The sequence below is a fragment of the Zalophus californianus genome, chromosome 17, assembly GCF_009762305.2.
Source record: "Zalophus californianus isolate mZalCal1 chromosome 17, mZalCal1.pri.v2, whole genome shotgun sequence".
Taxonomy (NCBI): domain Eukaryota; kingdom Metazoa; phylum Chordata; class Mammalia; order Carnivora; family Otariidae; genus Zalophus; species Zalophus californianus.
This window is the reverse complement of record NC_045611.1, coordinates 33,391,847-33,463,935: the sequence shown is the minus strand read 5'-3', so window position 1 is coordinate 33,463,935 and position 72,089 is coordinate 33,391,847. Positions and strand designations below refer to the sequence as shown.

Below are 72,089 nucleotides of genomic sequence, written 5' to 3'. Positions count from 1 at the left end.
AATTCCCCACCTGGAGAAAGAAGAGAATCCAACTCATTAGATTTACCCTTTGCAGGTAAATCCCATGGGATGGGCTGAAAACAGGGAGACTCAAGACAGTTTGTAGACCCTCTGGGATCCTTCTGGGGTTCTCTGTTCACAGGAGGCCCAGGGAAACCACCATCTTTGGTGGGAACATTATGGTGACCTTACCTGACTAGTGATCTGCCTGGCGTGGTTTAGGTATGTGCCTACGTGGGGGCAGGGGGATGACCAAATGGCGCTGGATGGTCCAGATTTGATGAGAATGGAGAGACAATTGTTGGGGAAGGCTGCTTTCTTATGTGGTATCGCCCTAAGCTTAGAGCAAAGCCATTGCCTGGGCCCCCTTCCCCAGTGGGGTAATTGGTGTCCCCAGAGGAAACTGGCCCAGCTTTCTGAGGCCTGAGCTTTCCCCCCAACATGCAGGGCTGTGGGCAGGGCTTTGGCAGAGCTGCTCCAGAATACAACACAGAGCCTGTTTCCTCGTCCCTGCTGGGCCCTGTGCATGACAACACAGGCTTGGGACAAGAGAGTAGGAGGCTCATATCCCATGCTCAGAAACAGCAAAGGCCCACGGCACAAAGGCACAGCAAGAAGCTCAGACCTAGGGGTGCCTGGGTGGCTCAATCAGTTAAGCATCTGCCTTCGGCTTAGGTCATGATCTCAGGGTCCTGGGATCGAGCCCCGCATCGAGCCCCGCATCGAGCCCCGCATCAGGCTCCATGCTCAGCAGGGAGTCTGCTTCTCCCTCTCCCTCTGCCTGCCACTCCCCTTGTTGTGTGCTCTCTCTCTGTGTCAAATAAATAAATAAAATCTTTAAAGAAGAAGAAGAAGAAGTAGCTCAGACCTTGAGTCCGGGGCCCCACCCAGGTCTCAGCTCCACCACTTTCTAGGTGGGTGATCTTGGGCCTGGTAGTGATTTTGGCTACAAGTAACAGAAGATCCAACTCAAAATGGTTTAAACAATGAAAACTTTTTTTTTTTTTTTTAAGTAGGCTCCATGAACAGTGTGGAGCCCAATGCAGTGCTTGAACTCACGACCCTGAGATCAAGACTTGAGCTGAGATCAAGAGTCGGAGCTTAATCGACTGAGCCACTCAGGCACCCCAAACTCTTTTTTCTTGAATAACCAAAAGCTCCAAGGTAGAAGGCACCAGGCTTGGCTAATTCAGCAACTCCATCACATCATCAGGGGGCATTTTCCTTTTCTCTTGCTGCTCTGCTTGTTATGGTAGACTGGAACAAAGGCCCCATTCTTTAGCCCCTCCTCCATGCCCTCTGCCCTGTGACCTGGCAGTGGCCACATTCCCAGAGGAGTCACCAGCTCTGCCCCCTTTGACAATGGGCTCAGCCAGGTGGCTTGCTTTGATAAGAGTACACAGATGCAGGCAGAGACTTGAAATGGGCATGCACATGGGGGGTTTGTCCTTTGCACCTCTGCCATGGCCCTGAGAACCTGCCGGAGAATGAGAGACGTGGGGCAGGTCTGAGGGAGCCCAGATCAGCCGACTCCAGTCACATGAGCAATAAATGCTTCTTGCTGAATGCCTCTTAAGTTTGGAGGTTGTTTGTTATGTGGCATTATTGGGGCCGTAGATAACTGATACACATCCTCAACATATCAACTTGCACCTTATGCTGACTCTCTTCACGGCTCTAATGACTACCACAATTCCAGAAATTACATGTAGCCAACAATGACCAGAGGCAAAAGATAAAAGGGAGTCACCCTAACATGGGTCTTTTTATCAAAGCAAGGAAAACCTCCCTACCAGCCCCTAACGGGCTTCTCAGCCAGCCTACATCGCCTGCCCATGTTCAATGCCAGGCAAGAGGAGGAGATCAACATGGCTTGGGCCGCCAACAATCACTCCCCTGGCTATGGAGTGACCCACTTCCCTTGGGAGGAAGCACAAGCAAAATGGGGGCAAAGAAGGGTATGTGTTGGTATGAGGGGTGGGGATGGCTGTGGGACAGGCAACCACAGCATCTTCCACATACAGTGTCTTGGAGCCTCAGTTTTCCCATCTGTCAAATGGAAATAATACCTGCTCTACCCACTTCCCTAAATGACATGAGAACGGCACAAAGGCACACATGTGCAAACAGCATAGCAGATATTAGGATTATATGATTATAATAGAGACAGCCTATACGTCCATCAGATAATTAGTCCTATCCCTTGAAAGAGTTTCTAATGGGGACTAGAAACCATACTAGACTCTTTCCCCATCCTTCCCTCTGCCCAGCCCCAGTGCTGAGGGCTCTCTTGTGGTGACAGTCTGGTTGAGTTGCTTATGTTGCAGTTTGTCCAAAAGGACCCCTTCTCCTTTGGGCACAGCACCTCCCCACCAATCATCTGCAGAAGGGGGAGGGGGCAGTGCCCAGGGAGGAACCAGGAACAGCCTGGCCTTGGCTGGTAGGGACAGGTCCGCAGGGGCGGCACCATGCGGGGTACCGGGGGGCAGGGCGGTACCTTCTCCAGAAGAGGAAGTGGTGGGACAGAACGCCTGAGGGAGCCCTCATGAACTAGGCACCCTCCGCAGGCATCCATGCCATCAACAGTTTCCCAAGGAGAGGGAACCCCAGGCACGAAAGTTTCTCTAGGGACCAGCTGCCCAGTGTGGACCCCTGGGAATCCAGAAGTTTCTTCACTAGGGTGACGGCAACGGCTGGATGTCTGTAAAATTCATTTTCGTATGTGCTTCAGCTCACACCACAGGTACAAAATAAGGTTCTGGCTGAGGAAGATGATTCAGGAATAAAGTCACCATCGCTACAGGTCTCAGTCCTGCCCCTTCCCCCCCATTACGCCTCAGTCAGGGACAAAGGCACAGAGCGTGCCTTTTCAGGCTGAGAGCGTCGTTACTGCAGGTCCCTGACATAACACATGAGCTTGTGGGGTGCTTTCCACTCTGTGAGCAAGTGCACACGGGAACCAGGCTATTGGCTACAGCACCGTGTGGGCACTTGGGTGTCTGCTGGTAGGGGACTGGCTAGCAGAACACAGACCATCTGCACAATGGATTTTTTTTGTTAATAAATAATATGTTATTGTTATTGTTATTCACAGGATAGCCTAAGTCTCCCTTTCCTCTCATCCCAACTCTGAAGGTTCTACCAAGATGGACACACAGAACCCCTTCTGTTTCTTCCTCTCCTATCCGCCTCGCCCCTTCCTTCCCTGCACGCACCGCCCCCTTCCCTTAGCCCCGCCCCTCCTGCTAGCCCCGCCCCTGGCCCCCTCCCTTCTCCTTTTGCCCCTCCCATCAGCCCTGGCTGTGGCGCAACCCTCCGTTTTGGTGTGGTTTTGTGGGATGGCGACGAAGCCCACGTGTTTGGGGGTAGGACGGAAAAGGAAGAAGCTCCGCTCTAGAATGGACATGGAAGAGCGCCAAGGGGTAGGCCTAATGAGGCGAAAAAACAAGTCCAGAACAGTGTGTGTGCACATGAGTGTGCGGGCCAGGAGCCGCTCTGGAAGGATACACACAAGACGCTGCTAAGTGGCTGCCTCTTGGGGGAGCAAGGGAGGGGCAGGGGTCCAAGGGCAGGAAGGAAACCTACTCTGTAGCTGAGAGCCTGTTTTTTGAAAAAGCATTATTTGAAAATGTTGTCATGGGGGGATTTTCCCTGTTTAAGATAAATAGACTCATTTCCAAAGTGTTTTAACCACTCCTCTCTCTCTTTTTTAAAAGATTTTATTCATTCATTTGAGAGAGGGAGAGACAGAGAGAGCACAAGTAGGGGGAGCGGCAGAGGGAGAGACAGAGAGACAGAAGCAGACTCCTTACTGAGCTGGCAGCCCCACGTGGGGCTTGATCCCAAGACCCAGAGATTGTGACCTGAGCTGAAGGCAGACGCTTAACCATCCGAGCCACCCAGGCGCCCCAATCACTCTTCTCTTGATCTTGTCAGACCTTCCCTGTGGGTAGGCATGGTTATCCCTACTTGAAAGAAAAGAAGGCTGAGTCCCCAAGACAAAGTGACTGGCCCATGGTCCCCAGGAAGACTCCAGTCGGGCCTGGAGCAGCACCAGCCTCCTCGCTCTCCTTTGGGAAAGGTTTCCAGCGTCAGCGTGGCGGCTACCTCCGGCGTGAGACCCTCTCTGGCCAGCTTCCCCAGCTGCCAGCAGTCTGGCTTGCAGGCGCCCTCCAGGCTGGGCACTGAGGGGGCTGGGATGCTGAGCCAGGGACTGCTGAGCCCCTAAGAGGATCCACATCAGACCATACTGACCCAGCTCAGTGGCCAGGCCTCCACTTGCCCGCCAACCCTGTTCCCATCACAGTGCATTGCTTATAAAATACATTCTTAAAACGCCTGTCACATTTTATCTGATGTTTAAAATTGATTTTCTTTTTGGATGACACACAATATGAACCGGCTGCTCAATGATCTCTTTATCAGCCATAGACTCCAGCATGATGCTCATCATCCATGTCTGGATGCTGGGAGCAGGCCTGGAACTGGCCCAGACATGGGGTTCCGGGAAGGCTTTGAACCTGGTGTGAGCATGGGGCCGGGGAACTGCCCAGAGGGTTTTCCAGTGACAAACAGGGCTCCCATCTGCTTGCAGAGGCTGCTGAAAAGTTCTTATTGCAACACTCGCACAAGATAGGCAGCTTAAAGCTCGAAAAAAAAAAAAAAAAAAACAACCAAATCCGAATGTGTATTGAGCAGCTACTAAGAACCGGGGTCTGCGCTTGGCACTGTCAGCCTGTCACTCCCTCTATTCTGTATAACAGCCAGTAAGGCTTGAATAACTTCTTTTGATTTCTAGAGTGAGTCTCCCTGAAGCTAGCACAAGCCACGATGGGGGAGGAGTTTGGGAGGGACATCCCGGAGTGACAAGGAAGAAAGGAAGACAGACTTTCGTGGGAACTCCCTGGTTCCTTCAACAAATATCGGGTGAAGGTCTGTGACGAGTCAGGCCCCATTCTGGGTGCTGTGGTTACATCAGAGAACAAAGTGTAAAAGAAAAAAAAAATCCCCCCTGGAGCGGCAGGCACTTTACTTTTTTTTTTCTTATTGTTATGTTAATCACCATACATGACATCATTAGTTTTGGATGTAGTGTTCCATGATTCATTGTTTGTGCATAACACCCAGTGCTCCATGCAGTACGTGCCCTCTTTATTTTTTTTCTAATTTTTTTAAAGATTTTATTTATTTATTTGAGAGAGAGAGAGCATGAGAGGGAAGAGGGTCAGAGGGAGAAGCAGACTCCCCGCTGAGCAGGGAGCCCAACGTGGGACTCGATCCCAGGACTCCAGGATCATGACCTGAGCCGAAGGCAGTCGCTTAACCGAGCCACCCAGGCGCCCTTTTTCTAATTTTGTATTGTTATGTTAATCACCATACATTACATCATTAGTTTTTGATGTAGTGTTCCATGATTCATTGTTTGCGCATAACACCCAGTGCTCCACGCAGTATGTGCCCTCTTTAATACCCATCACCAGCTTAACCCATCCCCCCACTCCCCTGCCCTCTAGAAACCTCAGTTTGTTGTTCAGAGTCCATCATCTCTAATAGTTCATCTCCCCCTCCCATTTCCCCCCCTTCATTCTTCCCCTCCTGCTATCTTCTTTTTTTTTTCTTAACATATATTGCATTATTTGTTTCAGAGGTACAGGTCTGTGATTCAACAGTCTTGCACAATTCACAGCACTCACCATAGCACATACCCTCCCCAATGTCTATCACCCAGCCACCCCATCCCTCCCACCCCCCACCACTCCAGCAACCCTCAGTTTGTTTCCTGAGATTAAGAATTCCTCATATAAGTAGGGTCATATGATACATGTCTCTCTGATTGACTTATTTCACTCAGCATAACACCCTCCAGTTCCATCCATGTCGTTGCAAATGGCAAGATCTCATTCCTTTTGATGGCTGCATAATATTCCATTGGCACTTTACTTTTTTAATTTATTTTTTATTTTTTTATATCAAAGTTGAATTTTATTGTTTTACTTGAAGTATAATTAAGAGACAGTGTTATGTTAGTTTCAGGTGTACAGTATAGTGATTCAACAATTCTATACATCACCCGGTGCTTATCGTGGTAAGTGTCCTCTTAATGGCCTTCACCAATTCCCGCCCTCCCCGTACCCACCGCCCCTCTCCCACCAGTTTGTTCTCTGTGTTTAAGAGTCTCTTTTGGGGGCACCTGGGTGTCTCTGTCAGTTAAGCGTGGGTTAAGCGTCTGCCTTTGGCTCAGGTCATGATCCTGGGGTCCTGGGATCGAGCCCAGCATTGGGCTCCCTGCTCAGCGGGGAGCCTGCTTCTCCCTCTCCCTCTGCCTGCAGTTCTGCCTACTTGTGCTCTCTCTCTGTCGAATAAATAAAATCTTTTTTTTAAAGAGTCTATTTTTTTGTCTCCTTTTTTCCTCATTTGTTCTGTTTCTTAAATTCCACGTGTGAGTGAAATCATATGGTATTTGTCTTTCTCCGTCTAACTTATTTCACTTAGCTTAAAACCGTCGAGGTCCATCCAGGTCACAAACGGCAAGATTTCATTTTTTTTTCATAGGTGAGTAGAGTAATATTCTGTTGTGTGTGTGTGTACATGTATGTATCACATCTCCTTTATCCATTTGTCTATCAGTGGACATGTGGGTCGCTTCTATATCTTGGCTATTGTAAATAATGCTGCAATAAACATCAGGGTACATGTTATCTTTCCCAGTTAGTGTTTTCATTTTCTTTGCGTAAACCCCCAGTAGTGCAAGTACTGGGTCGTATGATCATTGAATTTTAATTTTTTGAGGAACCTCCGTATGTTTTCCACGGTGGCTGCACCAGCTCGCATTCCCACCAACAGTGCAGGAGAGTTCCCCTTTCTCCACCTCCTCACCAACACTTGTTAGTCCTTGTGTTTTGATTTCAGCCATTCTGATACCTTCCTGCGGTTTTCCTTTGCATTTCGGGTGGTGGGCAGTTTCAACAGGTTGATCACAGAAGGTTCCAGCGAGGAGGCACCGTCAGATCTGAAAGACAGCAGGGGCCAGGCTCAGGAGGACCTGGAGTACAAGAGGGGAGACAGCCTGGCCGAGGCGGTAGTGGCCCCCTCACCCGGTCACAGCGTCCGCTGTTGCTAGTCTGTGACTGGCTGCCCTGCGTCACGAGCCCGCCCCTGGTCCAATCAGCAGTGGCCCGGGGCGTGTTCCCCAGGGAGCAGAGCTGATTCCCTGGGAGGGGCTGCGGGCCGCCCCCCAGCCGGGAAAGAGCGCCTGCCTTTTACAAGTGGACCCTCGCAGGGCTTACTTCAGAGGCTGCCCCGTCAAATATGGCCCACGGAAACATTTTCTTTCCTTCCTGGTGTGTTGTTTTAATTGAGTCAACGCTTAACATGGGAAATCTCATATAACAACTCAGGTTTTTAAAAATTCTCCTGAAAATAATCATCAGCTCTGACAACTCTGGCCACTCCTTTTTTTCTGCCGGGTACCAGGAGGCTGAAGTAACCAACCCTGCAGGCGGGGCTCAGCTGGGGCTCTGTCTGTGCTAGCCAAGGGACTCTTGTGCCACCGCCTGCCCCCTGTGGCCATTTGATCCGCAAGGTTGATCCAGCAGTTTGTCCAGGGTCACAGAGGAGCTGCTGGGAGCAAGGACAGGGCCTCTGATCGCCCGGGGTGCTGTTTGGCTGTGCATTCTGCCACTGCCCCCCGACAGCTCTGGCAGCCGTTCCAGGGTGCCCTGACTCCGTCCTGCCACCAAAGGAGGCCCTGAACCGACAGCAAAAGGCCAGGCTCCCAGTGGGCTCCCCACCCACTTCTGCTGGTGACATGTCATTCTTGCTGGCTTAGAGTTGTTTTGAGTCATCTGCTCCCTTGCCCTGAGCCACTAAAACTTATTTCTTTAGAAGTTTTTCTGAGCAGAAAGCCTAAGAACTCTTGGGATAAGCTTGGGATCTGGGGAGCAGGGCTATGAGTATCCCTCCTCTTGGTACCCCCCAAGTCCGAGCCCTGTGTACGGTTCAAAGGGGCAGCCTGAGTGGTGCCTGAGTAATGGGCCATTGCTGCATGCCGAGTGCAGAGGCCTCACTGAGGGACCCGGAAGGAACACCTTTCCCTCCAGCAAAGGGCTAGAGGTGGAGTTCAGGGGAATGGGGGGCCGGGCTTGAGGAGGGTGGGATGGTGAGGTCTGAGAAGCAAACCCCACCTCTTTCAGACTGGCTCCGGGCCATGACCAGGGGGGCTCCCTGACCAGGAATTTGCAGGCAGCCAGATCAGTTCGGTTCCTGCAGGAGGCCACAGATCCGTGGCAAATGAGCAAGGTGAATTTCCATGGGAGGGACAAGCAAGCCTCTAGTGTGACCTCAGGCACAGCCCAGATGCCTGCCTGTGCACCCTTGGGTTTAGGGCCAAGCTTCCCACTCAGCAAACCTCTCCTTGAGGGAGCAGACGGAGGCCTCAGGGCTCATCTAGGCCCCTCATGCCTTCCTGCCCCTATTCCTTCAGATAACATTTGTTGAGCACCTACTATGCATTTGACACTGAGCTGGGTCGCAGGACTCAGAGTTGCCCGTGACCAGTGATGACACCAATAGCCATGAGATTTAGAATAGAGCTGGGAGACGGGACTGAGGGCCCTGGTGGCCAGGGAAGGCCTCACAGGAGTCACACTGAAGCTGACACAAAGGGTGAAGAGGCATTGGCTGCACAGAGTAGAGGAGGGTCAGGCAGAGGCAGAGCAATGCATGATGGTCCAAAGACAAGGCAAGGGTTCAGGAGACCCGGAAGCAGTCCGGGTGGCTGGCAGCGAAGGGGAGGGAAGAGGGGGAAGCCAGTGACCACAGGTGAGGAAGGTGGGCGGAGCCTCCCAGAGGCAGGGAAAGGCCTGGACTCTGTCCTGAGACGGCTGGGGGCTAGCCTGGGGATTGGGAAGAGGCCCTGTCACTGCAGGTGGAGGGCAGGCTGGAGGAGGCCCGCAGGGTGTCAGGAGACTGACTCTATGCAGGGACTCCAACATTTGTGCCACGACCTGGGGGAATGTAAGAAATACCAGGGGTCCCTGGAGCCCCAGGTGACACAGTGAGGCCTGTCCCAGCGCATGAGTCTGGGTTGGGGAGGCTTTCCCTAATTCTGTTGTGAAAATCCATCATCACCCTGGGAAATCAAAGGCCCTTCAAAGGCCCAAGCTGGAGCTCATGTTAATCTGGGCAGACACCCTCTCGTGGCTGCATGTCCCGCTTGTGTCACTTTAAAATTCTCTTTGTTTCAGCCCATCTGAGAGCCTGGGCTGCTGGGGTCAGGGAATCCACAAAAGGCTCAACGTACGCAGGGCCCGGGGTCTGGGACGCTGGCTGCTGGGCCCAAGGAGAACCTACTGCTGAAAGGCCACACAGAACACCCAGCACCCCACCCCTCCCACCCGGCCCTCAGCATCCTGCTGCCCACCAGCACTGGTGGTGGTGGCTCTGGAGCAGGGGCCTGACTATTAGGGAGCGGGAAGGAGGCACCGAGTCTCCCAGCACTGCCTGCCTGGAACAGTGATGCAGGAGGACGTCTCAGAGCTTTGCATCTGTGCCCTCCACACAGGGCAGTGTGGTGGCTCTGGAGGTTTCTCAGGTCTGAAAGGTTTCCCTGAGCTGTGGCTAGGCTTAGGAGTGGCTTGGGGCAACTTAAACCCACCCAAAATCTCCAGCAGCTCCTCCAGCCACCTCAGGTAAATACATAACCCAGGTAAAGATAGTGCCCCTGTGCTTCAGCTTCGGGACCAACCCCCCCCACACACCCCCACTCACAGCCAGCCTGCCAACCTCCAAGCCTGTCCCGGCTGCCCAGGCTGGATGACCTGACACAAACATGGGGTTGGCTGGGCCCCTCTGAACCAGACCACACCTGAAGTTTTGGGGGAGTCAGGCCCAGCCCATGGGTTCCCAGCTTGTCCTGAGATGGTCATGGTCTAGGAGGCAGCCTGGCACCTCCGTCCCCTCCCGCCAGCATCCTCATACACCCATTGTGTCCCGGGCTTCAGAAGTCACAGTCTGCCCCCTTCTGGTGGCTGGGAATTTTCAGGAAGCCGCCAGCTGGCAGGCACTCCATCCAGCACAGGTGATGGGGTGAAGGTGCTGGGCTGAACCCGCCTTGGCATTGCCTCCTGGGTGCCCCTCCCAAGCTCTGGCTGAGGGGGCAGGGGCTTGAGCCCATGACAAGGGTCTCAAAAGTATGACCTTCCCTCCAGATGCTGTTATGCATGGGCCACAGGAACAGGACGGAGAGGAGCGACATTCTCCATCTTGAAACTTGTGTCCCATTACCAAGCTAGGCTGCCTTCAGTGACCTATAAATTAATTTTTAAGAAGAAAAATGCTAATTACCCTGGCACAGTTCGATTGCACAGTCGTGTGTGTTAGGAGCATTCGTTGGTTAAATCTATTCCTATTAAGCAGACTGCAACGGTAGAGATTTGTTTCGATGCTTTCTCATTCTGTAACATATGGAAGCCACAAAACATATGGTTGCACACTGTGCGGGACCAAATACCAACTGGAGGGCTTGCGTCTCAGTGAGGTCTGGAGCCTGGGGCAGGATCCGCGTTGCCTCTGCACCCTCAGAGGGACCAGAGCTCTGGGGTCAACACATCTGGGCTGAAGAGGAATCTTCTTGCTGTGTGGCATTCGGCCAGTGACTTAACTGCACTGTGCCTCAGTTTCTTCATCTGTAAATGGGGCTAATAAAGCAGACTTGTCGATCCAGTGGCAGAGCGGATTAGATGAAACCGCACACATAAAGTGTGCGGCCCAAGGTGATTGTCCAGTGAGCAGGGCCTGCGTTAGCTCCACATGCTACCCCACCAGTGCTTTCCCTGGCACACCGAGGGCCAGGCTTGTGATCTTCTTGCCATGGGTGAGGCCGCTGGAGCTCAGAGAGGCCCAAGCAAATCACTGGATCGTTGCAGGGCCACAGTGCCTTCCTTTATTGCTGGACTCCAAGTCCGATGCTCCCTCCTTGTCCCAAACCTTCCCTTGTCCAGATTTCCAGGTGATCCTGTCTCCCGATGGGAGGCTTTCCTTTTTCCATTCAGGTCACCGAGGAGCTGGCAAATGGCACGCAGGGTACCAGAGCCTGTGGGGGAGGGTGACTGGGCTCCAGCTCCCCCCGGAACCCCGTTCTCCTGAAGGAGACAGACGGACGCCCAAGCAGCCGGGGGCGCGGGAGGCACTGCTCTGCGATACCACAAGGCCGGGCTACAGGCGGGTAATGGGGCTCTGACGGCTTTAAGGCCAGCCCCAGGGATGAGTGTGGGGACTTAGGAGAGAGTAATGGGAAAGGCTCAGGTTTTAGGAAAGAGAGAGAAAGGCTTCTTTCCTGAGGGTCTGGAGTTTGTCTTTCCAGAACCAGGTCTGAGCAGACAGCCCTCTGCAGTTCTTAAGAGGATGCCAGTTTGGCCTCTTTCACTTTTAGGTGACACCACTCACTCAAACTGGATTAAGTATAAAGGGATTTATGGGCTCGTGGAACTGAAGATGCCAGGGCATGGCTGCCTTCCAGGTACCACCCAAGGCCTCAGACAGTCATGGCAGACCCCACGTTCTCTGCCACCTCTTGCCTGGGCTCTCAGTGGTGGCTCATTTTCAAGCATCCCACGCCCTCCCTCAGGTGCTACTTCCCGATCCCAGCTCCAGGACAACAGCCTACACTTGGCACCCCCGCCGGAAAGGCCTCGCGCGGCTGGTTCGCAGAGTTCTAACGGAAGTCCTGGGGAGGACTCTCATTGGGCCAGCTGGAGTCCCAGGTCCGCCCTTAGCCAATCATAGAGGCCAGGCCAGTGGGATATGCTCATTGGCCAGGCCCAGGTCACATGACCCCCACCTGCGGCGCCCGAGGCTTGGGAAGCCATTCCCTTGGGCTGGGAGTTGGGGAGGGGTGGTTCTCCAAAGGGTTATCAAGGCGAATTCCCCAGGTGAAAGCAACAGATGTTTACTACAAAGGTGACGGTTTTTGTTATCTCGGGGCTTATTTTTTTCTCTGTCTCGCTTTCATGCCCGAAAGCTGCTATTTTATGACACACACAGAAAAGTTACCAGCACCAGTTTGGTGACCCGGTGGACTGAAGCCACCCAAGTCGCCTGTATACACCGGCTGCTTGGAAAAGACCCCAGATGCAGAGGAGCTGCCACTGCTCAATCTCCAGTCCTAGAACACCAGGCTTTTGCCTCGCACAGATCTGAGGCAGCCATGACACCCACAGCTCCGCAGACAGCCCAGGTCTTAGCTCCCCGTACCCACCATTGGCAACCTGAGACCACAAGCACCAACATAGATGCGTCTTCTACTCTAAGAAGCAGTTCAGGGTACACTGGCTTCTAGGAAAAAGAATGATCTAAGATGCATGTTTTCTCACAAGACACATTAAGCGTATGAAATTAGGGTATGTTTTACTTTATCATGCACCTTTCACAGGGGGTATATGGGAAATGTACCTTCTGCTCAATTTTGCTATCAACCTAACACGTCTCTTAAAAATAAAGTCTATTAAGGGGCGCCTGGGTGGCTCAGTCGTTAAGCGTCTGCCTTCGGCTCAGGTCATGATCCCAGGGTCCTGGGATTGAGCCCTGCATCAGGCTCCCTGCTCGGCGGGAAGCCTGCTTCTCCGTCTCCCACTCCCCCTGCTTGTGCTCCCTCTCTCGCTGTGTCTCTCTCTGTCAAATAAATAAAAAATCTTTAAAAAAAAGTATATTAAAAAAACAATAGCAAGCATTTGTGTTATCTAGTCCTGCACTCGACTGGGCTCAGCCAGGCAGCTGTCACTCGGGTCAGATGGCAGTGGGCTGGAGCCATCTCTAGGGCTTCCTCATGCTTGACATCTTAGGTTAGCTGGACTTCGGCAGGGGCTATCCGGCCACACCTCTACTTGGGGTCTCTTCATAGGCCCTGGGCTTCCTCGAACTTTGGTGGGCCAGTTTTGAGAGTGAGCATCCCCAGACAGGGAGGGAGGGAGGAAGAGGGACCAGAGGGGAGCTGGCAGAAGCTTCATGACTTACCACCCAAAGGCAAGCAGAGTGGCAAGGTCCTATTACAAGAGCACACATGGGATGGGAGACTGTCATGGCTCTCTTTAGAAAATAAAATCTGCCACGCTGGGGCACCTGGGTGGTTCAGTTGGTTGAGCGTCCGACTCTTGATTTCAACTCAGGTCCTGATCTCAGGGTCGTGGGATCGAGCCCTGAGATGGGCTCTGTGCTCAGCATGGAGTCTACTTGTCCCTCTCCCTCTGGCCTCCTCCTGCTCACATGCTCTCACTCTCCGCCTCTCTCAAATAAATAAATAGAATCTTCAAAAACAAACAAACAAAAAATCAGCCACACTGACCTACCTTCTGGTATGACTAAGGCCAAGAACAGCTGGGAACTGGTCACAGGTGTGCTTCCCGCCCTCGTCCTGAGAACTGTGCATGTACTGTCCACCTGCCTCTCCCCAGGCACGTCCCATGGTCCTCCCTAAGGAGTACCTCCTCTTTTCCAGATGAGGAGGGTGGAGCTTGCCAGGTCTCCAATCTCAGGGCTGCGAGCTGCTTTCATTAGGAAAACTGGCCCCTGAGCATGAGGCCCATCCGCTCTAACTCCTGGGCTACTCTCTGCCTTGTCTGCTCTGAGCTGGAGCCAGCCGCCTCCTTTGGTCGCTGTGCTCTCTTCAGCTTTGCTCGGGCTCCCCCACATCCCACCCCACACTGTCTGGCCACCCCCTAGGCGCTCATTTTCCATCTAGGGCCTGGTAGCCACAGCCACTCCCTCAGAGCCAGGGAGCCAGCACCCGGGCGCATTGCCCAGCACCCCCTCTCCTGCCAAGCGTGATCCCAGCCCTGCTGTGCTCACGCGCAGAGACCCCACTGTCCCGCCCTCCACAGGAGCTGCTGGGTCCTCACCATGTGTTGGCTTCCTCTCAAAAGCTCTTCTGCCAATGACTACGTATCAGCCAGGCCCGCAATACATGGTGAGGCAGCGGTAAGCCGTCTGTGTGCACACATGTCCTCAGGCAGGACTGTGAGCATCCGGGCGACAAGGACTTGCTTTGTTACCTGCCGTAGCTCCCGGCACATACCGGCACTCACCTGCTCAATGAAGGAGCGACTGGATGAATGAACAAATGAATGGACAAGGTCTTAAGAGTTGAGCCTCGGTCTGCCTGCTAAGGGAACTAAGAGTTACCCCCAACTCCAACCACACCTCCCACAGGTCGCTTCCAACTGGGCCAAAACCTGCTTGCAGCTTTCTTCAAGGTTTAACACGGTGGACTTGGCAGAGCTGCCTCCCTCCTCTTCCCTCCTTGCCACCCCCACCCGTCTCCACTTCCCCCCCCATTGTCATCCCCACCTGGCCGCAGCACACTCACATGCTGGTCAAGCGGAAGTCATCTTGCAGTTCAGATTTTTAAAAGTTAATGTTTGCTTCTTAGGTATACAAATAATGGACACTTGATTTTTTATTTTTTTATTTTTTAAAGATTTTATTTATTTGACAGAGAGAGACACCGCGCGAGAGAGAACACAAGCAGAGAGGGTGGGAGAGGGAGAAGCAAGCTCCCCGCTAAACAGGGAGCCCGATGCGGGGCTCGATCCCAGGATTCTGGGATCACGACCTGAGCCGAAGGCAGACGCTTAACGACTGAGCCACCCAGGCGCCCCAGTAATGGACACTTTAAAATGAATGGAAAGAAGGAAAGAAGGAAGGAAAGAAGGAAGGGAGGGAGGGAGGGAGGGAGGGGAGGGAGAAAGGAAGAAAGGAAGAAAGGGAAAAAATTACAGAATGAAATTCACCCATATCGCCATGAAATAATTACTATGAACATTTCTATTTTCTTTCAGCATCTTTCAAAGCATAAATATTTTGCACAGTTGAAAGCATACTGCATATGTATGTTGTAACCTATTTTTCCAAAGCATTCTAGCATAAATACTATCATTAAATTGTCTCCATAAATTTAATTCTAACATGTTTTAATGGCTGCCTAATATTCCACCTTATGAATAAGCCACAATTCAAGCCATTCTTCCAGACCTGGTCTTTGTTTGGTGTCTCACTTTTTCATGTGAGGCTGTAAGCAAGTCATGGGCTTTGCACTCTACCTGCCCAACATCCATCCTTCTTTTGGCAAAAAAAAAAAAAAAACAACCCACCAAAATCCCCTGAGGCCTCTCCCCCTCCTAGTGCGGGGCAGATGCGGATGGCCTTATTCCCCACCCAGCTCCCAGGAGAGGACATGTGACTGAGGGCTGACCAATCAGCTTCGTCCATCCCCCTGGCCACAGTGCTTGGGTCCAGGATAAGCAGGTGGCCCAGAGTCTGAGACTCAAATCTGGACCGCTGTTCATTCTTGCCAAGAGAGGTCTGCTCATTCACTGCTGTTCGTGGTAGGTTAAGGTGAAAGTCGGGTGCTGCTGGTGTGCATCTTGCCACCAAAAGAGCAAAGAGCAGCACGTGAGACCCTGGATCCAGCTGTGCCTAATGCTGGCACTCCTTTTTTTTCTTTTCTTCCCTTTTTTTTTTTTTTTAAATCACATGAGCTAGTAAATTCCCATTCGGTCAGTTTGAGTTGGGTTCCTGACCTTAAGTCCTATTGGAGATTTGTCAGACACATTTTTGTCCACGGTGCCAATCCTTCATTTCCTTAAGAGATGGATCCAAAAGTGGAAATTGTGGATCAAAGCGTTGTGTTTTTTGTTTGTTTGTTTTGTTTTTTAAAGATTTTATTTATTTATTTGAGAGAGAGAATGAGAGAGAGAGAGAGAGAGCACATGAGAGGGGGGAGGGGCAGAGGGAGAAGCAGACTCCCCGCTGAGCAGGGAGCCCAATGCGGGACTCGATCCCGGGACTCCAGGATCATGACCTGAGCCAAAGGCAGTCGCTTAACCAACTGAGCCACCCAGGCGCCCCAAAGCGTTGTGTTTTTAAAGCTCCTAATATGGGGGTGCCTGGGTGGCTCAGTCGGTTAAGGGTCCTGGGATGGAGCCCTGCCTCGAGCTCCCTGCTCAGTGGGGAGCCTGCTTCTCCCTCTCCTTCTGCTGTTCCCCCTGCTTGTGCTCTCTGTCAAATAAATAAATAAAATCTTTAAAAATAAATAAATAAAGCTCCTAATATGTACTGACAGATTGTTTTCCAGTCTGACAATTGATCCTCCCTTCCCGAGTAGGGAGAGATGCTGCACTGTGCTCCCAGCGTGCCCTCTGCATGTTTGGAAACAACCATGCTGGAATGCTTGCCGAAAGAGGCCTGGGCCAAACCCTCAGCCGCCAACTGCCCAGCATGCGGTGAATGCACTGTGGAGCGGACACGTGGGGCCGGGTGTGAAGGGACCCGGCAGCCCTGGACCCTGAAGCAATGCCTGGGTCACAGTACCGTGAGAGACACGAAGGCCGGCAAGCAGGGTCTGCACCAGAAGGTGACAGCTCCCAGAAACCATTCGGCAAGTCACTCTGGGCTAACAGTCACAAATTGTCGTCCCCCGCCCCCATTAATGGTTATTTCTCTTCCTCTACTAACCCCTTACTCAGTGTTTGGAGTGGCCCAGAATCCCTTTCTCTCCAGAATCAAGAGCCTAAGACGAATTCTCAATGAGCAAGGACATTTATTTCTAGGGAAATTCTAGATGCAGTAGTCATTCAGCTAAATGCATCATGAAGGAAAGGATCCTGGGAAACGTTGACTGTGATTCAGAAACATCAGAACTACCCACATGAATCAGAGGAGGACTGAGCCTGCTCACTTCGCAGCCTGTTTTGAAAAGAAAAGCCTGGGCCGTGGGGGTACCTGCTGCTCCCTCAGTCCTGTGGCAGGCAGCAGGAGGGTTCTTACTGCTTTTGCCCCATTCAGCAGGTGCCTGTCCATTGTAACTGCACTCCTCCCTCAAAGGATGGGCTGCAAGTCCAGCACAGTCCCCGAGCTGGCTATTCTCTGCTTGCCTCCTCCACACACCAGCCTGCTCTGTGCCCTGGGAGTGAACACATGGCACCCCTCCTACGATGTTCAACTGCCCAGTTGCCACTCCTGGGTGTGCAGGGTGGAGCAGACACGTGAGGCTGAGGGGGGGATGGCCAGGGGCCACTTCTGGGTTCTGGCAGTGGCTGCCCCTCTCTCCTGAAGGCCACAGCTCCCAGCCATTTCTCTCCCACTGCTCCAGCTTTGGCTGAGCTCCATTAACTTCACCGCCTCTCCTGGAGCCTCCAGACCGTGTGGCGGTAATGGCTTTGTGTGTTGCTGGTCCCCGAGCCCTCACTATGCTTTACCGGGTCCCCACATCTCGGTAACCAGTCCCCTCATTAGCCGCCCTTCAGTTAAAACCTTTTCAATATGCCATGTATGTGTCTCCTGACATCAAAATACCTCAAACAGCCCAGAATTCTTAACATGCAGAGCTCTGCAAGTCTTCGAGAGGATATCTTTTCTCACTGTTGAAATGGGAAAACTGCAGACCAGAGAAGGGACTGGCCCCTGGTCAGGCAGGATAATTTATAGTTAAAGCCAAAGTGGGAAGTGAACCCACCCCCTCACAAAACCCCCCAGCTCATGGTACAGGAGGGACACAGTGGGTTTGCAGTTCTATGTAGCTGTGTGACCTTGCCCAAGTGACCTAGCCTCTCTGAGATGATAACATGTGCTCACTTCAGAAAGTACGTGTGGGGATTAAATGAAACGATACACCTAAACACTATGCACAATTTATACATATAACTTGTAGCTGTCATTGGCTCTCAGGAGTTGGATAGTGAGGTCCGACAGATCCAGGGTGAGAATGACCAGCCTGAGACACTGCCCCTGGCATTAAAATGGGCCACTTAACAAATAAGCAAACAATGAAGATATATAAACTAGCCAGCTTGCTGCTGTGGAGGAATAGAACCAACTCTGAGAAGGTCTCCTTTCCTGGGTCTGTGAGTGACCATGAACTCCGTGAGGTTAGGGACTGCTATCCTGGAGGAGCCCAGGTGTTCTTGCTGAAGGACTCTTGCATATGTTGGAGATGACAGCGAGAAGGGTGGGGTGTTGGGCCTGGAAGGGAGTGCGAATTCATCAGCCCTCTGCATTCCTGGGCCTTCTAGGAGTGGGGGATACAGTGGGGAATGAGACAAGGCATTGACGTTGTAAGGCTCACCTAAGATCCTATAACCTAATTCTGCATCTTAACAACGAGGAAACTGGGGTCCAGAACGGGGACTGCCTCCCTCCAGCGACCCACAGCTAGTCAGTCAAGCCATTGATATTGAAGTGCCATGTCCCGCCATGTTCTGCTTCGGGTTTGGTCTGCATTCGGTGATGGACAGGAGGCAGAGGGATTAAGATAATTTTTTTTCTTTTTTTTTAAGATTTCTTTGTTTTAGAGAGAGAGGGAGAGCATGAGCAGGAGGGGCAGAGGGAGAGAGAATCTCAAGCAGACTCCCTGCTGAGTGCAGAGCCTGACACGGGGCTCGATCCCAGGACCCTGAGATCACGACCTGAGCCGAAATCAACAGTCAGATGCTCAACTGACTGAGCCACCCAGGTGCCCCTGTTTCAATTAACTTTTGTAGGATTTTGTTAGAGAGGGTTGGCAGCTGGTCAGAAAATAACTGTCCCCTAAACATTAGGAGAAGCATCCTGTCCAATCATCGCTGAAAGGGTATGAATGCCAAATATCCTTCAGATACCAAGTGGAGACATACATGAAAATCTTTTAGGCTGTTATATGAAAAATGCAAAGCACATAACAGTGCTTTAGGACATTGTATTCCTAGAAAAACAGTAAAAGGACACAGCTATATGTTTGCACAGCCGTAGAATATCTCTAGAAGAACACACACACACAACTGTTAACATCGGCTGCCTCTGGGAGAAGACCAGGGTCTAGGGGAGGAGGGAGATGTACTTTTCATTCTAAACTGTTTCTCACCAGGTGCAAATTTTTCCATGAATTACATTTTCAGTGGAAACATAGGGAAAGTTAGGACAGAAACAAGCAAAAGCAATAAACAGAACAACTCCTTCTTTGAATTTGACTAGAAGAGAGAGGCCAAGGTGGTGACAGTGACAAGGCTGTTTGGGAATCCTTGGCTGTTGACATGCATTTTGGCCTCTAAAGGGGCAGCTCTTCACAACAGCTGTGCCGGTCTCAGCCCTTCAAGTTTAACAACAAAGTCTATGGTCTCCATTGTTTTCCGAATTCTGTTTATGCCCAGGCGACAAGATGAAGCTGCGCAGCAAAGCACAACATTCTTTTAGACATGGTCCCAGTAAACAGAGCCTTCACTGCCAGGTGGGCGTGCTGGCTCCTCTTTCTGAAGCTATAATTTGGAAATATGTATATGCATATCTAAAAGCCTTTAAAAGTGAGCCCCCATCAACCCCAGCTCTATGAACTTATCACAAGGAGATCACCAGCGGGCTGCCTGGCTGGCTCAGTCGGTGGAGCATGAGACTCTTGGTCTTGGATTGTGGGTTCAAGCCCCACCACTGGATGTAGAGATTACTTAAAATCTTAGAAAGAAAAAAAAAAGGCAATAACTAGCAAGAACACAAGACCAGTTAAACACAAAGGCACATTCTTTTTTTTTTTTTTTTTAAAGATTTTACTTATTTATTTGAGAGAGAGAGAATGAGAGATAGAGAGCACGAGAGGGAAGAGGGTCAGAGGGAGAAGCAGACTCCCTGCCGAGCAGGGAGCCCGATGCGGGACTCGATCCCGGGACTCCAGGATCATGACCTGAGCCGAAGGCAGTCGCTTAACCAACTGAGCCACCCAGGCGCCCAAGGCACATTCTTATAATGGAATACTGTATAGCCACCAAAAAGAATAACAGGATTTATATTCACTGATAGGCAGAGCAACTTGTTACGTAAAAAACTTGATATAAATGAAAGAGCAAATATCTATATGGCACTTGCTATGTGCCAGGGCTATTCTAAGCACTTTACAAACAGTACTTCAATTTTTACTACAACTTTGACACGGGTACTTTGTCCCCATTTTGTAGATAAGGGAACGGAGGCAAAGAGCTAAAGTGACTTGCCAAGGTCACATAACTGGTAAGCGGTGGAACAAGGACCTAGGCCATGTGGCCCCAAAGTATGTGTTTTTTATCTTAAAGATTTTATTTATTTATTTATTTGAGGGAGAGAGCGTGCGTGCTCACGAGTGGGGGAGGGGCAGAGGGAGAGGGAGAGAATCTCAAGCGGGACTCCACGCGGTGCCCAGCACGGGGCTCAATCCCACGACCCTGGGATCATGACCTTGAGCCAAAACCAAGAGTCAAGAGTCGCTTAACCGACTTAACCGAGGCACTCCCCAAAGTTTGTGTTCTTAGAGACTGCTTCCCACCCCTCACAACATGCCATTCACAGCAAAGGAGAAAGGAATTTGAAAGAGAGTCACCCCACTAGTAAGTGACTATGCAATTGTAGATTAATATTTCATATTCTACATGAATGACATTTGTCAAGTCAATCTACTCTTTTTTGTTTTTTTAAGGTTTTATTTTTAAATAATCTCCACACCCAACATGGGGCTCAAACTCAGGACCCAAGATCAAGAGTCACACGCTCCACTGACTGAGGCAGCCAGGCAGTCCAAGTCAATCTATTCCTATTTTGGAGTTAAAAAGTGTATATTCCCCTTTGATTCAAGAACTCCATTTCTCAGAATTCATTCTTGGAACAGGATAAAAGAAATGCCAGCTAAGACGCATGAATAAAGATGCATATCACAAGATAACTAAAACAACAAGAAAATTAGAACCAAACAAGGGATTGGTGAAGTAAAATGAGCGATGCGATCTACATATGGCCAAAGAATAAATACTGGCCTAGTGAGACGTTTACGCTGCACTGAGGAGTGCAGGAACCAGTGAGGCACGCTTGTGAGATATGGCCATGAATGTGCAGAGGAGATGTGTGGGAGGAAACGTAGGGAAAAAGCGCCGGCAGCAACCTCAGGGTGTTGAAACGGTGCCTTCTTTATTTGTGATATTTCTGAATCTTCCAACTTTCCTGCCTTGAGTGTATATTACCCTTGTAATAGTAAAAAATGTTATTTTTATAAAATGGTTGTCACTATTACCCTGCTGAAGTAACAGATCCGAGACAAGAGAATCCCCAGGGGTTACAGTGCCTTCACTGGGACTCTCAGGAGAGACGAGACAGGGTTCTACTAGGGGAAAAAAAAATAACAATAAATTACATTAATTTCTACCTAAACAGCCAGCTTCTGCCAGAATATCAGGAAAGAGTCAAGAGGCAGAAGATGCTGCGGTGCTATTCTGAGTACCTTCAACGTCTCCCCCAGCGGCAAGCCAGCCAGCAGCCCCTCTCTGGTCTGACAGTGCTGGGGAGTGCAAAAGGTCGAACAAATAAGGATGCGCAATTCAAACATTTACTTTTCAAACACCTTCAGAAAGTTTATCATACACAAACAAGCATGATAGAGAGAGAAGAAGGGTTCAAGTTCAAGCCAATTCATTTGCCTAAGGGCCCCAGGGAACAGGAGCATCATATAGTGAGTCGACCACGAAGGGCCGCGGGGGTGGTTCCTCGTGGTGGCCAAAGAGCTTGGCTGGCAGGACAAACTTGGCGGATTTGGTGGTTGGCTACGAAAAATACCGTAGACTAAGTATAACCAGAGTCATCACCAAAAGGAGTAAGATGCCAAGTGAGCATGAGAGTAGTCTGTACTGGGAAAATAATTCTTTTTTTTTTTTTTTTAAGATTTTATTTATTTATTTGAGAGAGACTGAGAGATAGAGAGCACGAGAGGGAAGAAGGTCAGAGGGAGAAGCAGACTCCCTGCTGAGCAGGGAGCCCGATGTGGGACTCGATCCCGGGACTCCAGGATCATGACCTGAGCCGAAGGCAGGCGCTTAACCAACTGAGCCACCCAGGTGCCCTGGGAAAATAATTCAAGGAAAACTTCAGTGTGTCCAGAATTGTCTGTAAGTGGCTCATGCAATGGTATTTCAGCAAACACTCTGATGTATAGTCAAGTGAGGCAGATTTTAAGGAAAACTGCAAAATAACACGCGAGCAATGCTTCTTTGGAATCTTATTTGACAGATCTGATTTCTTTTTTTCTTTTGGAAACCATTTGCCCATAGGGGAAGAAAATTACCCTCAATACATCTTGAGCAGAGAAATCACGGAATGTTAGTTGAGCATCTATTATATACGTGACAGGAGGCTAGACAACAGCAAACCTCCCAGCTCCTTAGGGCACATGATCCAAGGCTAACCTGGGAACAGAGCTGAAAGGCATCTGGTGTGACCACAAGCTCCTGGGCATAGACAAAATCATGTGACAGTGCGTATTATGCACCTGTTGGGTTCCAGGCACAGAAAGGCAGAGAGCTCAGTCTTGTCTCCTGGGGGCTCATAGTCTGCTGCAGAGACAGGCAGGCGGACCCTTGATGGCATCAATGAGATAAATGTTGTCACCAAAGGCATTCCTGGAACAACAGAAACTAGGGAGGAGATGTCACCTCAGGGATGTCTGAGAAGGCTTCCAAGAGGATGGAACATCGGGTTGAGTCCGGAAGGTAGAAAGGAACTGAGTGGGTACACTAAAGACTCCGAGTGGGGGAGTCTGGGTGGAAGCCATAGAGCAGGATTCACGGGGACAGAGACAGGAGGTGACAGTGAGCCCACGCATGGAGGTCCCCGTAAGCTGGGCGTAGGAGTCTGGCCTCAGCTCATGACCCAGTGCTTTTCAAAGATCACACAGACACACATACACACAGACACACACACTCTTTCTCTCTCTCTGAGAAAAATGCTGCATGAACAGTTAAACCCCTATCACCCTGGATGTTCTCCTGGCACCAAAGCAAACCAAATAGAGATTCAGGCACTTAAATCGCACAACAGGATCAGTTATAAAGTAGTGATCCCGATAATCTAGTGTAAGCTTATATTAAAAATGTCTTGAAGATTATCATGAAAATTGAAACACAAAATCAAAATATCCTCATAGAACTCACAGTCATCTTGGTACAATTTTAAAGACCCTCCAGGGGTCTGTGTCCCTAATTTGAAAAACACTCCTATGGGCAATGAAAGGTTCTTTTTTTTTTTTTTTTTAAGATTTTATTTATTTATTTGAGAGAGAGAAGGGGAGAGAGAGCATGAGCAGGGGAGAGGGGCAAGGAGAGGAAGAAGCAAACTCCACATTGAGCAGGGAGCCTGATGTGGGGCTGGTTTCCCAGGACCCTGGGATCATGACCTGAGCTGAAAGCAGATGCTTAACTGACTGAGCCACCCAGGCACACCAGTAGAAAGTTCTAAGCATATATTTGGGGTGGAGGAAAGCACAGTGGGGGCTGGATTAGATTTCCACCGCTTTCCTAACACTGACACAGTGATACAGAACCATGCCCCTGACAGCAGGCGGGAGGGCTGGAGTGAGGGCGCCAATGTGGGGGCGCCTGCCGCCCCAGAGGCAACGAGAATGGAGAAGGGAGACTATGTTTCCTGGACACCTTTTTTTTTTTGAGATTTTATTTACTCATTTGACAGAGAGAGAGACCAGAAGCAGGGGAAGCAGCAGAGTGGGAGGGAGAAGCAGGCTCCCCACGGAGCAGGGTGCCTGATGCAGGACTCAATCCCAGGACCCCAGGATCACGACCTGATCCTAAGGCAGACGCTTAACTGACTGAGCCACGCAGGCGCCCCCCCGCCCCCCGCCCCGGACACCTTCTATGTTCAAGGCCAAGAGTTCCACACATGGAGACTACAGAGAGTGGGTGCCTGACTCCTGGAACATGGGGAGCCTAGATGGAGATCTAAGACATGAGCCTCGCCAAAGAAAAGATCTAATAAATCATTAAAACAAAAACAAAAACAAAACCAAACCAAGTGCCTGGGTGGCTCAGTTGGTTGGGTGCCTGCTTTCAGCTCAGGTCATGATCTCAGGATTGTGGGATCGAGCCCCGTGTTGGGCTCCCTGCTTGGTGAAGAGCCTGCTTCTCCGTCTCCCTCTCCCTCTGCTGCTCCCCCTGCTTGTGCTCTCTCTGTCAAATAAAGGAATAAAATCTTTAGAACAAAACAAAACAAAAAACCAAAACCACTTAAATGTCCATCAACAGACAAATGCGTAAAGAAAATGTGGTATAGACGTATATGTTTTTTCCTTAAAAAAGGAAATCCCAGGGTACCGGGTAGCTCAGTCAGGTGAGCATCTGACTCTTTTTTTTTTTTTTTTTAAGATTTTATTTGTCAGAGAGAGAAAGAGAGCACAAGCAGGGGGAGTGGCAGGCAGAGGGAGAAGCAGGCTCCCCACTGAGCAAGGAGCCCAATGTGGGGCTCAATCCCAGAACCCTGGGATCATGACCTGAGCCGAAGGCAGACGCTTAACCTACTGAGCAACCCAGGCGTCCCATCTTCAGACCCATTAAGACCTGCACATAAATATGCACAGCTTTTTTTTATGTCAATCACACCTTAATATAAATACATATATACACACATACATACAAAAACAAAACCAAAAAATAAAAAGTCCATCAGAAAAAGTGGGATTTGGGGTATCTGGGTGGCTCAGTCGGTAAAGTGTCCAACTCTTGATCTCAGCTCAGGTCTTGATCTCAGGGTCGTGAGTTCAAGCCCTGCACTGGGCTCCATGCTGGCGTGGAGCCTACTAAAAACAAACAAACAAAAACCAGAAAAAGTAGGATTCTACGAAGGGCAGACTGTCCTTCGGACAACGAGCCCACTCCCCATAGGAAAGACTTCAAGGCGAGTGAGAACTTAAGACATTAAAGCTTGGAAAACTGGGGCACGAAAACGCCATCCATGGAAACAGGAAAACGTGCTGGAAATCAAAGGAGTGAGTCCTGCTTGCAGAGGCCAGTCTACCTGTTCTCCTGAGTGCTCACAGAGCAGCGCAATGCATTCCACCAGGCACCCAGACTCAAGGAAATCCCAGTGCACCTCGCTTTGTCACCACCCTCCCTGGGTACCAGCTTCTAATCCTAGAGAAGCTGCCCCTCCTCCTCTGAATGCAAAAATCCGGATGAAGTTTGGTGCCATGAGACCCGATGATGGTTCTAGCATGCAGACTTTTTCTCCATTCAGAAAAGCAACCTCTTCAACTGGTTTTAAAGGTTGATTACTTTCCTCTGGCCGGATCCTGCATTATATTTCCCTTATGAAACCACCTTCACCTTTTAGTCTATAGACGTCTGTTCTCTCTCTTGCTGGAGACAGGAGGCTTTTTCCACTTGCAGTTTCTCATCTGCAACTGAACTTCACTGCCCAGTGATCCTTCCTTGAGGGCATCCTAACTATGCTCTGCAGTTTCCCTTTGGCAGCACTGGTCAGATTTGCGCCCCAAGCACAAGTTCAGAGGCGGTTCATATAGACTGATGGAAAGGGCTTTCCCCACACCAGCCCCCAAAGCTAGATTCCTTAAGACCTATGAACGAGGTAGAGTTAAGAGTTTAAAGAATTCCAGAGGGTACATGAGGATGGTGGTGAAGGAAAATAAGTTTCCAGCATTGTGATTCTTCTTGTTGTACAGCTTTGTAGAGAGGACTCCTTCCTGCTGCTGGACAACCGAGTTGAAAACCATTAGCAGCCCAGATAGTTGGCTTGTAAGGAAAAAACATGATGTTTTAGGGTTGAAAGAGAGAAACAGAATACTAATAGGAGAGATCCCTTCTGAAAAGCCAGTGGTTTTGAATAAAATGGACGCAATCAAGGTGGGGACGAGCAGAATTGCTCACATATCCACTGGGGTTTAGGGACTGTCTCACATAAAAAGGTAAAGATTCATTATTGCCCGATTACTAACTCTTTGTATAGGAAAAAAGGTGTAACAATTCTAACTCACCTCCCCTATGACTGCAGCACTCATAATTCACAAACACCCCCTGTGACAGGCAGAAATCTAAGATGACCCCCAAGATTCCTGCTGCCTGGTGTACATGCCTTGCATAATCCCCTCTGAGTGTAGGTGGGACCAATTAATATTATGGGAGATCACTTTGAGTTCACCAAATGGGAGATTATCCTAGGTGGGTGGGCCTGACCTAATCATCAGGCAAGCACTTTAAAAGGAAGCCCCCCAGGGGCGCCTGGGTGGCTTGGTCGGTTAAGTGTCTGCCTTCGGCTCAGGTCATGATCCCAGATCCTAGGATCGAGCCCCAAGTCGGGCTCCCTGCTCAGTGGGGAGTCTACTTTTCCCTCTCCCTCTGCCCCTCCCGCGTTTGTGCTCTCTTTCTCTCGCTCTCCTCTCTCTCTCTCAAATTTCAGCTCAGGTCATGATCTCAGGGTTGTGGAACTGAGCCCCACGTTGGGCTCCTCCCTCAGTGGAGGGTCTGCTCAATATTCTCTCTCTCCCTCTCCCTCTGCCCCCACCCCACCACCCACTCTCTCAAATAAATGAATCTTTAAAACAAACAAACAAGGGGCGCCAGCGTGGCTCAGTTGTTAAGCGTCTGCCTTCAGCTCAGGTCATGATCTCAGGGTCCTGGGATAGAGCCCCACATTGGGCTCCCTGCTCTGCAGGGAGACTGCTTCTCCCTCTGCCACTCCCCCTGGTTGTGTTCTCTCTCTTGCTGTCTCTCTCTCTGTCAAATAAATAAATAAAATCTTTAAAAAACAAACAAACAAACAAACAAAAATAAGAAATAGCCCGTGAACTTGGAAGAGGACCCTGAGCCTCAGATGAGACCCACTTCTGCTCATCCATTGTTTTCAGTCTGGTGACAGGACCCAGCTAACCTGTACCCAGACTCCTGCCCCATGGACACTGCAAGACACTAAATGCGAATTGTTTCAAGCTCTTAAGTTGGTGGTAATTTTTTACATGGCAAGAGGAAACTAATATACCCGCCCGCATAGCCTGAAAAATCTGGGCAAAGCCTTCAGTCAGGTTCTTGTCCTGGCTCACACAAGAGTTCAGACAGACCTGCTTTGTTCCCAAGGGATTTGAAACAAAAATCACAGACCAAGGTGGAAAATAAAAATATTATTTAGCAGACTGTAGAAAAAATAGTATTATAAGTTGAACATTTTTTTGTCCAAAATCCAATGTGGGATAAACCAGCGTTTATCATTATACCCCAAATTTCCTTTTTTATTTTTTATTTATTTTTATTATTTTTTATACCCCATATTTCCTAATGTAATGCCAGAAAGTATACCTCATTGTACCTTTCCAAATATGATCCTATCCTACTAAGTGATAGCCTGAAGATAAGCATTAAGTGTTTAGCCAAAGTGATATACTTTATTTGTAAAATTCACATGAGTTTTCTTTACACTCCTAATAGCAGAAACCCACTTTTGTCATTTCCTATTGAGTAATAATTGGGAATATTTGAAACTGGCTATAAACTTAAGCAGCATAAGATTAGAAATGACCTAAACTGTCCATCGATAAGATCTGATGAAATTAAGGCAAGTCTATACTCCAGAATGATAAGTAATCGTTAAAAAGAGGCAATAATACAATCATTTTCAAGATATGGAAAACCTAGGGGTGCCTGGGTGGCTCAGTCGTTAAGTATCTGCCTTCAGCTCAGGTCATGATCCCGGGGTCCTGGGATCGAGCCCCGCATTGGGCTCCCTGCTCCAGGGAAGCCTGCTTCTCCCTCTCCCACTCCCCCTGCCTGTGTTCCTTCTCTTGCTGTGTCTCTCTCTGTCAAATAAATAAAATCTTAAAAAAAAAAAAAAGATATAATGGAAAAACTAAAGAGGTAAGATAATATTTACAGGACGTTACCATTTGAGTGCGTCTGTACACACTTGTTTCCATGTGGATAAATATCTATATAAATATCTGTGAGAACCCGATACTAAGTTAAGAAACAGAAGTGGGAGCTCTATTTTTTTACTGTTTACTTTTTGTATCTTTTGAATGTTGTATTGTGTGTGTGTATCATCTATTTTTTAAAATACTAATTTTTAAAAAAGAATATGCCAACTTCAGAAAAATCTGTGCTTTTAAGAAATATACAGTCTTCAAAACCTTCACACAAGTTACTGTTCTAATCTTGTTCTACTAAATTATTTACGTCACTATAAGAAAATAAAGTCTCTCCCCTGTAGATGCTAGTGATTCATCTAACAGCTCTGACGGTCTCCAGAAAGTTTATGTATATTTATGTGCAAGGGAGGGCTCAGGCGCCCCTAAGGAAGTCTCGTGAAGATGGGACGAGGGCTTGGTGACTAACCCAGCAGCACAGACCCATAGGCCAGGACACAAGGGCTCCACAGGGATGAGTTTCTCAACCTCTTGTCCCTCTACCACCTGGTATGTGGGCACTGACTAGGGCTTCCAAGTGGCCCCATGTCACCCACTTGGTAGGGCACGACACTAAATGTCAACAGAGCAAGCAAAGAAACCCCCAGCCAGGATGTAAGCCTTCAAACTAGGCAGGACAAGACTTACAAGTTCATGTCATCTAAGGAGATGCCTTGAGACAAAGGGGAGAAAAGGTTTCTTTTTAAAGCTGTGGAAGGAAAAACCATGCACAGGGGACAGACCACGTGGAGATGCACAAGGAATGACAGCCACATGCCAACAGAGGCAGATTGGGAGCGATACTTCTACAAACCAAGAAACTCCAAAGATTCCTGGCAAATGCTAGGAGCTAGAAGAATCAAGAAAGGATTGTCTCTAACAGGTTTCGGAAGTAAGCCTGGCCTGGCCTGATTTCAGACCTCTAGTCTCCAGGGCTGTGGGACAATTTCTGTTATTTTAAGCCACACGGTGTGTGGCACTTTGTTACTACTAAACGGCAGCCCTCAGGAACAAATACACGGACAAAAAAGCCTTTGTGAGTCTTCACTAGCCCATTCCCTAAACAGATAAAGAGTGAAAAAGGTGCTCAATATTATTAGTCATCAATGAACTGCAAACTAAAACAATAATGACAAACATTTCATCGTCCTCCGGAAGACTGACAGCACTCAGAGTGAGGGAGGGCATGGAAGAACCAGAGTTTTCAGCCACAGCCGGAGGCTGCATAAATGGTAGCGCCACTTTGACAATTCTTACTAAATTAAATATACGTCTACCCTATGGCCCAGCAATTCCACTCCTAAGTATTTACCCAAGGGAAATGAAAATATATGTCTACAAAAGGACCCCCTATAAGCAATCTTATAATAGTCAAATACTGGAAACAACCCAAAATTCCATCATCAGGGGCATGGACAGCCTGTGGCATATCCATACAATGACCTCCTGCTCAGCAGCAAAAGGGAACAAGCTATGGGCTCATGTTAACGGTAAGGGTGAACTTCTAGAGCATTCTATTAAGCAAAAGAAGCTAGTCTCAATAAAATAAAGACTGCCGGATTCTGCTTTTTTAAAATAAATATGTGTTAAAGATTTTATTTAAATCACTATTAAAGAGGAAACCAGTAAGGTGTTGCAACCAGTTAAAACAACAATCCAAACAAAGCCACATTTTTCTTTTTAAAAGATTTATTTAATTTTACAGAGAGAGAGAGAGAGAGAGAGAACACGCACATGTGCACACGCATGAGCAGGAGGTGGGCAGAGAGAGAGACTTTGAGCTGAGCACAGAGCCCAATGTGGGGCTTGATCCCAGGACCCCGAGATCAAGACCTAAGCCAAAATCAAGAGCCAGAGGCTTAACTGACTGGCGCCCCTTAAAATTCTATTTGTTTATTTGTTTGTTTGTTTAAAAGATTTTATTTATTTGACAGAGAGAGACACAGCGAGAGAGGGAACACAAGCAGGGGGAGTGGGAGAGGGAGAAGCAGGCCTCCCGCCGAGCAGGGAGCCTGATGCGGGGCTCGATCCCAGGACCCCGGGACCATGACCTGAGCCGAAGGCAGACGCTCAACGACTGAGCCACCCAGGCGCCCCAAGATTTTATTTTTTAAGTAATCTCTCCACCTAACGTGGGGCTCAAACTCACAACCCTGAGATCAAGAGTCACGCACTCCACCCACTGAGCCAGCCAGGTGCCCCTACAGTCACGTTTTTAAATCAGAAGTATTGAAATGAATGTACAAATCAAAGCAAAACTGGATCCTTCTACACTGGAGAAGGGAAGTCAATAAAACCTCCACTGGAAATAGTTTACTTGAGTATCTATAAAAAGTATTTCTAGTTTATTTTTTGTTGCTGAGGTATAATTGACATACAATTGACATTTGTTTCAGGTGTACAGCACAACAATTCAGTATTTGTATAGTGATCATTGCGAAATGATCACAATAAGTCTACATGATTCCATAAACTAAAAGAAAAGACAAAACTAAGATGACAGAAGTCAGAAAGGACTGGGGAAAGACGAGGGAATGCCCGGAATGTTCTAAAGTGATGGGAATGTTTATACCTTGTTTTGGGTGCTGATTACCTGCGTCTATACAATTTTTAAAACTCAGTAAACTTAATAAATAAATAAATAAAATAAAATAAAATAAAACTCAGTAAACTTAACATTTGAGATGTTATACTTCAATTAAAAGGGAGGGTCCAATATAATAATTGAATCAGGCAAGAATCATCAATGGACTCTAAAACAATAAGGTAAAAGTTGTTGGGGAACAGGACATTTGCTTCATGCCAAAGCATCATGCCTCAAGGGAAAAACCTACCTGCTTCATGGTAGTCACCACCTCACCCAAGGGACCAGGCATAGCAGCATTCCCAGCAGGACAACTGTTATGTGCCTTACGATACAAGGCAATAGAAATTAGCACCACCTATGAAATATCCTTGCCAAAATGTAGGACTTGAATCTAATTAAGCCTCTAGACCAAATTTCCAGGATACAAAAAAAATTTTAAAAAAGAAATGGCATATAAGGAACAGAAGAACAGTCAAGTGACACCATGAAGAAAAATCAAGACAAATCCAGAATGTAGGATATTCTCCAAGACAAGTGGCTTGGACTCACAGTATCACTGGGGGGTGAGATGGGGGGGTATAAGAAGACTATTCTAGATTAAAAGAAACTAAGTACACATAAAAACCAAATGTGGGCGTCTGGCTGGCTCAGTAGGTAGAGCATGGGAATCTTGATCTTGGGATCATGAGTTCAAGATTCTCACTGGGTGAAGAGCCTACTTAATTAAAAAAAAGGGGGGGCGCATATAGTATTTAAAACAAAATACGAAAACAAATGTAAAGTACAAACTTTAATTAAATCCTGGTTTAAAGAAAAAAAAAGGCCACAAAAGGGGCATTGGCTGGCTCAGTCAGTGGAGTGTGAGACTTGATCTTGGGGTTTGGGACCCACATTGGGTGTAGGGATTACTTAAAAATAAAAAAAAAATTTTAAGGCCATAAAAGCTCTTTGGGGACAAATGGGCAAATTCAAATCAGGGAACCAGGTATTAGATATTACAGAATTATTAATATTTAAGGTGTGATAACAGTATCATAATTATATATAGAATGTTCCCATTCTTAGGAGATGCAGGCTACAGGCTTAAGTATTTAAACGTAGGATGTCATGAACTCTGCAACTTACTTTCATAATAGACAAAGAAATTTTATTTACACAGACATATGTACAACTTAAGAAATGGCAGAGTGCTCAGCATCAGGGAAATACAAATCAAAACCACAACGAGATACCACTTCACACCAGTCAGAATGACTAAAATTAACAAGTCAGGAACTGACAGATGTTGGCAGGGATGCGGAGAAAGGGGAACCCTTTTACACAGTTGGTGGAAATGCAAGCTGGTGTAGTCACTCTGGATAACAGTATGGAAGTTCACCAAAAGTTGAAAATAGAGCTACCCTACGACCCAGCAATTGCACTACTTAGGGATTTACCCAAAAGATACAAATGTAGTGATCCGAAGGGGCATGTGTACCCCAATGTTTACAGCCGCAATGTCCACGATAGCCAAACTATGGAAAGAGCCCAGATGTCCATCGGCAGATCAATGGATAAAGAAGATGTGGTATATATACACAATGGAATATTACGCAGCCATAAAAAATATATATATATGAAATCTTGCAGTTTGCAATGACGTGGATGGAACTAGAGGGCATTATGCTAAGCGAATTAAGTCAATCAGAGAAAGACAATGATCATATGATCTCACTCATATGTGGAATTTAAGAAACAAAACAGAGGATCATAGGGGAAGAGAGGAAAAAATAAAACAAGACGAAATCAGAGAGGGAGACAAACCATAAGAGACTCTTAATCATAGGAAACAAACTGAAGGTTGCTGGAGGGGAGGGGGGTGGGGGGATGGGGGAACTGGGTGATGGACATTTTTTTTTTAAAGATTTTATTTATTTGAGAGAGAGAGAGACAGCAAGAGAGGAAACAAGCAGGAAGAGTGGGAGAGGGAGAAGCAGGTCTCCCACCGAACAGGGAGCCCGATGAGGGGCTCAATCCCAGGACCGAGATCATGACCTGAGCTGAAGGCAGTCGCCTAACCAACTGAGCCACCCAGGCGCCCTTGGGTGATGGACAGTAAGGAGGGCACGTGATGTAATGAGCACTGCTTATTATATAAGACTAATGAATCACTGACCTCTACCGCTGAAACTAATAACACATTATATGTTAATTAATTGAATTTGAGTTTTTAAAAAAATACAAAAAAATTAAAAAAGAAATGGCAGAGTGTTAACAATTGTTGATACAGAATATATGGGTGTTCACTATACATGTCATTCAAATTTTCTGTATACTTTAAAAGCTTCATAATAAAAACACTGGAACATAATGAAGTCAAAGGAGTCTAAATGGAATGTGGTACCTTCCTGAAACAGAAAAATGACGTAAGCTGGTAAAATACGAATCAAGTGTACAATATAGTGAAATTACTGTACTAATGCAAATTTCCCAGTAAAGGTACCATGGTTTTATAAGATGTCAACATCAGGGGAAGCTGGATAAAGGGAACTCCCTGTACTATCTCTGGGAATTTTCTATAAATCTAAAATCATTCCACAATAACAAGTTCTTAAAAAGGCGGCAACCACTCAAAAGCTACAAGTTTTTATTTTATTTTAGTATGTGTATAATCGAACAACTTCAAGATCCAATTTCTACAACAATGACCTTCCACACATCTCTAATTTGGCAGAGACTCCAACCAGGAAGCACGTTTCCACGGGACCACGTATCAGGCAGAAGGGAAGCACGTCCATACCCGCTGCCCGGACACCAGTGCCGCAGGTCAGATGGGCCTCGGTCCTCGGAGGAGGGTGAAGCCGCCCTCTGGGCAACAGTCTTGTTCTCCTGGCTCCAGGAGCTTTCCTCAGTTCAGCAGAGATGCGGGCTGCACCGTCTGCTTGTGCAGAACTGACTGAAGAACTGCAAAGAGGAGGAACCAGCAGCATCAATGTACATGCCCTGCCGGGTCTGCAGAGAACCCAGCGGGCCTATGGCCCTCCAGCCGCGCCCACCTCTGCAGGCAGAAGCACACGGACCTAGCTCCAGCCACAGCAGCATCTGTGCCATGCTTGGGGCATCTTAAAAGCTGTTCGTGCATATTATCTCATTTAATCCTGGTGCCTGGCACTAGGCCTCATCTTACAAAGGACTGGGGGACACCTGCCCCCATCCCTACCTTCGCTGAGTTATAAACACTTCACCCAAAGGTCCCTCTCTAACCACAGGAGATCCTGGTGCTTCTCCCCTCCAGACATCCTAACACCCAACTTCCTCCAACACCAGCTCTTGGCTTCACCGCAGCCCTGCAACCACTCCTTCCCTCAAAATGTCTGCAGTCCTTCCACTGTGAATGGAAGGACGTGGCTGAAATCCAAGCAAAACTCGACAACTTTTTGGATCGTGTGGTGGGTAAGAGCACAGAGCATGGAGTCCCATGGCTGGTGTGCAGTCTCTGCCCCACCAGACACCATTGTGTGACCCTGGCCAGGCTTCTCACCCTCTGAGGCTTAGGTAACTCATGTGGAAAAGGGAGATCATCTCACTACGTAGCTCGCAGGGTTGTTTGAAGACTAAATGAAATTACCTCAATGCCTGCCACATGCTGAGAACTCAATGCATGGTACCCACTACTGTTATACCTTGTATAGGCATGCTTCACGTTTTCACTCGTGTTTTTTAAAAAGGTTTTCTCTATTAGTCCTGGAATTTGGGGCTGAGAGGGCCCTCAGAAGCCAGAGAGGGCCATCTTCGGGGTAAGGAAAATTCTCGAAATTTCCCCAAAATGAGGTCTGTCAGATGAGAATCTTCAGATGAGACAGATTGTCTAGGTTCCCAGGAGGGTAGCAATCACAAACCTACGTCTGTTCCATGTCTTGCCACCATTTTATAAACACACATCCTTTATACCACAACCACAGCATGTATATCTTGCAAAACTATGTTTGACTAAAACATAGAAGATGAAACTTCACTTTAAACTCTACCTCCAGGGCACCTGGGTGGCTCAGTTGGTTAAGCGACTGCCTTTGGCTCAGGTCATGATTCTGGAGTCCCAGGATCGAGTCCCGCATCGGGCTCCCTGCTTGGCAGGGAGTCTGCTTCTCCCTCTGACCCTCTTCCCTCTTGTGCTCTCTGTCTCTCATTCTCTCTCTCAAATAAATAAATAAAATCTTAAAAATAAAATAAAATAAACTCTACCTCTAACGTGGAGCTCAAACTCATGACCCCGAGATCAACCGACAGAACCAGCCAGGTGCCCCAAGGATTGAGACTTTAAAATGGCAGTAAATGTCATGAAAAAAGTCTCCTGCATGAAGAGCAGAGAGGGACAAAGGCTTACTTTCCTAAGAGCTGGGGCTTAGGCACCAAATCTCAAAAAAGAACAGTGACCAAAAGGAAGTCTGGGCAGTGCCTTTACTTGGGCTCAGTAAGCCTGAATGCCTAGAAATGAAGTCAGCACAATGCCTGCTTGGCTGCCTTACCCAAGCCAGAGTGCATCTCAGCTCCTACCACCACCCTTTTGCCTTGCAGGGGCTGGGGGCAGCTTGGGGGCGTCTGGCCTCATCTCTCCCAGCCATACAGGAGGAAAGGCAGCACCAGAGAAGATCTGTTCAGGCCTGCACTGGGGAGGAAGACAGAGGCAAAGCCTCTCTTCCTGTGCAGCCTTGGAGCTAGGGCTGTGTATCAATCAGTCAGCACCTTAAGTCTGGTCAGGTCCCTGTCCTCCTGCCAGGCAACAGGGGAGGCTGTGCATCTCCCTGAGCCAAGCAGAAACAAAGTGCACACCTCTGACTGACGTCAGCGATACACAGGCACATAAGTACATGACATTCAACCTCGTGAGAAGATTCTCCCTTTGCCAACTTCTTGCAATCCTCCTGAAGAGTCAGTCAAGGAGATCCGAGTTTCTAGCAGTGCTGGTATTCCACTGACACCTCCCTGACCCTCAGTAATCTCCTTTCTTAACCAGAGGGAGAGCAAGCCTTCAGCTCAGAGACTGAGACGGGCAATAGTTTCTGGCAGGAATACTCTTTTGTGTTCTCTTTATTAGGGTTATCTTCTATTTTACAGCAACTGACAATAACGTCCATTTATGTTAGAGATATATTTCCCTTTGTAAGTACATTTGCAGCTTTAAAGGCCGGGTGGGGGGGAAGACTAGGAAATAACAGATTTCTACATGGTAAAAACATCACACACTTTCCTGCCTACTGCTATAGCCTCTTGCCACATCCAGTAGCCTAGAACTACACTGACCATTTAGGTAGCCACTAGCCACAGGTGACTACTATATAATTACTATGTGGTGATACTCAGTTAAATTAATTATAATTAAACAACTGAAAATTAAACAACTGAAAATTCAGTTCCTCAGTCTTACCAGCCATGTTTCAATAGCCACACGTGGCCCACAGCTATCATAGTAGACCATACAGCTGTAGAACATCTCCTCTGTAGCAGAAAGTTCCACTGGACAGCATGGGCCTAGAATGCCACTCCCAGCTCACCTGGCTACTCACCTGGAGGTGGTGCTAGAAGGCCTGGTTTCTCCCCAAGTAGTGGACGCTTGGCACACTTGGGATGGGGGCATCCCAAAGGAATAGATCTCTTGGAAGGGGCTGCTGGAAGCAGCAGGGGGGCAAACAGACCTTTGGGGTTGCCCAATCCTGCAGAGAATGGAAACCAAAACATAAACAGGAAGATACGTGATGAACCTGGTTCCAGCTGCTCTCCCCAAAGGGACTTTTCCTTAATCTTTAGAAAGGGGCTGAGCAGGGAGCACCTGCCACACACAAATCTCAGCTCCTCCGAGCTCTACCAAGTCCTCTCTGGGCCCAGACTAGGCCTCAGTGTTTATCCAGGGGCCGGCAAACTAGAGTCTGGGGGCCAAATCCAGCCTGCTGTCTGTTTTGGTACGACCTGTGAGCTGAGATGGTTTTCTCATTTTTAAATGGTTATATAAGTATGTACATAATATCCTTAACTTTGCTTCTTGACCTGTAAACACTAAAAATTAACCTATTTACTATCTGACCCTTTAAGAAGTTTGCAAACCCTTTGTCTAATCCATGCGTGCATGCGTGTCTTGACATCGTGGTTCTCACCTTCACCTTTTCACAAGTGGGTTTTGTTCCAAATGTTGTGTTACACTTGGAATATATTTTCTCAAACATCAGAAGCAGTGAGGTTCCCAGACAGGTCAAAGAGGCAGATCCATAACACACCTGAAGCACTCTGTTCCTGAGAATCTAACATCCATCCCCCGGAACACTGGCCTGGACACAGTCATGGCCAGCACCCTGTCACTCTCCCTTGGGCAGTCAATCCGCCCTGCTATCCTCATCCTGTTGAACAGGGCACTTTTTTCACAGGTCATGCCCTGAAGTAAGCACCTAGCCCTTTCTGAGGGTCTGAAAGAATTTTGTTTTTAAACTTTCGGCAAGGATAAGAAGCAATTAAGAGCAAAAAGATCTCCTGCTGAGCCCTTCTCTTCTTAACTCACTGGCTTCTCACAGGAACCAGGTGGTAAGAATGCCCAGGGGTGGACCAAGGGACTGGGCTGAGGCACAGGGGAGCATGGTGAGTGCAGCAGAAGGGAAGGAAGGAACACGGGGTAGCAGGAAAGCCCAGGCTGTGACGGGAACAGAGAAAACTTGAAACTATACTCCCAATGATCCCAAAGGTCACCAGGTCAGAAAGGGAGGGGGCACAGAAATGCTCGTCCCTAGGGCTGTGGATCTTCAACACAGACTGACTTTGCCAACAAAAGACACACAAGTACGGCAACCAAAGCAAGAGGACCCATCCCCTCTCTTTTGATCCACAAGAATAGTCAAGGTGGAAATACTGCGCTAAAAAGAGTTTTGGCTAAAATGATCCCTGCTCACATAAAAGACCAAAGCAATATTTGACTCTTAGGGACAAATGCATCCGAGGTCCAAATCTTATTTAAGGCCCAGGAGAAAAGCCGTCTTTCCACAAAGTCTTCACTGCCATCTTTGTCTTTAACATGGCAGACTGAAAACACGCTCAGCCAGTTTCTTCTCTGCTCCCACTGTTAATACACAAGGAGAACAGGAGAAGAGACAGGAGTGTAGGAACAAATATTTGGAAGATGAGGAACAGGGGGAGTAAGGACTAAGTAGAGGAAGCTGCATTCTAGGTGCCTACAGACGAGTTAAAACTCTTCACCCTTGGGGCACCTGGGTGGCTCAGTCAGTTAAGCAGCCGACTCGTGATTTCAGCTCAGGTCATGATCTCAGGGTCGTGGGGTCGAGCCCTGTGTCAGGCTCCACACTCAGCAGGGAGTCTGCTTGTCCCTCTCCCTCTACTCCTCGCCCTGCTCACGCGTGCACATTCTCTCTCTCTCTCAGATAGTCTTAAAACAAAATAAACAAAAAAACTTCTTTATCCTCAAGAGGCAGAAAAGGCTCAGACACCAGACACCCCAGGAACCAGAGGCATAATGGACACTGGGCTTGACTGGAACTCTGTACCCCAAGTGGTTAGCGCCACACCCAAGGCTCCTCCCAGAGGGAAGAGATGGATGTCTGATGAACAGGCTTGAGCAGCAGGATCCAGTTCAGCTGGAAGTGAGTCAACTCTGGGGATTTTCAGTTATGTAAGTCAGTCAGGTCTCCTTGTTTTAAGCTGAGTTAGGTCCCTGTCACTTACAATGGAAGGAGTCCACAGTAATATAACCTCATTTTAGGCAGATGTCAGATACTGTTTATAACAACTACTCAGAAAAGTCTGGAAAACACTATGGGATTCAGAGTGCATATTAAGGGAACTCCATTTAAGCCATCCTCAATGCGGCCTCCAACCTTGACAGGAGAGCTCCTCTACACTTCCCCCGTGTTTTAAACTTAGGCAACTCACTCAAGAGAAATGGCACCCACTGAAACCCCAGGAATCTCCCCTGGTCTTCCGAAATCTTAGCATTCACTGAGAATATGCCAACGAACACTGCAATTGCTCTAAACTGTCCTGCTCTCTCGGAGCCACTGCGAGCTCTTATTCCTGGAGGGAAGCACTGACCTGGTGGTGGAAGGAGAGCCCCTCCTGGTCTGTCCCCTAACAATGGGGACTTGGCAGGAAGGGGGAGATGAGGGCCCGAGAAGGACAGCTTTCCAGGGGTTGGAAGAAGTGGAGGAGGCTTGCCCACGACAGGGGTATTCCTGCTCTGAAATGAGGAATGATCACTGCTAGCCAAAGACTTGAGCATCTCAAAGCCTGGAAAAATGAAGAAAATGAATTGTCACCAGAAGTCTGCTGCAGAGGCTGGTGAGCTGCACAAGGAACAACTCGGGGAATTCAGGGAAGACCGTTATTTTTCTGACTTGGAGGTTTCTATGATCAAACAGAAACAGGATGTTAACTAGACTTGTTGCAGTCATCATTAGATGATATATACAAATATCAAATCATTATGCTGTATACCTGAAAGTAACAGAATATGTCAATTATACTTAATTAATAAATTACATAAGCACTCAGGGAAAAAAAAACCTATTGTCTTTTAAGTTTATGAGCCCCCCAACCCTGAGAAAGTAAGTACAATTAAAAAAAAAAAATACATTCGGGGCACCCGGGTGGCTCAGTCGGTTAAGCGTCTGCCTTCGGCTCAGGTCATTATCTCAGGGTCCATGGATGGAGCCCTGCTCAGTGGGGAGGCTGCTTCTCCCTCTCTCTCTCTGCTCTCTTGCTTTCTCTCTCTCTCTCTCAAATAAATTAATAAAATCTTCAATAAAATAAAATACATTCTACATTTTATAAGATGAATGATTTCTTTAAAGCTTTAACATGGCCCTAGAAGTTCAGCTATGTTTCCCCACAGGGACAAGTGATTATTATTTCTTCTCACCTACTCAACTCAAAACAAGTAAACTGAAAAGTCACCATTTTAACGAGTTTAGCTCATAACTGGAATGCTCTTTACAACCTTCAAGATTAGGAACTACTTCTTTATGTTTACCATATACTTAAAAGATAATCTACAAATGTATCAATTAACAAGCTGAAACTCTGAATCACAAAAGTAAATTGACTGGGAACAGAAACTATTTCCCACAAGTCAATCTATCTATACAGAAGTCATCCTATTTATATATTAAAAATCTGATTCAAAAGGAAATTCAGCTTCAAAAAAAGCATTTTAGTCTATAAAGGGTACACATTAAAATAGTGTAATTCCCGGGGCGCCTGGGTGGCTCAGCCATTAAGCATCTGCCTTCGGCTCAGGTCACGATCCCAGGGTCCTGGGATCGAGCCACGCATCGGGCTCCCTGCTCAGCAGGAAGCCTGCTTCACCCTCTCCCTGCTTGTGTTCCTTCTCTCACTGTGTCTCCCTCTGTCAAAAAATAAATAAAATCTTTAAAAAAAAAGTGTAATTCCTATGTGGAACATGTTCCTATCAGACACCTTTATATTACCGAAGTACAGTCTCTCAATTAAATAAAAAATTCTTAGTTTTCTTTCACATATGGATTTGCAGAATAGGAATTCCTGGGGTTTAAAATGGGGAGGGAAAACAGTGCCAAATACCTTCCAGTTGCCCCTTCCTGGTCTTCAGGTAGTCAATGAGCAGATTCAACTCATTCCCATACAAATGCATTCCCTCACTCAACAGGAAGAGAAGGTGCTGAATGCCCGAAGGGACAGAGTAGCCGGTCAGGCACTCCCGAGCCAGGAAGTCATCCACCAGATCTCCAGCCTGCAGAGAAATTCCAGCACATTCCTGCTGCTCCCGTTTTGAGAAAAATCTCCTGTATTCTTTAGCCACCAGCTCCAGGGCGTCTTCCAGGGGCATATGACGATGTACTAGGGACAAGAAAGAGCCTGCTTTATATCAAATGGGTGCCCTGATTCCTTTTAAAATCAGAAAATAACATAGTTAATCCAACTACATGTCGTTTAAACTGTGTCAGCTTTCAGTACAGATGTGACTGTCTACTGATCCAACTGGACTGGGACCCTCCACAGCAGGTATCAAACATTACATTGTCTCAAAATTATAACATGTGCAGCTTGGTTTACCGTTTCCATACAGACCCACTTTTCACAATTGGACAGCTTCACGCTACACTGATAGAGACAGAGAGAGAGAAAGAGAGAGATGGAAAGAAAGAGAGCAGAAACAGGTGTCATGTGTATCAATGGGAATTCTTAATGCTAAACAAATCTAGCCTAAAAAAAGGCAGGATGCAACTTCAACCATCGCTGGCTACTAGAAAAGTTTAAAAGGGAAAAAAACCCTAAAAGCAAAGGTGTTTGATTTGGTTCTAGCAATCCAGGTGGATAACTTGAGACAAGCATGATTCACAGAAGAAAACAAGCGGAAGCAGAGAACAGAGCCTTCAGAGAGGCAAGCAGGTGAGAAACAGGGCTGCTGGTTTTCATTACACACCTTTTAGTGTTCATCTCTTCACTCTGTATGTGTAATACTTTGATAAAAGGCAGACAAACAGACAGACATGTGGTGCAGGGCTTCTAGGCTCTGTCGCTGTAGGCCGAGGAGTAACCCACAATCCTTTACGGGGCTCTGCAGCCTTTAGCTCAGGCCTATGGGATCTTAAATCATGTTAAAAGCCTTTCCAGGTCAGGTCAGGAGTGCTCCAGGCCCTAAATACTACATATAAAATAAATTCTAGACACTAGGAATGGCTTCTATGTAACTTAATGGCTGTAGTCAATGCATACGTGTCTTCTAATCTCTCCTAGGTTTACCTACTGAGAATAAGACTTCATAAAAGTTTAATTTTAGATGAGAGGCCCCTACCCTGTCTTGCCATGTATCACATCTGAAGAAATTTAGGATCCAAGGGGCACTACAGAGCTACAGTGGAGATTATGGTATTTGGTTAAATCTTAAACTGTTTATTAAGGTTACATTCAGGAAGAAATATGAATGTGTATTTGCCTACAGGTGCTGAAGTTTCATTGTTTGACTGTCTTAAATGTTTGTCTCGGCACAGAAGCAGCTCCACGGGCTTCTGAATAATGGTTACATGCAAGGTATAAAACAAACTGTCAGCAATAATGCAATGTGAAAGAGGCCTACTTACTTTAGTGGTTATTTACTAAATGATCTTGCATGAATGTAAACAGATGTGATTAGTTCTCTGCACAAATTGTTAAATTAAACTGTTCCCCACCTCCATCCCCAGGAAGTTGGGATTTGTAATTTTTCAAAGTATGCCCTTTCTTTTACATTTTCAGAACTTATGCATGACATAAATGTGGGTTAGTCTTATTATTTGTTTAAAATAAATTAGACATTTTCTATGTTTAGAAAAACCATCGGTTCACACTCTCGGGAACAGTACTGAACGAGAGCTGACTGGGTGGGTACAGGCAGCTACACAGAGGCAAAGCAAATGGAATGGTCAGAGGAAAGGATGTCCTGGCATCCCCCAGATTATGGGAAGCCAAGTGTTCCTCACTATTGTTTTTTTTCAGACCCAACAGTATAGCTGGATTATAGGCCATCAGTCTGACACCGACTTCTCTGAAGGTCCCAGAAGCCACAGGCAGGATATAAATTCAGCTACTAGTGCTCCACTAGGTATCTGCCCAGAGGAAAGGTCTCCTGACTTAGCAGTGAAAATCCTACATTGCTATGGAGACTCAAGCTGAGATGCACCTGTTGGAGAAGCCCGCCTGGCTGCTGCCTACCCAGCAGAGGAAGGAAGCAGGGCTGGCCTGCATCTTGCACAGTGCCCGGTGCAATGAGGAACTCAGGAAGTCTGGACTGCACAGAACAGCACCAAGAGCTTCCACAAAGACAAGAGGACTACAGAACCCAGGCTCGTCTGGGTCTGACTCTAGGGGAGCTGCTGAGGGGCCCTCCACAAGGCAGATCCTCCTCTCTGGAAGCAGCAGCTCTGACCAGGAGGGAAACAGGAGGGTGGTCTAGGATGTGTGCATCTGCCTAAGTCTATGTATTTTAGGGAAGAAAAGGGCTCATTTTCGTGCACTCTCATGAGCCTAAGAATAATGAAATGTTTGAGATATCACAGGAAAGGCAAAGTTAGCAAGAAGCTTAGTCTAAAAGAATGCACGAACATAACATCTTTTAGACTTACCATTGAGGGCAGAAAAGATGGTGGTGAGATTTGGTCAAAAGTTCCTCTACATAAGAGAACTGCCCTGTTACATAATATTTTGGACAATATATTCTGGATTCTTAAGTAAGAAGCAATAAAGATGATTTAAGTTTCAGTTACCCTAATACACAGGAGAATACTTTGGGATACCTATTCAAGTCACTTCTTACTCAACTAGATCCAGTTTAGTTACTGACAAATATGAACCTTCAAAGTATACCAGCATACAAAGAAAAACTATTCATTTTTAAAGCAGGATCCATTTTAAGTGATAGTTCTAGAGAGCTAAACTTACTTTTGATAGACTCATGAAGCATAATTACGGTGCAAGAGGAAAGTTTTACATTAGACTGTTCAACAAGAATGCAAAATGGGGACCCATCGTCCTTAACTTCCTGGAGTGCTCTTGTAAGACTTGACTCGGAGGAGAGGTGAATCATTTCCACCACAAGGCCGTGATCCTGCAACCGATGACCTATGCTTGTTGCATATTCCCTTAAAAAAAAAAAAAAATACCACGCACACAAGAAAAAGGTGGGTTATTTTCAATCAAACATAAGAAAAAAACCCCTACATCACCAAGCAGTTGTTCCATAGATACTTTGATGACAAATTTAAGTGAGGTATAAGACACTATAATTTTACTGTACTTGGATAAGTGAAGTGGAAGATGCTGTATTTTTTCAAAAATCATGCATGCCTTGCAACTTGTTTTCATTCTTAGACACATTGAAAACATTCAATAGTACGTTATCCCTTTGATGGAATCAGTTAAGAGAACTGGAGGCAACTCTAGCCAAACGAAACTTACTTTTCCGAAAATGTGGTGTTCTCATACGGCTGACCACGTACAGAATTTTATAAAGAAAGCACAGTATGTCAAAGCCATGTTTTTGTGTGGCGTGATACACTGGATAAGCACCACAAACATGGCCAGCACTTTTCAAGGTGCAATCATTGATGAAATCATTTCAATTTAAAGACCATGAAAGAAAATGTAAGCTTGTTTGAAAGAACAGGTAAGACTATTATCTTCAGAAAAATAAGGGAATGCTCATCTGCAATTAGTTCTTGGGACAGACCAGTATTTGTTGAGGTCACTACAACTGCGACAATTCCTTGCTAGCAAGTAAATGGATGAGGGGTGCCTGGCTGGCTCAGACAGTGGAGTATGTGACTCTTGATTGCGAGTTCAAGCCCCGTGTTGGGGGTAGAGCTTACTTACATAAATAAATAAGTAAATGTATAGCCAAACAAACAAACAAACAAGAATAAATGGATGATACTGGAGTTCGCTATCCCAATCAGTATCAATCATCCCATAAACAACCTTGGATCAAACCCCAGAGTCCTCTCATCTCCCATTTTCTCAGCCTGGGTCTTCAAGTCCTAAAGAATCCATCCCAGACCTCTCCTTTGGTAAAGGAGATACACCAATACACTTGCTTAGAAACCTGCACAGAAACTTAGAAACCTCAAATGACATGATTCCCTGAAACCTCCTTGATTTACTTCCTTGGACCCTACAACAGTAGTCTGCTCTTCCGCTTATGTATCCTCTGCTTAGAGCAGGAACAACTCAGCATGTCCCATCTTCCACTTGTCATTTCTACACGGGTTTTATCTTATAGGCTGCATATGGTACAAAAGAGGAACTGTCACTTAATTATCTGTATATTCCTCACTGTGCTTAGCACACATAACAGGTACACATTAAATGCATGTTCTGTGAATTAAAAATTAAAATGATGGCAGGAAAAATGCTTTCCATGCAACTTAGGAGAGTAAATCATGATTTCAGGAAACGAATTCAAGAGGAAAACAAGAAAAACAAGACATGGTTCATATTTACATAGTGCCAGCCCATGAGTCAAAGCTATCACAATAATAATTCATGTTGGAGGACATGATTTGAAAATTAATTACTGTTTTGGAGTATCAAGGAATGAAGCAGCCAACCAATATATCACTACAAATCTTTCCGACATCAAAGTGACAACAGAGCAGGCAGCAAGGCCTAGTTTGCGGACTCTGGCAGATGCAGCCTGAACTCAGCCAAGAAGTCCCTAAGCTGCACCCACAAAGGGTCCTAATCCATGGCTAAATCCCAGAACTGCAGAACACTGGGCAGAAGAGCAGTTTCTGAATACCACCCCAGATGGAGGGGGAGCAGAAAAGCAATCTTGAGGACTCCTCTCACCAATCAACACCAGCCAGCCAGACTCTGGAGCTGGGAGACTGGCAAGGGCATTAAGGTGCAGGAGTCAAATGGCCGCTGGAGCCCATCACAATTCTAAAAGAGCTACAAGGTGCTACAGATCTATGTGATGCTTGCTACAAGTTCAAAGAAAGCTGATTTAGTCAAAGATTAATGTAGTTTCCCTGGATGATGCAAACGATTGCAGCAAAGTTGCTAAATGTTGAAGGAAAACCAACCCACTATGCATGCTGAGTCTTTACTGCCTCTGGTTCAAAACTGGTTTAAATTACCACATGATCAAATTAATCCAGGGCATGTCTGCTTCTCTTTCGATTATTAAAGGGAAATCCCACAATTTTCTAATGTAAAAGGAATTGGCCTCTCCCACCCTCCCCATGCTGTGACTGACCTCATTTCTTCAGTATGCTGTCTCCCAAGATCCAACCCAAATACCCTCCAAATGAGATGAAGCTATAATTTTGCTTTTACAAACTCTTACAGTAAAGATGCTATCTACAAATACATTAGATTTCTGTAAAGCAGATATCACCGAGTAAGAATTCTGAGTCATTTTGAGATTGTCGATTTTCACAAAGAGTGAGAACACCAATGCTGCCTTCTTGCTGAGTTATGTTTTGTGCATGCCTGGTCTCCTGTTCAGGAAGGATTAGTTCTCATGTCTGAGTCTGCAGTATCACTCACTCAGCACCTAGCCTGGACTAAGTATGCATGCCTCCAACCATTTGTCTACATGCTCTTAGCCAAGCACTACGAAACCCGACAGAATCCAGAGACACAATTATCATCACACATTAAGTCCCCTGTCTGCCTTCAAGTGCCAGCCAATGTGCGCAAGATCAGGGCACTATGCAGACCCAAAGGACAAACTGGAGACAGCCAAGAGGGCAGGAGACCAGGCCACAACTGCGCTGAAGTGGCCTGCATGAGTTATAGGTGTTAAGTGGTCTATACAAGTTACAAGTGTTAGTTGGCCTGCACAAGTTAGAGATGGAGAAGAGGGAACGGGCATCCCACACTGAAGGAAAAATAGCAAGGATAAAGGCTGAAAGGAATTCAACAAGCAGTTAAGAAATAAGAGGAACCTGTCTCTGAAATTATCAGTGAGGCCAACTTGTGGCGTCCTACACTAGACTGTCAGCGCCCCAAGGCAAAGGTTTGTCTGTTATGTTCACTCAAGTATCCCTTGAGCCTAGAACAGTGCCTGGCACACAGAACCCTGCCTGATAAGAGCCTTGGTTTTTTTTCCTGATTATGAAATCAATGGATACTCGTTGTAAAAAACTCGAGGAATACAGAAAACTGAGTAAGAGAGTAATCATCAGAAACCTCCCCAGCCACAGGATAGTAAACCCAACAGTGCATTCTTGTAATTCCTAGAGCAGTGTTCTAACAGCATTTCCAGAGTCTTTCCATTCTCAGCAACTTATGGATGTAAGGCTGAATACTTAATTATTCCGCTTGTACACATTCTCATTTGACAGGCTAGAAAGAAAGAAATATACCTCTGTTCATTGTTGATAGAAACAATAACGCAATCTGAAGGCCTCTCTCGATCACGTTCTTTCTGAATCACTTGATAAAAGTGCTGGAAAAGCCCTTCTTTCCAAGTGTCCCTGCTGCTGGCATCACCTGAAAGATATTGACATGTTCATGCTCTTGCAAGGGCAAAAGCAATCACTGAAGGTTTTCAGGGTTTTTTACAAAAGTGTAAATGAATGGCAACACCTCTATAAAGAATAGATGAAAACAGAAGGGGAATCTCAGCAAGACTCTTACCTAACTGAGTGGACTGGGGTCGCTCATGGCTCTCTTCGTGCCTTTTTGAATAATCAGCCACATTCCGCCGTAATTCTTTAATGCTATTGGATGCATGAAAATATAATAGTTTGTGCAAACGCAGTTTCCCTCTAAATGTGTCCCCAAAAGCCAAGAAATAAATACCAGGTCACCTGGCGCAATACGTATGCACCAAAAGAAAGGCCGTGTCTACACAGAGATAGACGCTCAATAATCTGTTCTCATTTCAGAATATTGTGAGTTTCTGGGATTTTTCTGTCCTCTCCCATTCACTTCCTCTTGCCTGTTAGGATGAAAAGTACTAGGTGGAGCCATTGATCTTTGTCAAGTCAGACTAATACAGACAGAAACTCATACTTGAAGGTGTTTATTTTAAAGAAGAGGAGATAATTTTATCAGACGTGTGTATCTTTTAAAGAAGAGGCACTTATCTCTGAAGGTCTTCACTGGATGTGGGTAAAAAAACAGTCAGTGAGGTCTGCTCACTTTACTCCTAAACACTCTACAGCTCCTGTGAGCCAGCTATTTTCCCTTGCTAAAGGCATGCAAATAGTGCACAGATGCTGGGTAATCTATTAGCCATCTAAAGTAGTCCCCTTTGCTGTGATTTAACAGAAGAAAGGGGGAATTCAATGCACTCTGTACGCTGAATCAGGTGTTTTTACTGCGGCTCTCCAGCATCCAGACACCAATGTGTCTGTCCACAAGGAGTGTCCTGCCAGGGAGAGAAGCACCTCGGCAGGCAGTGATTAGTTCCTTTCTCACCAGAGGCATCAGGCTGCATGGCAGAACAGCCACAGAACATGCTCAAACCATGACTATTCAGCAAGCTGCCAGCAAACATCGATCCCTTTGCTCTGCCCCTATACGATTTTCATTTGGGTTCTTGTCCACATCTAATTCCCTGACACAGCAAAGACGCAGCTCCAGACTTTTAGAGGCAAAACTTGTGCCTGAATCCTGAGCTACAAGAGAATGTTTCCTTCCCCCACACAGACTTTATCTCTGTCTACTGTCTCTGACAAACACTAGCCATTGACTCCAGAGGCCATTCCTCAAGCTGCCTGCTTTCTCTACCCCTTTCTAGGCTGTCTTCTTGCTGGTTTTCTCTCACACTTTGTACACTTTCTTTTAACAAAGTGGTCTGTAAAATGCCCACCACCACTCTAAGTAATTAGACAGGGTTTGGGGGGCACCTCAGAAGCTGGTACATGGTCATCCAGGAAAGGCAGTATGATGTTGAAATTGCAACTGCCTGGGTATGAATCTCAATGCTGTCACTTACTAATTGGGTAAGCTTGAACAAGTTACTTAACATTGCTATGCCTCAGTTTCCCCACCTGTGAAATGGGGCTATTGGAACCTACCTGGAAGTGTTGCTATGAGGATTAAATGAGTTAATGCAGGTAAAGCCCTTAGAACACTATCTGATGCAGGACAGGCCTTCAATAGACGTAAGCCATTATTATCTATCTCTGCCTTTAGGCTTCCTTCACACCAGAGCTAAGAAAAATCTCTCCTTCAGAAGATCACCTACCGGTGTAAGTATTCTGAGTCTCATTGTCAGGAAACGTTACCTGAGAAAGACTAACCCCCATTAACAGTCACTCCTGAATTCTATACTTCCAAGTGCTTCCGCAGCTGAGGAAGGCATTTTTCAATTTTGAATTATTAATCTAATCTGACACAAATCTCATCTTTAATGTAGGTGAGAGAGAGGCCCTGTCAAGGTCTATACATATAAAAATCAATTCAGATACAGTTCAAGGAAAACTGCTTTTACCAAAACTACAGAGGTAGATCCAAAGCAAGAATCCTGAAGTGCCATGTTGATTTACCTATTTAGTTACTCAGAAGAACTCCACTGCTTAATGTGACAGACTAAACTAAGTAAGACCACCTTCAAAACTGGTTTAAAGACTTCAGAATCCAACACAGTGGTCAAAACCAATGGGATCAATTACCCTCCATGACATACCGTTATGTGAAAGAAGCAAGTTCTAGAACAATATACCAGTGTGATTCATTTCAGTTAAAAATAAAGGGGGAAAATGGGGAGAACTCTGAAAGGGATTTTTACTTTTTAATATCAAACACTTTTATATCTGTTTATCCATTCCTGAGAGAGAGAGAATGGGCGAGGGAAGGGGCAGAGAGAGAATCTCAAACAGACTGCATTCTAAGTGTGAGCCGGACACAGAGCTTGATCTCATGGCCCTGATATCATGACCTGAGCCGAAATCAACAGTCAGACACTTAACAGTCAACTGAGCCACCCAGGTGCCCCAAACCATTTTTAAGTGACTTTATTTATACTGGGATACTGATTCACCTCATAACCAAAATAAATTTGCATTTTCAGAGCATATACCCATGGTCATATGGTAGCACAAAAAAGGTGGAGAGGTGTTGGAAGAAGGGAGTCAAGGGCCTGCTGCAGTGGGTCACCCAGGCAGAGCCCACAGACGGGCTCGGGTGGTCGAGTCCCTTCAGTCTGTAGGTCTGTTTTAGTTACTAGAGTCCAAATGACTATGGAAAGGGAGAAGTTAAAGCAGAATGGCTTAATATGATCAAGTTGACCTGAGGGACTTCCCAAAAAGCAAATATTAATAGCATCAATTTTAACAAACACATAAGTCTGCACAGTAAGAACACATCTAAATTACTACTAAAGCTTTTAGCAAATTGAGCCACAACAATAAAACTTTACCTTAGCATGTCTTCACCCTCCTTTAAGTAGCCCTCTTGGGGAGAATAAGAAGTCGGCAGAAAAGGTTTATATGGCTTGCTGCTAAAAAACCAACAAAGACAAAATTACACTTAGGAAGAAATTATTTCCCATAGCCCACACGTTAGTTTCCACAGTTTTGGTACACTCAAAGGTGATTAAATCTTCAGTTAAACTGGATTTTTAAAACTCGAACAATGATTTTCTCAAGACTTTTTTTTTTTCCCAGAATCTCTATTCTATCCTGTAATGCCTATTTCTATTTTTGTCTAGTTTGTTTGCTCAACTGCTTTTCCAGAGTTGACAACTGAAAGCACAGCTCTGTCACAAGAAAAGACCATTATAATAAATTCACCAATGGAAAGGGGCTTCAACATAATGAATCAGATTTACCCAAATGTACTGAATTAAACAAAAAAAAAAAAAGTAAGAATGTAATGCTGGTGGTGTCTGGTAATTTTTTAAAAATCTTTTTTTTTAAAGCTTCTCTTTGGTAGATGCTCCACCAACACCCCCATTAATTTTCATGAATTATCTGCCACCTTTAATGTATCTATCTGACACTAACTCCACAATGGCACTTATGAAAGAACGTTCCTGAATCATTCGTGTGCCTCAATTCTAAGCACTCAAGGTCCTCCGTTAAGACCACTGTTATGTTTACATGCCAAATGCATTTGATACACATCGACACTGTCCTCCTCATTCAAAAGTTGTGTGGTTAATGAATAACATAGATGTAAACCTAAGACAAAAATAAGGGGCAAAACCTAAGAAGAAAATGCCTGCTACAAATTGTTAGCTGAAAGAAACAAGGGGCTGAGCAAGATTAACTATTATGAATTTGGACCGAGAGGGTTAAAGACTTATTAGAAAGCTTTCCTTTTCCAAAAAGGATCAGGAGCACAGATGCTCCACTCGACCCTCTTCTCAATGATCCTAGCCAAGTTTGAAGGCCACGAGAAGGAATAAGCAGATGGTTCAATGTGAGTAAGTCAAAAGGAAGTTGCATTTGCCTTATTCGGCTTCCTAGCAACTAGACTGAATGATGCCAAGAAAGCCAGCCGGCTCTAAGGAGAAACGCTGCAGGACACTTGGAACCCAGTGGTCGGGCAGGGGAGAGAAGGCCCCCAGACACCCTCACCTGGCAAAACAAATCCAGTACCGCCTGACACCCAACAGACACCCTCATCAGGACCTTCCCTTTCCCTTGCGGTTCCCACTCCAGCCAGCCCCGGCCACACTGATGCCAACCCCTTGACTACCAGGACAACCTTTCAAACTCCAGTAACATCAGATGAGCAGTCTGGCCCAGCCATCAAAGAATAACCTCCCACTTCTCCAAGGGAGGCAAGGCCCAAAGCACTCAAGGCACCCCAGCCAGCTGGACAAAGGATTCCATAGGCCAAAAGGCCCGCGCTCAGACACTGCGGCCCAAGCACTGAGACAGGCAGGCAGACGTGTATACTGGCTGGGATCCCAGAGGCCTGAGAAACAACCCTCCCAGAGCCACAGTGTCTTCCTCCTTTTCTCCTCCTTCAAAACATTCCCTAAGTACTGTAGAGGCTGGGGGTTCCCAAATGGGCTGCTTAAAGGAATCACACTCAGGCAGGAATTGTCTTTGTGTAAGTACATAAATAGGCACACGAAATACATCTGCAATACAATGCAAAAGGCCTGGATATTATTAAACGTTGCAAGGTTACTCTAAGCCCTGGCACTACCACTGTATTCTGCCATATATTCTGGGTCTCCCTCTAACTGGTGGCACCCATTAAAACTTCGGTTCCCCTCCTACTCTGTGGGTAGCATGTCAGCCACTGTCAAATAGAAAATGGGACGTCTAATTACAAATCTATCTTGGGAATTGAATACAGTTTCCAACATGTTCAATGAAAATGTTTTCAATGCATTATACTTAAGCCTTGTGACAACCAATTAAGCTGGGTATTATCAACCTCCCCACCCACACTTTTTAAAAACAAATGAGGAAACTGAGAGTCAGGTCACACGACTTGCTACACAGCTAAGCTATAAAGCCCAAATTCAAATCCAGGTGTGTCTGACTCTAAAACCCAAGCTCTCCCCAATACCTCATAGCCCAGAAACTCTGGGCTTAACCCAGGAGGTCTGCAAGCGAAAGAAAAATAGGAAAAGCAATGAAAGAAGGACAAATATAAGGGATAGATATTAAGTCATGCTGTATTTTTATGGAAAGTAGATTCATGTGGGCATAAAAAATTCTCATTTGAGAACATAGAGAATATGGCAGAGGGCTCCACAGTGAAATGGCTGCCTGCCCACGCCTCTCCCAGCCATGCTCCAGCCCACAAAGAGCCTCCTCCACACATCTGGGTGGACCACCTAAGGAAGAGCAATCCACGATTCAAGCCTCAAGACCGATGTGGAGGAACCAGAATTCTCATATGCCACTAGTACAAAAGGAAAATGGTACAATCACTTCAGAGAATCATCTGGCAGTTTCTTATGTGAAACACATAATCCAGCCAGCCCAATCCTAGACATTTACCTGATAAAAATGAAAGCACAGGTCTACTCAAAAACTGCACGAACGTTCACAGCAGCTTTATTTGAAATAGCCAAAAACTAGAAATGTCTAACCAGAGGAAGATGGGAAAACAAAGTATGGTGCAGCCTGCCCAGGCCACCACCATAAAGCATCACAGGCTGGGTGGCTAAAACAACAGAAATTTACTGTGTCAGAGTCCTGGAGGCAGGAACTCCAGGATCAGAATGTTAGCATGTCCAGTCCCAGTGAGAGCTCTCTTCCTGGTCTGCGAAGGCCACCTAATTGCTGGGTCCTCACACGGCCATTTGATAACATGTGCACAAGGAGAGAGAGAAGACTTTTCCTCTTCTTATAAGGCCATCAATCCTACGGATTAGGGCCCCACCCTTCTGACCTTTTTTAATCTTACTCTGCTCCTAAAAGCCCTGTCTGCAAATACAGTCATGTTGGGGGGTAGGGCTCCAACATATGATTACAAGGAACACAATTCAGTCCATGGCACCATAAAATGGAATACTACCCAGCAACAAAGAAATGGAAGTACTGATCCACCCAACAATACAGATGAATCTCAAACTAATTATTCTGAAAGAAACCAGAAACTTCTCCATAAAAATATGCACTGTATGATTCCATTTAAATAATTCACAGAAATTATATATACAATATATAGAAATGTATAGAAAATGCAAGCTAGGGGCGCCTGGGTGGCTCAGTCGGTTAAGCGTCTGCCTTCAGCTCGGGTCATGATCCCAGGGTCCTGGGATTGAGCCCCACATCGGGCTCCCTGCTGAGTGGACAGCCTGCTTCTCCTTCTTCCTCTGCTTGTGCTCTCTCACTCTCTCTCAAATAAATAAATAAAATCTTTAAAGAAAAACACAAAAAAAGAAAAGGCAAGCTAATATATTGTGATAAAAGTGATAGACCAGTTGCTGCCAAGAGAAGGGGGAATGACAATGACGAATAGGGAAACTTTGGGGGATGATAGCTGTGTTCATTACCTTGATTGTAGTGCCAGTCATCACATGTCAAAACTGAAGTTGTACATTTTAAATATGTGCAGTGTATTTACTATATATCAATATTACACATCAATAATCATACATCAATAAAGCTGAAAAAAATCCAAGCTTTTTTCCCGTTTCATTTTTTCCCTCCGTAATATCAATGTGTTTTTTTCTTTCCTTTTTTTTTTAGAGTTTACTTATTTATTTACTTTTAAGTAATCTCTACACCCAATGTGGGGCTCAAACTCACAACCCCAAGATCAAGAGTCACATGGTCTTTCGACTGAGCCAGCCACACGCCCCAACATCAAAGTGTTTTCAATGTGTTCCAAGTTTTAGCACTGGTAAGAAATCATGCAGATTCTGATGTCTTTACCTGGAGAGAACCTTACACATCTATTCAAAGATAGTCCGTCGAAACACTTCCCCACTATTTCAAATTAAATGTACATGTCACTCCCAAAGCCTCCAGGAATGCTAGTACGATTATTTTTAACTTGTTACTATTGTATCTCAATTACTTCAACTTATTAGACAGCTGATCTATTAAGTTCTCAGGGTAGGACCCACTGGGGATAAATTTTAAAATTAAAAAGATTTTTAAGAATCTACTCTTAGAAGTTCCATCATAATTTCAAATTTCACTAAAAACAATTTGAATTTTAACACTCCTCTGGAGAAATTTCAATCAAGACTCCAGAAATAGGAAAAGAATAGTACCATGGCACTGTCAAAGGACACAAACCAAAAAAAGTCATAGGTTTCCTCTATGATATTCTAAAAAAAAAACAGGGTGAATACACAGCTAAACACAGTGTCACCATGCAGTTCAGCAATCACACCCAACTGATTTGAAAACGTATGTCCACATAAAAACCTCCCCATGAATGTTTATAGCAGCTTTATTCATAATGGCCAAAAACTGGAAGCAACCAAGATGCCCTTGAATAGGTGACATAGATAAACAAACTGGCACATCCAGACACTGAATTTTATTAAGTGATAAAAAGAAAAGAGCTATCAAGCCACAAAAAGACTTGACTAAATCTTAAATGCATATTGCTAAGTGAAAGAAGCCAGTCTAAACAGCCTACATACTATATGGTTCCAATTATAAGACATTCTAGAAAAAGCAAAACTATAGAGATGGGTGAAAAGATCAGTGGTTGCCAGAGGTTTGACCCGATGGAATTGAATAGGTGAAGCACAGGGGTTTTTTCCAGGCAGTGAAATTATTCTGCATGAAACAGTGATGGTGGATACATGACACTATGCATTTGTCAAAACCCACTGAACTTCACAGCATAAAGAGTGAACCTTAATGTATGCAGATTTTAACAAATCATTTAGAAGTCGAGAGAATCCCAGGATGGAATACAGAACGTGACAAAACAATTACAAATTGTCTATGAATGTATGAAACAACCTCACAGAAGGAAGGGAGGGAAAAGGTAGGAGCTCACCTTTGTACAGCTTTGCAGAGAACCAGGTGGGAAAGGATTTGGCCCACGGCTGTAGCTTTCCAACCCTTGCTCTAAAGCCTAATGAGGCCCTCAAGTGGTAACTTTCAGAAGCCTGTAAAAGGAGGGCCATGTGATGTGGGATCCATGCCACAGGGAAGAAGGCCAGACCCACGGCTTTGCCCGCATCTGGTCCAGAGTCGATGCCAAAGTCCTGATCCGGACTTAAACGATACCTAACGCCCAGCCCCCACCCTTCCACAGCTCCCCCACCCCCACCACCAGTCTGACCTAATTCTCTACTTCCACGGGCACTCCTGGGGGGCTCCCCCCATGGCAACTGGCATGTCTTCTAGTTGCTACCTTTAGAAGGGCCTTGCCCCTGTGCGTCGCACTGTCTTAAAACACTTCCCCCCCACACACACAAATACCCACATGGCAAGCTCCCCCGCTTCCATCCAGGGTTCTGCCCAAATGTCACCTTCTCTGTTGGGCCCTCCCTCACCTTCCACACCACCTGTGCTCCCTGCCCTCTGACCCAGCTTCACTTTTCTCCATGTCACTCATCAACACACACACACACACACACACACACACACGCTTTAAAAATAAGCTTTATTTTTTACAACACTTCTAGATTTTCAGAAAAATTGTAAAGACAGTACTATATAAGAAAGTTCCCATATAACCTACACTTAGTTTCCCCAATTATTAACATCTTACATTTGGACTACATTTGTTATAACTAGTGAACCAATATTGACACACTATTATTAAAAGAAGTCCATACTTTATTCTGATTTCCTCAGTTTTTACATACTGTATTTCTTTCTGGTCCAGGATACCACATTTCATTTTTTGGTCATGTCTCCCTAGGCTCCTCTTGGCTGAAGCAGTTTCTCAGACCTTCCTTGTTTTTGATGACCTCGACAGTGTGGAGGAGCACTGGTCACATACTACATATTTTTATTTATTTGTGTATTATCTCATCCCAAGCAGGAAGGTAAATTTCTAGAAGACAGGGATTTTTGTCTGTTTACGGTTTCCCCAGCAACTGGAACAGGGCTTGCCACAATGTAAGTGTTCAATGAGTAACTGCAGAATGAATGAATTTGCTAAAATGAATGATTTTTTTAAAACACTAAATTCCCTAGACCTTCAGGTTTCATAGAGCCCAGCCCTTCTCATTTAGCACATGAAGACAATTAGGTCTTAAAGGGTTAAGTAACTTTCTTTTTCTTTTTTTTTTTAAGGATTTTATTTATTTGACAGAGAGAGACACAGCGAGAGAGGGAACACAAGCAGGGGGAGTGGGAGAGGGAGAAGCAGGCTTCCCGCCAAGCAGAGAGCCTGATGTGGGGCTCAATCCCAGTACCCTGGGATCATGACCTGAGCTGAAGGCAGATGCTTAACAACTGAGCCACCCCGGCGTCCCCTTTCCTTTGGTTTTTAAGATTTATTTATTTATTTGAGGGAGAGAGAGAGAGAGAGAGAGAGAGAGAGAGAGAGAGAGAGAGAGAGTATGCAAACAGGAGGGAGGGGTAGAGGGAGAGGGAGAGAATCCTCAAGCTGACTCCTTGCCAAGCACAGGGCTCAATCCCACAACCCTGCGATCATGACGAGCTGAAATCAAGAGTTGGATGCTCAACCGACTAGGCCATCCAGGCACCCCAGGTTAGGTAACTTTCAAGTTACAGGAACCAGAACTAGAACCTCCTTGACCTTTTGTGACTGCCACAACCAGAAAACCAATATTTGACTGTACACAAGGACCCCTCAACCACTGTCGGTCTGACACTTCAAGTTGCCCACAGGGAACTTGGGAGCTGATACTCATTCTCAGCAACCTCAACAGCTTTTTTTTGCATAATGGTGTTTATCTGGGTCAATGACTTGAATATTTTATTGCATTTTTGCCTTATTATTTTATAAACATAAGGGAAAAAACAAAGGGAAAAAAATGCTGACACCATTAATTAGGAGAAGTCATCTAGCAGGTGACAAACAGAAGTGAGATCTTTTAGGTCAAATCAGATTCTACCGTAGGCCTTGGCTGATCACCTGAAACCAGCACCAAGTGCTAGAAAACCCTATGAATGACCGTGTAAACAGAGAGATGTGAATACCCTGCTACGATAGATACTATTTTTTCCTCATTCCTTATCTTTTCAGGAAAAGATATCAAGGATTCCTTCCACTCATTATACCTGTATGGTAACATTTCAACATGTGCTTTAGTGATAACCAAATAGGAATCCAATAATTGTTGGGTAAAATCTGCTAAGCATGAACTTGAAATGTATACTTTCAGAACTCACCCAGAGCCTAAACATAGCATGGTCTAAATAAATACTTGCAGAACACATGAAGATGAAGTGATTCAAAACTTTATCAGAAATGAACAATATGGGGGGGGAGCTTGGATGGCTCTGTCAGTTTAAGCATCCGACACTTGATTTCAGCTCAGGTCATGATCTCAGGGTCATGAGACTGTGCCCCACGTCAGGCTCTGCAGTGGGCGTGCAGTCTGCTTAAGATTCTCTCTCTCTCTCTCTCCCTCTGCCCCTGCCCCCTACTCTCTCTAAAAACAGAAAAAAAAATGCTGCATAAACATGGAAAAATTATTTCTAGTGCTTCTACTCTTCTATATATTCCACACAAATACTAGATATTAAAGCAAATGCTGTTTAGATACAGAGAAGTGTTCTTTGCCAAACTTGTATTCTGGGAAAGTTTATAAACTTCAAGCATATCAAACAGATAGACTTAGGAAAATTCTACTTATGTGTTTTTTACTCTATCTTCTTCCAAAAGCCTTAAGGGTGCTACCTAAGAAAGTTGATTCATATATGTTAACATCTCATTAAGCAGTATGATTGGGATATAAGATAGTTCATACACACACACACACACACACACACGTAGTATCAAAGCTTTTCATGTTAAGCTTTTTCTATTTCATTATTTTTATCTTTCTTCAAAGATTTTATTTATTTATTTATGAGCGAGACCACGTGTGCACGAGCACAAGCAGGGGGGAGGGGCAGAGGGAGAAGCAGACTTCCTGCTGAGCAGGGAGCCCCACTCTTGACTCCATCCTAGGACCCCCAGATCATGACCTGAAACAAAGGCAGACGCCCAACCAACTGAGCCACACAGGTGCCCCATCTTTATCTAATCTTTCTAAAATGTACTAGACCCATCTCATCCTTCCTTAACAACTGCAAGTCTTTCATCATTTGTCTGTTTGTTGGCTAGTCCAGGTCAGTTATGACCATCACTCCCATATTTTCTCAAATATAAGACTTGTACTTTTTCTCTTTCATATATGAAATTAGGGATCCTTCTTACAATAATATATACATTTGATGTTGTGTGTTTTCCTTTTAAAACCTACTATTGGGGCGCCTGGGTGGTCATTAAGTGTCTGCCTTCAGCTCAGGTCATGATCCCAGGGTCCTGGGATTGAGACCCCCATCGGGCTCCCTGCTCAGCGGGAAGCCTGCTTCTCCCTCTCCCAATCCCCCTGCTTGTGTTCCCTCTCTCGCTGTCTCTCTCTCTGTGTCAAATAAATAAATAAAATCCTTTTTAAAAAATTAAAATTAAAATTAAAAAAACAAAAGCTACTATTAAAGGTGGCTCAGTAGATTAAGCAGCTGCCTTTGGCCCCGGTCATAATCCCCAGGTCCTGGAATCAAGGCCCAGGTCAGGCTCCCTGGTGAGCGGGGTGTCTGCTTCTTCCTCTCCCTCTGCCCCTCGCCCTGCTTATGTGTTCTCTCTTGCTTGCTCTCTCTCTAATAAATAAAATCTTTAAAAATAAATAAACGAATGACATCACAAGATGCAATTGGCATGGACTGTGGGAAACTCTAGAAGACGAAGGACCTGCTTCTTCAATAACGACAAAATATTTTAAAAAATAAAACATGAAGGAACCTATAGATTTAAGACTTAAGAGACATCAACTGCTACAGAACATTCCACCCAACAATAACAGAATATATATTTTTCAAGTGCACAATGAACATTCCCAAGGATAGACCATGTTAGGTCACAAAACAAGTCTTAATAAATTCAAAAACATTGAGATCATAAAGAGTATCTTTTTCTGATCACAATAGAATGAAATTAGACATCAACAGTTGAAGAAAAACTGAAAAATCCTAAAAATGGAGAAATTCACACCCTTTTAAACACCAATGGGTCAAAGAAACCACAGTGAAAAATCAGAAAATACTCTGAGACAATGAAAATGAAAACAACATAGCAAAACTGAGATGCAGTGAAAGTAATGCTAAGAGAAAAATGTATAGCTGTAAACATTTACATTAAAAAAGATCTCAAATCAACAACCTAACTTCACCACTTAAGGAACTAGACAAAGAAGAACAAATAACCCAAAGCTAGGAGGAGGAAGGAAATAATAAAGATTAGAGCAGAGATAAATAAAATAAAGACTAGAAAAACAATACAGAAAAATCGATAAAATGAAGAGTTGGTTCTTTGAAAAGATCAACAAAGATGATAAACCTTTAGCTGGATTAAAAAAGAAAAAAAAAGAACACACAAATAACTAAAATCAGATGTAAAAGAGAGAACATTACCACCAGTTTCACATAAATAAAAAGGATTATAAGAGAGTACTATGAGAGCCCCTGGGTGGTGCAGTCAGTTGAGCGTCTGACTCTTGGTTTCAGCTCAGGTCATGATCTCAGGGACATGATCTCGGGGTTGTGGGATTGAGCCCCATGTGGGGCTCAGCACAGTCGGCTTGGGATTCTCTCTCCCTCTGCCCCTCCCACTCATGGACGCTCTCTCTCGCTCTCAAAAATAAATTTTAAAAAAAGAGACAGAGGGGTGCCTGGTAGCTCAGTCGTTAAGTGTCTGCCTTCGGCTCAGGTCATGATCCCAGGGTCCTGGGATTGAGCCCCGCATCAGGCTCCCTGCTCTGCGGGAAGCCTGCTTCTCCCTCTCCCACTCCCCCTGCTTGTGTTCCTGCTCTTGCTATCTCTCTCTGTCAAATAAATAAATAAAATCTTAAAAAAAAGAGAGAGAGTACTATGAGCAATTATACACAATAAATTGTATAACCTAGAAGAAATGCACAAATTCCTAGAAATACACAATCTACCAAGACCGAGTCATGAACAAATAAAAAATCTGAATAGATCTGTAACTAGTAAGAAGACGGAAAACTCCATAAAAAGACTATACTTTCGGGCGCCTGGGTGGCTCAGTCGTTAAGCGTCTGCCTTCGGCTCAGGTCATGATCCCAGGGTCCTGGGATCGAGTCCCACATCGGGCTCCCTGCTCAGCGGGAGGCCTGCTTCTCCCTCTCCCACTCCCCCTGCTTGTGTTCCTGCTCTCACTGTCTCTCTCTGTCAAATAAATAAATAAAAAATCTTTAAAAAAAAAAAAAGACTATACTTTCAGGGACCATTTCTATCGTTTGTTACTCTGGGTGTTGCTTCTGCGGCTGCTTTTGCCATAGTTGACTGTTCTCTTCCTTTGGGAGAGCAAGCGGAAAACAGAAACAAAAACAAACAAACAATCTCCATAAAGAACACTCAAAACCAGATGGCTTCACTGGTGAATTCCATCAACCATTTAAAGAAGTAACAGATCTTTCTCAAACTCTTCCAAAAAAACCAAAGAGAAGGGAACACTTTCCAACTCATTCTATGAAGCCAGCATTACCCTCATACCAAAGCCAAAGACACTACAAGAAAACTGTAAATCAATGTCCTTTATAAACACTGCTGCAAAAATCGTCCAAAAAATACTAACAATTGGGATTCAACAGTACATTAAAATGATTATACACCATAACCAAGCACAATTTATTCCTTTAATGCAAGGATGGTTCAACATATGAAAATAAATCAATGTGATACTCCATACTAACAGGATGAAGGAAAAATTCACATGATCTCAACTGATGCAGGAAGCACTTGACAAAATTCAACATCCTTTCATGATAAAAAAAAAAAGTATTCTACAACCACTTTACAAACTAAAAACACAAGTAAACTACCTCAACATAATAAAATCTATATACGAAAAGCCCAAAGCTAACATCATGCTCAGGGGTGAGGCTGCAGGCTTTTCCTCTAAGACCTGGAACAAGACAAACACGTCCACTGTCACCACTTCTTTCCAACATAAGACCGTAAGTCCTAGCCACAGCAAATAAGCAAGAGAAAGAAATAAAAGGCATCCAAATTGGAAAAGAAGTAAAATTATCTCTGTTGATGGCATGTTATATATTTAGGGAAAACCCTATAAAGCATTGCACCAAAAACAACTTTAAAAAACCTGTTAGAATAATAAACAAATTAAGCTAAATTGTAGGACACAAAATCAACTTGCAAAAACCAGTTGCAATTCTATACACTACCAATGAACAATAGGAAAGAAAATTAGGAAAACAATTCCATTTACAATAGCAACAAAAACAATACTTACAAATAAACTTAAACAAAGAGGTCAAAACTATATACACTGAAAACTATGAACTGTTGTTGAAAGAAGTTAAAGAAGACACCAGTAAGTAGAAAGATATCCCATCTTCATGAGTTGGAACAGTTAGTATTATTAAGATGTCAATACTACCTGAAAAAATCTACAGATTCAATGCAATTCCTATCAAAATCCCAATGACTTTTTTTGCAGAAGTTCATCCTAAATTTCATATGGAATTCCAAGGGACCCAAAATAACCAAAATAATCTTGAAAAAAAAAAGAACAAAGTTGGAAGTTTCACACTTTCTGATTTCAAAACCTATTACAAAGTACAGTATTAAAAACAGTGTGGTACTGTCATAAAAACAGATACACAGACCAAAAGAACAGAACAGAAAGCCCAGAAATATACCTTCACATATAAGGGTTAAATAATTTTTTTGAAAGTGCCAAGACCATTCAATGGGAAAAGGACAGTCTTTTCAACAAACTGTGCCAGGAAAACTAGCATCCACATGCAAAAGAATGTTGGATCCTTTTATCTTACACCATATACAAAAATTAACTCAAAGTGCATCAAAGATTTAAATATAAGACCTGAAGCTATTAAAGTCTTAGAAGAAATGATGGGGGAAAGTTTTGACACTGGATTTGGCAATGATCTCTTGGATGTGACACTAAAAGCAAAGACGACAAAAGAAAAAAACAGATAAATTGGACTATATCAAAATTAAAAACTTTTGCACATAAAAGATCACTATTACAGGGTGAAAAGGCAAGTCACAAAATGGGAGAAAATATCTACAAATCATATATCTGATATATCTGATATGCCAAATATATAAAAAATTCCTACAATTTAACAACAAAAAAACAAACAACCCAATCCAAAAATGGGCAAAGGACTTGAATAGACATTTTTCCAACAAGATGTGCAAATAGGCAATCAGCACCTAAAAAGATGTTCAATTTCACTAATCATCAGAGAAATGCAAATCAAAACCACAGTAAGGTACACCCAGCTGGCTCAGTTAGTAGAGCATGCAACCCTTGATCTTGGGATTGTAAATTCAAGTCCCACACTGGGTGTAGAACTTATTTAAAAAAAAACAACAAAAAACCACACAATAAGATGTCACTTCACACCCATTAGGATGGATACTACCAACAAAACAGAAACAAGTACTGGTGGGGTTGTACAGCAGTTGGAATCTCTGTGCACTATTGACGGGATGATAAAATGGTGCAACAGTTATGGAAAATAGTCAGCAGCTCCTCAAAAATTTAAAATTAGAACTTCCATATGATCCAGCAATCCCACTTCTGGGTATATATCCCAGAACTGCAATATCTAAGAGATATTTGCATATGCATGTGCATAGCCACATTATTCATAATTGCCAAGAAGTGGTAGCAATCCAAATGTCCATCAATGGAAGAACTGAGAAACAAAATGTGGTTTATACATACTGTATTTGTTAGTTCTCCAGAGAAACACAACCAATAGGATGTATACATACAGATTTATTATGAGTAATTGGTTCATTTGACCACAGAGGCTGGCACGTGTAAAATCTGCAGGGTAAACTGGCAAGCTGGAGCCCTGAGAGCCAATGTTCCAGTATGAGTTTGAAGGTAGTCTGCTGAGAACTAGCAAGAACTGATGTGGCAGATGAAGTCCAAAGGCAGTCTACTGAAGAAATCTCAATTGCTGAAGGAGATGGATCTTTTTTGTTCTCTTCAGGCCTTTAACTGATTGGAGGAGGCCCATTCATATATTGGAAGGCAATCTCTTTTATTCAAAGCCCACCAATTTAAATATTACTCTCCTCCACAAACACCCTCACAGAAATACTCAGAACAATGTTTGAACAAATACCTGGGTACCACATGATCTAGCCAAGTTAATATATAAAATTAACCATCATACATACAATGGAATATTATGCTGTCTTAAAAGGAAATCCTGTCACATGTTACAACATGTTATGAACCTTGAGAACATTATGCTAACTGAAATAAATCAGTCACAAAAGTACAATTATATGATTTCACTTATATGAGGTAACTAAATGTAGGGTAAGTGCCTGACATTAAGCTTCTGATTGCCAAGACATCCATTTCAAAGATATCATCTTGAATAAACATATTGCCAGGTATATGACACAGCCACTAGGTAAAACAACCAGATTAGAAACTAGGTTACCCGTGAAATTCCCCTTACAGAAAAATGCTGCGTAACTTAGATAACTGACCACTTGAGTGAACCTGCTTCCACTCTCCCATGCCCTCATTTCTGCTCTTCCACTTCAAATTAGCCAATAATGAGTGACCCCTCAAAAGCCCAGACATTCCACCCGCAGACCCTAATAAAGTCAGAGCCCCAGCTCCTCCCTCTCTCCCCTCTCTACTTGGGATCTTACATGTACCATGTACCCTCCAGGACTTGCAAGTACTAAATCCTGTTCCTCAAAATTCCCTGATTGTTTTTGTGGAGGTGCACCCTGTGATCATTAAGAACCAAAAGGATCAGTCTAGTGACAGCCCGGGCCCCCCTGGGGGAAATATCAGTGGAGCTCGCTGTAAGAGAGGCCCGGAGAGTGCCTCAGGCATTCCTAGCTGAGAGCATCACCATCAAGAGGTGGGGTGGAACGCAACACTAAAGGAGTCAAATTTATACAAATAGGAAGTAGAATGATGGTTATCAAAAGCTGGGAAGGGGGCAAGGGGACTTATTGTTTAATAGGTACAGAGTTTCAGGGCACCTGCGTGGCTTAGCCAGTTAAATGTCTGCCTTTGGCTCAGGTCAGATTCCTAGGATCAAGCCTTGTGTCAGGCTCTCTGCTCAGTGGGGAGGCTGCTTCTCCCTCTCCCTGTCCCCCTGCCCCTCCCCCTGCTCGCACCCTCCAGCTCTCTTTCAAATAAATAAAATCTTTTAAATTTTTTTTTAAGATTTTATTATTTATTTGAGAGAGAGAGGGATAGAGCACAAGCAGGGGGAGCAGTAGAGAGAGAGGGAGAAGCAGGCTCCCCGCCGAGCAGGGAGCCCGATGTGGGGCTCGATCCCAGGACCCCGGGACCACGACCCGAGCCAAAGGCAGACGCTCAACCGACTGAGCCATCCAGGCGCCCCTCAAATAAATAAAATCTTTTTAAAAAAATGGTTAAAATGGTAATTTTTATGTTATATATATTTTACCCAATAAGAGAGATGTCAACTAAATGTAATATGTAGGCTTTATTTAGATCTCAATTCAAATTAAATAACTATAAGGTAATCAAGAAAATATAGTGTCTAGATATCTAATGATATTAAATTATTGATTTGGGGGAGTTATATTAGTAAACAGAGACTATGTAATAAAAACAGAGTTCTTAACTTCTAGAAATACATATTGAAATATAAATATACAGATCTGTTCTCTGAGATTTGCTTCAAAATAATTTCAAGCTGGGGTGAGGAGCAAGACTAGAGACTAGCCTAGAGTCAGTAATACTGGAATAAAGTGATGGGTACAGAGCGGTATATTACACTGTTTCTCTACTTCTGCTTATGTTTGAAAAAAAAGGGTTGTTTTTGTTGTTATTGTTTTTAATGAATGGCATCCTAGAATTAAAGAAATAGAGTAACAGTGCCATCCCATCACAGAGCAATGCTCTCAGGTACTGCTGAGACCACTGGTCCTAATGGCCTGTGGCAGGCAGAATGGCCTACAGACACATCCACATCGAAATTGCTAGAGCTTCTGAATAGGTTAGCTTATGTGCCAAAGGGTCTTTAGAGACATGATTAAGGACATAGATGGGGGTACCACACTGAATATCTGGATGGGTCCAATGTAATCACAAGAGTCCTTAAAAGCAGAAAACCTTTCTGGGCTGCAGTTGGAGGAGAGATCTGAAACTTGGTAGGGACCGGCTCTGAAGAGAGAGGAAGGGATCTCAAGCCAGGAATGCCAGTGGCCTCTGGAAGCTACAAATGGCTCTCAGCTGACAGCCAGCAAGGAGATGGAGACCTCGGTCCTACAACTGCAAGGAACTACATTCTACCAACATTCTGAACAAGCAAGGGCATGTGTGCTCTCTTACAACCTCTCAGGAGAGGAACACAGCCTGCTGACACCTTGATTTTAGGCTGGTGAGACCCAAGTTGCACTTCTGACCTATAGAACTGTAAGGTAACAAAGATTTCTTTTAAATTGCTAAATGTATGATAATCTAACATGGCAGAAATGGAAAACTAATACATGGTCCAAAACATCTATGACTTTTAAAGTTTCTGTCTGCCTTTTACATTTTTTCCCCTACTTTCCTTTGGTATAAGCCTATAGTCTATGCTGCTTATTCACCACTTCAAATGTGCTATGGGCGTGTAAAGCAAATATACATTCGTTCATTCATTCAACACCAACTAGCAGCTAACAGAGGAGCGCCTGCTCTGTATCAGGCAGGCAGTAAGCTGGACACTAGGGCTGTAATGGGGACCATCCTAAGAGACCGGTGTGTGTACCCAGACCTGCAGTTGTACGCACACTGGCTTTATCTACAGGCACCCTGACTCCAGCCAAACACAACCAGCCATGGGTGCTGGGGTGTAGCTAGGCTTAGCAGGCTGCAAAGCTTCTCAGGTAACTGGTACCAGCAATTTGCTGGTGCAAGATTCTTAAAGTAGTTCCCACACCAACAGCAGGAGTCATCTGAGCTGTGTAGTTAAACGTGCATCTCCCTGGACCCAAGACTTCACAAACCAACAGGGATGGATCCTGGGAATCTGCACCGTAACAGGGTCTTCAACTGATTCTTAGGCATCCCTAAGTTTGAGAAGCAAGCCATAGTGGGGTCCCGGGGGCCCAACCCCAGCTCTCTGGGAGTAATACGGCTCTGAGTAAGAGCCACAAAGCCTATAAGTAATGTCTAAAAACGATAGTGCAGGAAAAAAAAAGTGCAAAGATCTGATGGTAACCGTTTTGGTGATTACAGAGGTAAAATGCTGAGTATACAATAAAGCTTGCAGACTACCCTCAAACATGTAAAAATCAAGAAGTTGGTTTGTTCACCAAGTTTCTCTAACAATATAACAAAAAGCATGAACAGTGTTAACAGTGGCAAATGCCAGAGTGGGCTTATAGAAGATTTGTATTTTTTGTGTTATGCATTTCAGTGTTATTTGAATATTTAAAAACAAGTATTTATCGTGCTTCCTATGCATCTATATTCCAAAATAAAAAGTTTAAAGAAAGCATTACTTTTGCTCTTAGAAGACTGAAAAGAATGTCATTTTGTAAATTATATAAACTAAAATTAAAGTAGGGGTGCCTCGTTGGCTCAGTCGTTAAGCATCTGCCTTTGGCTCAGGTCATGATCCCAGGGTCCTGGGATCAAGCCCCGCGTTGGGCTCCCTGCTCTGCAGGAGTCCTGCTTCTTCTCCCACTCCCCCTGCTTTTGTTCCCTCTCTCGCTGTGTCTCCCTCTGTCAAATAAATAAATAAAATCTTTAAATTAATTAAGTAAAGTAAAATCAACAATTGCTAAAATTAAATCTTGATATCTGCATTTACATCTTCATCTAATTTTGCTATTTTACCCTGGGAACACCTAAGAACCAATACACATATTTAAAGAATATTTCACTTTGGGGCGCCTGGGTGGCTCAGTTGGTTAAGCGACTGCCTTCGGCTCAGGTCATGATCCTGGAGTCCCAGGATCGAGTCCCACATCGGGCTCCCTGCTCGGCAGGGGGTCTGCTTCTCCCTCTGACCCTCTCCCCTCTCATACTCTCTCTCTATCTCATTCTCTCTCTCAAATAAATAAATAAAATCTTAAAAAAAATTAAAAAAAATTTAAAAAAAAGAATATTTCACTTTACCTTTTAGCTACTGAAGATCTTCCATATTGTCTTCTGCGAAGCCTAGGAGATGAAGACATCTTAAGTCCTAGGAAAATAAATTGCATTTTTTAGGATTAAATTAGAAAACCATTTTACAATATCAACAGCACTGTGAAACATTTACGAGCAGCAATGTTTGCTTCCAACCTCCACCCATACCAATTTTTCAAGCAAACACAAGCAAAAAGACCAGCTAATCACAACTCTGAGATACCATCCCAACTCTATTTCTCTGCTAAAGAAAAACTCTAAGTCAACACAACATCTAGGGAAGATGCAGGGAGCACTGGCAAAAAGGCTCACGGACTGGAGAAAAGGAAAAGAGGTATGAGTATGAACTAAAATGCACAGTGGCAAGGTGTAATGAAACAAACTTTATTTCACTGATTTCAGTTCCACTTTGGTTGTCCTGTCTTCCTTTAGAACCATGTAACGCTTGATAAGGAGACATGACAAAGGCAAACCACCACAAAACACACTGTCCAAGGCCAGATTTGGGGCCAGCAAGGATAGTTTTCTTTTCCTTAATGAATCCATTTGTGCACTGCCTACATCTGAAAAGATGCTGAGATGTCTATGACTAAAAGGGAGAACAAATAAAGCATTAAAATAAGGAGGAAAAAGAAGCACCAAAATAAGGAACTTCTCCATTATTTTTTTTAAAGATTTATTTATTTGAGAGAGAGCACACGCGCATGCACAAGCACAGTGGGTGGGAGGGACGGAGAAAGAATCTCAAGTGGACTCCACGTGGAGCATGGATCTTGACGTGGGGCTTGATCCCACAACCCTGAGATTAAGAGTCAGCTGCTCAAATGACTGTGCCACCCAGGCGCACCTCCATTATTTTAAATGATATAATTCACGCACCATAAAATTCACCCTTTCAAAGTTAAATTTTATGGTGTTTTTTAGTACATTCACAAAGTTGTGTAACCATCACCACTTATGTAATTCCAGGACATTCTCATCACTCCCCCTCCAACAAAAGAAATTCCAGCAGCAGTCACACTCTATGCTCTCATCCTCCCAGCCTCTGGCAACCAATCATGTACTTCCAGTCTCTTTGGAATATGTATTTCAGACATCTGATATAAATGGAATGTCCTCTTTTATGTCTGGCTTCTTTCATTTAGCATGCTTTGGGATGTTGTGAGATGCATGCATCGGTATTTGCTCCTTTTCATGGCTAAATACTATTCCACTGTATGGATATACCACTTGTTCATCCATTCACCAGTTGATGGTCATTTGGGTTGTTTCCACTTTTGGGCCATTATAAACAAGGCCGCTATGAACATTTGTGTAACAGATTTTTGTGTGAACACATATTCAATTCTCTTGGGTACACATTTAGGAGTGGAATTGCTGGGTGATATGGTAATTATGCTTAACTTTTTGAGGAACTGCCAAACTGTTTGCCACATACGCTGTACTATTTTACATTTTCACCAGCAATACATGAGGGATTCAATTTCTCCCCAAGCTTGCCAACACTAGAGATGAATCTTAAATAGCAGTCTTCAAACTGGGTACATGGACCTGGGGATAGGAAGACATTCTGCGGGGATCGTGAGCATGAGCATGATGGATACTCTGAAAATAATTTCAGGCCCCCTGCTTCCATAAGTACTCTTTCCCACCTGCACTTGATCTAACAGGCTGAGGAAAGGCCCGTAACCTCCTTCTCCTCTCCTCTTGCTCAATCACCCTATCCCACTGCACAAAAGAAAGACCAACCGACATGGCAGAAATGGAAAACTAATACATGGTCCAAAACATCTATGACTTTTAAAGTTTCTGTCTGCCTTTTGCATTTTTTCCCCTACTTTCCTTTGGTATAAGCCTATAGTCTATGCTGCTTATTCACCACTTCAAATGTGCTATGGGCGTGTAAAGCAAATATACATTCGTTCATTCATTCAACACCAACTAGCAGCTAACAGAGGAGCGCCTGCTCTGTATCAGGCAGGCAGTAAGCTGGACACTAGGGCTGTAATGGGGACCATCCTAAGAGACCGGTGTGTGTACCCAGACCTGCAGTTGTACGCACACTGGCTTTATCTACAGGCACCCTGACTCCAGCCAAACACAACCAGCCATGGGTGCTGGGTGTAGCTAGGCTTAGCAGGCTGCAAAGCTTCTCAGGTAACTGGTACCAGCAATTTGCTGGTGCAAGATTCTTAAAGTAGTTCCCACACCAACAGCAGGAGTCATCTGAGCTGCGTAGTTAAACGTGCATCTCCCTGGACCCAAGACTTCAAAAACCAACAGGGATGGATCCTGGGAATCTACACTGTAACAGGGTCTTCAACTGATTCTTAGGCATCCCTAAGTTTGAGAAGCAAGCCATAGTGGGGTCCCGGGGGCCCAACCCCAGCTCTCTGGGAGTAACACGGCTCTGAGTAAGAGCCACAAAGCCTATAAATAATGTCTAAAAACGATAGTGCAGGAAAAAAAAAAGTGCAAAGACTGATGGTAACCATTTTGGTGATTGCAGAGGTAAAATGCTGAATATACAATTAAGCTTGCAGACTACCCTCAAACATGTAAAAATCAAGAAGCTAGTTTGTTCAGAATCTCACTTGATCCAGTGGATTACCCCAGTGTAAAAACTTAAGAATGAGATTAAAGTAAGTGGAGAAAGCAGAACAATGCAAACAATTTCAACAAGAGATACTGAAGGGAACAGAGCCTTATTCCATCCAATTACAGTATGGCTCTAAGCATTGTCCATCCTAGAAGAGTGGAATGTTCGACATAGAGATGGGTATGTTTGATTACACCATAACCAATAATCAACTAAAAATGGATCACAGACCTAAATGAAAGATGAAAAAGTATAAACCTCTTAGAAGAAAACACAGTAAGGGCGCCTGGGTGGCTCAGTTGGTTAAGTGACTGCCTTCGGCTTAGGTCATGATCCTGGAGTCCCAGGATCGAGTCCCACGTCGGGCTCCCTGCTCAGCGGGGGGTTTGCTTCTCCCTCTGACCCTCTTCCCTCTCGTGCTCTCTGTCTCTCATTCTCTCTCTCTCAAATAAATAAATAAAATCTTAAAAAAAAAGAAGAAAACACAGTAAATATTTACAACCTTGGGTTAGAGAAAAATTTCTTGGATATGACACCAAAAGCACAAGCATTAAAAAACTGACAAATTGGGGGACACCTGGGTGGCTCAGTTAAGTGCCTGACTCTAGATTTCAGCTCTGGTCATGATTTTAGGGTCATGATATCAAGCCCCATGTCAGGCTCCATGCTAAGCATGGAGCCTGTTCAAGATTCTCTCTCTCAGGGGTGCATGGGTGGCTCAGTCAGTTAAGCATCTGCCTTCGGCTCAGGTCATGATCCCAGAATTCCAGGATCGAGTCCCACGTCGGGCTCTCTGCTCAGTGGGGAGTCTGCTTCTCCCCCTGCCCTTCACCCCACTTGTGCTCTCTCTCTCTCTCAAATAAACAAATAAAATCTTCAAAAAAAAGATTTTCTCTCCCTTGACCTCTGCCCCTCCCCTCCAGCTTGTGCTATCTAAAAAAAAACCTTGGGGCGCCTGGGTGGCTCAGTTGGTTAAGCGACTGCCTTCGGCTCAGGTCATGATCCTGGAGTCCCGGGATCGAGTCCCGCATCAGGCTCCCTGCTCGGCGGGGAGTCTGCTTCTCCCTCTGACCCTACCCCCTCTCATGTGCTCTCTCTCTCTCTCTCTCTCACTCTCTCTCTCAAATAAATAAATAAAATCTTTAAAAAAAAATACTTTAGTTGTCAATTTACAAATGTGTAAGGAGGAAATAAAGTTTTCCACCACGGGCTTGGGAATAGGGTCACCCCACAGTTCAGCCTGTCATGGGAACTAGCAAAATAAAACCTCATCCTAGAAACTAGCAGTTACCCACCCAAATGCAATAGTATTCTCAACACTTAACTAAGGGCAGAGTTAGAAAGCCAACACTGATTTGCAGGTAGCCTCTTGTCTGCTCTCACTCCTCCATTATGGCAGAGCCATGGCAGGAGGCATTTACCTTGCAAAATAGGTAGCCTCTTGCCCCCCCCGCCCCTGGGACTGGGACAAAGCTGAAATACAAAGATGACCAAAAGCAAAATAAAACCATATATCTCAGTTTGGAGCTTTCAAGATTCAGTTTCTTCAGAAGTCGTATTTTTTTTAGTTTATTTACTTAAGCAATCTCTACACACAAAGTGGGGCTCAAACTCAGGACCCCCAAGGTCAAGAGTCTCGGGCTCCTCCCACTGAGCCAGCCAGGCACCCTTCCTTTAAGAGTAATATTGAACTTAACTCATTTTTTTCCCAGTCACTGAACTCCCAAAGAAGGCCCACCCATGCCATACCTGCTCAAATGCCTCTTTCAGACAGAGGGCACAACCCTCTTGATCACCCCTGTACTCCCAGCCTAGCCAACCCTGGCCTCAGACTCCCTGCACTCAGGCATTGAGCTTGGTGCAGGGAATACAGGGCGAGCAGATAAGAGGACTGTGTTGCCCTCCTGGGAATAACTTATTAATCAAACATCACGCAGTCAAAACAGTTATTAAATAATCACTGAAGCAAAATTACAACTGTGTGGTAATAGGGAAGCGGAGGCACTTTGGAAATGGTGCAATAGGAGAATATATCTGTTCCAAACCTTTATCCATATTAATTCATTTAACCATCAAAAGATCCTATAAGGTAAGTTCTATCATTACCCCATTTTGGGGATGAGGAAGTGGGCACAGAGAGGTAAGGGAACTTGCCCAGGGACACACAGCTCATCAGTGGTCCCAGATTCACACACGGGTCTGACTCCAGAAGCCTGGTGTAATCACCAAATCCGCTGCCTCGGTAAATATTGGAGGAAAGAATGAACTGGAGACAGCGACAGCACATTAGCAAGAGTTCTCCCAAGGAGGTAAAGGGAGGCCGGGGCAGAGCTGATGCACGGGGCACCGACCTGCTGGTGACGAGGGCACGCCAAGGCGGGAAGGCAAGAGGATGGGCAGGGAGGCTGTAAAGGAGGCAGGAGAGGCTGCTGGGGCTTCCCGGTTCATCCCCAGGTAACGCGTCCAGCCCCCTTGCCCACTTCTCAACTGGGGAAACTGAGGCCCCCTCCCCCCAAGGAGCCAGAACACAGGTTCTGAGGCACCGGCCTGCCTCAGCCTCCCCGAGCTCTCCAGCCGGGAGGTGGTTAGAGGCAAAGGGACTGCAGTGAGGCAGGACCGGGCGCCCCCTGCCCTTGGCGGGACACTTACGTGGCCTGACCACCGCGTTCTTCTCAGGTTCCCTCACGCAGCGTCCCGCGCTTTTGCTCTCCCGCCTTGCCCTGCGCGCCCGCGGCCCCGCCCCCAGCAGGCCCCGCCCCCAGCAGGCCCCACCCACCACACCGCGCGGGGGTGCCCACAGCGCCCCTGGGGGCTGGGAGGCGCAGGCCCACGCGCAGGCCCACGCTCAGACTTCTAGACTGTTCCGGCCTTGTTCCTTTTCCTCACACGTCCCTCCTTGCCCGACCTTCCCTCCCTCCCTCGCCTTTCCTTTGCCTTTCATGTTTTAAATCACACAGTTGTTC

General features: G+C 45.4%; 1 protein-coding gene across 1 annotated transcript; it reads right to left on the bottom strand.

Annotated features, from left to right (window-relative positions):
* Nucleotides 1-32,944: 32,944 nt before the first annotated feature.
* Nucleotides 32,945-71,824, bottom strand: LOC113936589 (nuclear receptor coactivator 5-like). The gene is made up of 10 exons (XM_027619984.2): nt 71,776-71,824; nt 66,516-66,582; nt 49,174-49,254; nt 46,443-46,525; nt 46,169-46,295; nt 42,741-42,940; nt 39,885-40,160; nt 38,379-38,573; nt 35,858-36,004; nt 32,945-33,257 (listed from the first exon to the last, which is right to left on the bottom strand). The coding sequence occupies exons 2-10, from the start codon at nt 66,572-66,574 to the stop codon at nt 33,202-33,204; spliced, it is 1,224 nt and encodes a 407-aa protein (XP_027475785.1). The 5' UTR covers nt 66,575-66,582; nt 71,776-71,824; the 3' UTR covers nt 32,945-33,201.
* Nucleotides 71,825-72,089: the final 265 nt, after the last annotated feature.

Coding starts and splice junctions, on each gene's coding strand:
- LOC113936589 (XM_027619984.2), bottom strand. CDS start 66,574: ATGTCTTCATCTCCTAGGCTTCGCAGAAGACAATATGGAAGATCTTCA. Junction 42,941..46,168: donor TCTATCAACAATGAACAGAG/GTATATTTCTTT, acceptor TTTTTTTTTAAG/GGAATATGCAACAAGCATAG. Junction 40,161..42,740: donor GCTTCATGAGTCTATCAAAA/GTAAGTTTAGCT, acceptor TCTTGTCCCTAG/TACATCGTCATATGCCCCTG.